This window comes from Nicotiana sylvestris, chromosome 6 (assembly GCF_000393655.2).
Source record: "Nicotiana sylvestris chromosome 6, ASM39365v2, whole genome shotgun sequence".
NCBI classification, from domain to species: Eukaryota; Viridiplantae; Streptophyta; class Magnoliopsida; order Solanales; family Solanaceae; genus Nicotiana; species Nicotiana sylvestris.
This window is the reverse complement of record NC_091062.1, coordinates 105,173,752-105,245,840: the sequence shown is the minus strand read 5'-3', so window position 1 is coordinate 105,245,840 and position 72,089 is coordinate 105,173,752. Positions and strand designations below refer to the sequence as shown.

At 39.0% G+C, this 72,089-nt stretch overlaps 1 protein-coding gene across 1 annotated transcript; it reads right to left on the bottom strand.

The window, feature by feature from the left end:
* Positions 1–56,520: 56,520 nt before the first annotated feature.
* Positions 56,521–66,494, bottom strand: LOC138871061 (uncharacterized). The gene is made up of 4 exons (XM_070148912.1): positions 66,406–66,494; positions 65,934–66,312; positions 65,033–65,708; positions 56,521–56,969 (listed from the first exon to the last, which is right to left on the bottom strand). The coding sequence occupies exons 1-4, from the start codon at positions 66,492–66,494 to the stop codon at positions 56,521–56,523; spliced, it is 1,593 nt and encodes a 530-aa protein (XP_070005013.1).
* Positions 66,495–72,089: the final 5,595 nt, after the last annotated feature.

Genomic DNA, 72,089 nt, shown 5'->3' with positions numbered 1-72,089 from the left:
AATGAGGGAAGGTGAAATGGTGGACTACTTACAAACTTTGGAGCCAACTTACTTTGGTCACCTCGTGATGTCAGTTGGTAAATCTTTCAATGAAGTAGTAAAAATGGGCAGTATGGTTGAAGAGGGACTTAGATCCAACAAGATAATGAGCTATTCGGCAATCAAGGCCACAACTCAGGCTATCCAAAGCGGCATAGGAGGTGCGCTCGGGAAAAAGAAGAGAGAGGAGGTCGCCACAGTCGAAGAACGTACTTGGGCCAGATGCAGATGCCCTTCCCCTCACTACCAGCCCAGACCTCATCACTAAAATTACCCACACATGCCATATGGCCTTCCACAACCCTACTACCCACCATCAGAGCCACTCTTTTCCACCCATCACGCCCAAACCTGTCCCCGAGCTCCACATAATCCACCTCAGTATTATCCTCCGAACAATGTCCAGTCATATGTCCAACCACTAGGTCACTTCCTATGGCAAGCGTCAGCACCACATAATGCATTTTTGCCTTCACAACGTTTTCGAGCACCCAACGACCCTAGAAAACAGGGACAGGGAGGGGAACAAAGGCAAAGAAATAGTTTCACGCCAATTGGGGAGTCCTACACAAGCTTGTTTGAAAAGTTAAAGCATTCTGGCCTGATTGAGCCGCTCCTCGGCTATACTCCAGACCCATATGCAAAAGGCTTTGATCCTACTGAACGATGCATGTACCACTCTAATGTCCAAGGGCATAGCATTGAAGATTGTCGTTCTTTGAAAAGGGAAATAGAAAGAATGATTCAAGAAGGGGTAATTGTGATCAATGATAGTGACAAGGAACATGCGAATCCTCTTGGGAATTTGCGGACTGAAGTTAATGATATTGAGGTTGTTAATGGTTTTGGCAATATTGATGGGGAACCCAGTGGTTAAGATGTCGTGCTTGGAAATTGGAAAGACGCTTCATCTCTTGGCTAGATGGAGAGGAGTCTTGGTGGTTCATTTTGTTATCACTTCTGTTGTCCGGGTTATTTGCAGGGTCGCAATCCAGACATTATCTTGTGTCAAACCCTCTTATCCTCCCATTTTTGTCATAGTAGTTTATTTAGTGTTTTCTAGGATTTGTTTTAGGGTTTGTTCCAAGGTTATACCCCAGTTGTTTTGCTTGTTTCGTTATACGAACCATTTCACCGCTTGTCTAATGCAAATTCCGGTCTTTTGTTACCTCCAGTCATCTTCTTTGTTTAGTTCTTTTTTTGTCTTGTCTTTGTTCAACGCCGATTCTAGTGACATGACATGCGCGCACAGTTTGGGCCTAATCTTAAGAGTTAATTATAAAGCCATTGGGTGATGATCGGGACACTTAAGGGAAATAGGAACAGCTTGAGATCCTTTGAAGCCCGAGCCACGTGACACTGGGGCAAGTAAAACATAAAGAAAAACCATAAAAGCAAGTTAGCCATATTGACAAGGGGGCCGTTCACGGTATCAAAGTGAGAGTATTGCCCAACGGTGCTTTAAAAATGACAAATGAAAAGACGAATGTGTAGATATGGTTATCAAGTCCGGCACAATCAGAAGATGTGGCGAATATTTAATTGTGTTGTTTGTGCTTGGCATGTTTTGAAGATTGGAATGATGAAGGCATTTTATTCTGCTATCTAAACACTTTATCCTTCGTTAACCCTTTTGAGCCGTATTGGTTTTCTTTCGTACCCCTCGTTCGGAATTAGTAGCAAAGGCTAGAAAACACAAGCATGGAAGATAAAGAAAAAGAAAAAAAAAGAAGGAAAAGAAAACAACAAAAACAACAGAAACGACAAAAGAGAAAGGAGAAAGGAGAAATGAGAAAGAGAAAGAAAAGAAAAGAAAATAATAAATAAATGAAAAAAGGGGGAAGTGGGAACTACGTTTGACCTGATTCCTCAAAGAAGGATACGTAGGCGCCTCACGGCTCGGTCATAGTGTGCATAGTGTGCATAGTGTAACATAGTGTAGCAAAAATAAAAAAAATCCCCAAGCAAGAAACTGGGGCAGAAATTGTGTTTGATATAAAGAAATCTGGTTCCGAAGGTTGTAAATTTTGAACCCAAATTGATTCGTTTTGAGCCGCTAATACCCTTTCTTTCTAGCCCTATCCAAAACCCCACGTTACGGTCCAAAGAAAGACCTTTTGACCAGTCTTCGAAAGATGCCAAGTCATGCAAATGGAAGTCGGGAATAACACTCTGATCCCCGACAGAAAAGTAATAAAATGAGAGAGTCTTATCGGTGAAAACCAAAATGAGAGAGGCTTGATATTGAAAAACCCTTCGGGCACTACAAGTCGAATAAAGATTGAGAATCATACAGGAAATCACCAGACGAAGATTGTGAAAGGCGATTAACGATGGAGGATAGGCCACGTGTGCATGTCATGGATAATAGAGTTGGTATCCACATCTGATAGGTTTTACTTTGTAGTTTTTCTCGTTAGGAGCCATCTCTTCCTTTTGTCTTTTACTCCGTTCCTTTTACCTTTGTCATTTCTTCTTCTTGAGTCTCTTTGGTTAGAACAAGTGAGAAATGATTTTAAAATTTGCCATCAGCTTTCCAATTATGCAAGACGAGATCTGACTAGTACATCAAAGTGGTATAAGTCAGGAAAGAACAAGCGCAATAAGCTGGTAATAGTCAACGTGCTTTGAGGTTCGCGCAAAATACCCAAGATTGGTCCATATCAATTTAGGGACAGTGCAACAAAAAGAGGGCCAGGGGGATTGAACCGAGGGTATATTCGATAATGAGATTGACAAAAGGATAGACCAATGTCAAGAAGGATATCCCCAGTAGAAATCGAGGGTTATAAGGCCAAGGCCAGCGGAAAATCAAGAAAGAACAACGCGGAAAGCAATGGACATAATTGGGAAATTCATAGGAGACGCAAAGGTTGGGGAAACGCCAATTCACGGACAGTACCGCAAAAAAAAAGATATTGGGTCTGCACCGGGAAAAGTTATTTCAGTAACACAGACGATGGCGGGAGTGGTTAATCAATGAACATGCAAGATCTTCAAGTGAAATCAGCTGTCATGAAAATACATGAGGTTTGTGAATAAGAAATCGTCAAGAAAGTCGGAAGGTATCAGCTAAGCTTCAAGATGGTCAGACAACGCACAGATGGGAAAATGGTTGATAACATCCCCAGCAGGAGTATCACAACCAACCACCACGTTTTAAACTGACCAAATTTTCTTTGATTTGAAGCAGGGACAGGGAATGTTACTGATGACGGAAAGATGCGCCACAAGAAAGATTGTCAAACTGGGGCAGAAAATTTTCGTTCATTTTGAAAATTTTCGGGAAGTCTAACACAAGTTTGGTGAAAAGCGGTATCCCTAACAGTTTTTCGGGAGAAGGCAAAACAAGTTTTAAAGCGAGCAATGTCTTTCAAGGTGAAATCAAAGTTATCATGGCAAGTGAAGGAGCACCCGCCGCAAAGTCAAGGCCACAAACCAACCACCATGTTAAACTCACAAGTTTTCTTTGTCTGAAACATGGACGAAAGCTTTGTTCATATCAAAGCTTGGAAGGTTGAAATTTTCAGGTGTAATGCCCCAATTCTTCTTACGCAAAGGCTATTGAGAAGATCACATATCACCACTAGGAAAAGCATTTCCTAGTCTGGGTTTTCAAGTTATATTTTGTTGTAGGAGATGCACTTCCTAAAATGAGATTTTACCCTTAGGAGACGCACTTCCTAGTTTGGATCTTATGAGTTTTAGTCACTGTAGTTCTCACTTCTAGGAGACCCACTTCCTAGTCTTAGTTATTTAAATTCATTCCTAGGATACGCACTTCCTAGTTTGAGTCATTGAAGTTACACTTGTAGGAGATGCACTTCCTAAATTGAGAGTTCATTCATAGGAGACGCACTTCCTAGTTTGAATCATTGAAGTTTCACCCCTAGGAGACGCACTTCCTAGTCTGGGTCTTTCGGGTTATATTTTTGCTCTAGGAGACGCACTTCCTAAATTAAGTTCATTCGTAGGAGACGCGCTTCCTAGTTTGAATCATTGAAGTTTCACCCCTAGGAGACGCACTTCCTAGTCTAGGTCTTTCGGGTTATATTTTTGCTTTAGGAGACGCACTTCCTAGCTCAAGTCATTGATGTTTCACCCCTAGGAGACGCACTTCCTAGTTTGGGTCTTTCAGGTTATATTTTTGCTTTAGGAGACGCACTTCCTAAATTGAGATTTTCTCATAGGAGACGCACTTCCTAGTCTGGTTTATTTAAAGTTCATTCGTAGGAGACGCACTTCCTAGTTTGAATCATTGAAGTTGTTGTTGAGGTCAGGAGCCCCCCCTGAAGAACGGAATGGCGATTTATTTTTCAAAGTTGTTGTTGAGGTCAGGAGCCCCCCCCCCCTGAAGAATAGAATGGAGATTTATTTTTCGAAGTTGTTGTTAAGGTCAGGAGCCCCCCCTGAAGAATAGAATGGCAATTTATTTTTCGAAGTTGAGGTCAGGAGCCCCGCCTAAAGAACGGAATGGCGTTTTATTTTTCGAAGTTATTGTTGAAGTCTCGCCCGCCTGAAGAAAGGAATGGCGATTTATTTTTCAAAGCACGTGATTTTTTCCCTATGTGAAAATTACTCCCAAAAATTCAAAATAAAATAATTTTCCTTTGTGTGAAATTTTGAGAATTTTCGTGGCATTTTTGGATAATTATTTGTATTTGTCCGTGCATGTTTATTTTTTAAAAATAATAAAAAATACAAAAATATGTCGCATTTGCATTTAGGATTTAATTCTACAATTAGGAGCAATTAAGTTTGTTTTACAAGAACAAAAAATCATTAAAATAATGTACGTTGCATTTTTAGCATTTAATGTCCAAATTGTGTGATTTTATCGTAATTGCTATTAAATTGTGTGTTAATTATTATTAAGAGTTAATTTGCATTTTTATAAATTAATTTAGTTCTATAGGATAATTTAGGATTTTTAGAATTTAGTTTTAGTTTAAGAAAAAATAAAAGAAGAAAAAAAAAGAAGCATTAGAAATAAGAAGAAAATTGGATTGGGCCACCTTTTAATTTAAATCAACCAGGCCCAAACCAAATAACCCCCACCGGGTCAACCCGACCCGGTCCGCCCCATAAACAAACGAGTTACCCCCCCCCTTCCCATTTTTTATTCTTCATTACCCAAATATCCTAAAAAAACACCCGCCCCCCCTCTTCTTCTCCTTCCCCAAACAAATCCTCCTGCTCAAAACCACCCTCCCATGGCTGCCCTCGCTGCTTCTGCTCCCCCTCACGCCATTCATGGCTTCCCCCTCACCACCATTTACTCCGTCGACCACCCTTTCTGCTTCACCTTCTTCGTCTTCAACTCCAGCCAAGCATCGAACTACAATGAATGACCCTTCTCCTCTTCTTCTCGAGCAACGGCCATCTCCATTCCCGTCGACGAACCACCAAACCAGCGACGCGACCAGTCGTCCCTACTCCTCCCCATTCCGCGATAGCTGCTGCTTCGTGCAGCTTCACCTTTTTTGTCTTCAAGTGCCTTCCCCCTCGTCGACCAGCAGCTCGCCTCAAACAACCCCACTGCCAAAACCAGTGTCATCATCGTCGTTCTTCGACGTCAACCTCCAGTCCAAAATGAGCTCCATCTTCAGCAACCATGGCCGCTGCTTCATCTCCTTCGTCATTTCCTCCAGTCGCCGGAAAAACCAGCAACGACCACTCCACATGAGTGACCACCATCGCTTCTGCTACGTCCAGCCATGAACTCGATCGTCACTACGTCAAAAACGAAAATGGGTTGAAAACAGTGATGTTTGTTCAGGCGCGTCGAGTTTCCGTTCGAACCCGGACTTCAAACTAGTAGGTTTCCGTTCTCTTTTCTTTTAGTTTTAGTTCAGTAAATTCATCTTCCGCTCCTTTTCTTCTTTCTATGATTATGTTCGTGTTCCTATAGGTTGGTTTGAATTCGAACCCAGGTGAATAAAGGAAATATTTTTGGACTATTACTCTGAATTTATGAAAGAAATACTACAGAAGAAAAGAAAAAATATTTTTGAATCTTGAATTTTCTTTTGAATTTTTAAACAAATATTTTTGGATTTTGAGAGAGATTAAAAGGAAATATTTTTGTATTATTTTTTTTAAAAAAAATTGAGGTCTAAAAGAAAGACTTTCTAAATAAGCGGGTAATGAAAAATATTTTTGGATTTTTTGAATATGGTGGGCCGGAACCGAAGAGGTTTGCCTACGTATCTCACATCCGGTGAGAATCAGACCCGCGTAGTTCGCCCAACATAAACTAAACTTGTAAACAAGACTCCTTTCTTTTGTTTTTCAAATAAATCAAACTAAAAAAGACAATTTTTTTTCATTTTTCAAAATTTCGGCAACGTTTTGACACTACTTGGACATTGGTTTTATTTTTCTAAAAACAAGTAGTTATCTCCCTACACTGCTATTTTTCTTTTTCTTTTTTTTTCACAATTTTTCAAAAATTCCCGATTTCAGAAACCGGTCAGCATGCAGATCTGAAGCAAATAAATGTGCAGAACAAACAGGATGCAGTAGGATGGTCTTTTTTCATTTCAGGTTGCTTGTCCTAGACGGACCCAACTCCTGTGTTGAGTCCCCTAAGTCAAATGCAACATGATGCAAATAAACGTTCCTACTAGGGATCCGGCATGAAGTCAAGTTATTCTAGGTTCAACCTGGGTATATGTTCTAGACAGTGTACTCGAGCGGACAACTCGAGTTGAGGAAGGAGCTCCTTTCCGGGAACCAAAAGGCCATCCGACTTAGAAACTTTCCGAGCCTCTTTTAATTCAGGGTATGACACTAACAGAATAGAGAGTCTCAACTTTGTTGAGATTTGGATTTGGGTCACATAAATGTGCACCCGGGTTTAAGGAGGTAAATTATTAAAGTACGCGCCTAAAGAGACTAACGCGCGGTTGTTTTTTGGGAAAAGGCCGCGAAGTTCGCTAAGCGGCCAATCCCGAGTTCTAAGTAATTAATACGTACATTTGTGAGGGCCCCGCAATCTATGCGTTTTGCTAGGCGAGGCTCATCTCGCTTATTTTAAAAGGATAATCCTAAAGTGACTACATTTTTTCTATTTAAGTTCGTCTCTAAAAAAGAGAAAAATTCTAATTAGTTACATGCTTGAAAAGGCCGCTACTTATTTATCGGATTAAGACAAATGTAAACTGAAAATTGCAATCGAGACAAAGAGAGATTGTTTCATGCCTTATTCTATAATTGAATATTACTAAAATTGAAATTATAAATAGAATACGGAATTTACAAATAATATTACCAAAATAAACTGATTATCCTCTAACTAATTTAGACCCACATTGTTAGATGAATTGAACCGTTGGAATTAATTGTTTACAACTATTTGAAACTGGAATTAACCTTAATCACTAATGCTTATTCGAAAGTTTGTTAAACTTAATCGTTAACTCGTCTTGTTTGAACTCAACTCATGCCTATTGGATTAATGATCTTAGCAATTACTACTACGATCCTAACTTAAAATATAGTGGGCCTACTGATTCTACGAAATTACTGGCCATTTTTTATTCTGCCTAATATTTACAGATCTCCATTACTAACCTGATTAAAAATTCACAAGCTTTGACTCATTTCTATTCCAGTTTGCATGAATTCAGAGTTATACTTCACTAATTAAACTAAATCAAAATAATCTCCAGTAATGACTATCTATCAATTCATGTACCCATAGGCATATAGAAAAACAGTTCAAACTACTTAGAATCGTTCTAAGTACAGTCCAATTTTCAATATAGTTGTACAATGTAAATACATGTCTAGGATGAACATAAACATATACAATATTTCCTAATGTACATTCTAATACATTAATTGAACACACTTTAATAGGCAATCTGTTAAGCCTTTTAATTCAGCATTTTTTGCAGTTTGAAGTCACCTCAGATCTAATCTCAGAAATGTGTACCTGGAAAGGGACCACAAGGGAAAGGAAGAAAAGGATCAGCAGGAGCAGTAGCAACAACACCACAACAGCAACAGTAACGGAAACATAACAGCCCAGTAACAGTGTTTAATAAAACCAGCAGAATTCTAGCAACACCCCAATGAAACAATAACAAATAACCAACCAAACTCAAGGAACAAACCAAATGAAAGCCCAGAAATACCAACAACAATCAACAGACAGAAACAAAGTGAACCAGGAATGACGATTTATTTTTCAAAGTTGTTGTTGAGGTCAGGAGCCCCCCTGATGAACAGAATGGCGATTTATTTTTCGAAGTTGTTGTTAAGGTCAGGAGCGCCCCCCCTGAAGAACAGAATGACGATTTATTTTTCGAAGTTGTTGTTGAGGTCAGGAGCCCCCCTGAAGAACAGAATGGCGATTTATTTTTCGAAGTTGTTGTTGAGGTCAGGAGCCCCCCTGAAGAACGGAATGGCGATTTATTTTTCAAAGTTGTTGTTGAGGTCAGGAGCCCCGCCTGAAGAACGGAATGACGATTTATTTTTCGAAGTTGTTGGTTGAGGTCGGGAGCCCGCCCATATAACAGAGGAATACATTTCAGTATTTACATTTTAAGTTGAAGAAGTTGGGAGCCCGCCCATATAATAGAGGAATACATTTCAGTCTTTACATTTTAAGTTAAAGAAGTTGGGAGCCCGCCAATATAACAGAGGAATACATTTCAGTCTTTACATTTAAGTTGAAGAAGTTAGGAGCCCACCCATATAACAGAGGAATACATTTCACTCTTTACATTTTAAGTTTTGAAGTTGGGAGCCCGCCCATATAACAGAGGAATACATGGAAGTTTGAAGTCAGTAAAGCGGAGGGTTACAACAAAAAACCCCAGCAGAAATCAGAAGGAAGACCACAAGTCGAGCCAGAAGTAATTGGTGTTGAAGAAGTGATTGGTGTTGAAGCCAGTAAAGCAGAGGAATACAACCGAAATCCCCAGCGGGAAACAACAAAAATTCCCAGCAGAGGAAGGAAGTTCAAGATTCGATGGAAAGATAATGCGAAGCTCACGAGAAGGAAATAAGCAGTTCGAGATCGGCAGTTAAGGGAGAATACAAGACAAATCAGAAGTAAAGAAATACCAGAGGAGTCACCAAGACATCAAAGCAACAAGAGACACAAGAGCATGGCTGAAGATCTAGATAAGATTTTGTAATTCATAGACTGTAGTTTAGTCTAGCTTCTTGTTTTCTTTCAGCATGGTGTAATAGGGAGGTTGGCAAGTAGTAATAACAACATGCAACAGCAGTAACATTGCAGTCCCATGGTAGTCCCAGCTACCAAAACTTCCCGAACTACATTAACCTGATTCCCTTCTAGCCAGGGATATGTAGGAAACCTTTGAAGCAAAGGTTCGGTTAAATCTTTTTCAAAAAATGCTTCACACGGAGTACTCGGATGGGCAAAAATCGCTCACTTTATCTTTGCATGAAAACTCTTCGTGTTTTCGGACAAAGATGGGCAGTTGTAAGCACGTGATTTTTGCCCTATGTGAAAATTACTCCCAAAAATTCAAAATAAAACAATTTTCCTTTGTGTGCAATTTTGAGAATTTTCGTGGCATTTTTGGATAATTATTTGTATTTGTCCGTGCATGTTTATTTGTTAAAATAAAAAAAATAAAAAAATATGTCCCATTTGCATTTAGGATTTAATTCTACAATTAGGAGCAATTAAGTTTGTTTTACAAGAACAAAAAATCATTAAAATAATGTACGTTTCATTTTTAGCATTTAATGTCCAAATTGTGTGATTTTATCGTAATTGCTATTTAATTTTGTGTTAATTGTTATTAAGAGTTAATTTGCATTTTTATAAATTAATTTAGTTCTATAGGATAATTTAGGATTTTTAGAATTTAGTTTTAGTTTAAGAAAAAATAAAAGAAGAAAAAAAAGAAGCATTGGAAATAAGAAGAAAATCGGATTGGGCCACCTTATAATTTAAATCAACCAGGCCCAAACCAAATAACCCCCACCGGGTCAACCCGACCCGGTCCGCCCCATAAACAAACGAGTTACCCCCCCCCTTCCCATTTTTTATTCTTCATTACCCAAAAACCCTAAAAAAACACCCGCCGCCCCCCCCCTCTTCTTCTCCTTCCCCAAACAAATCCTCCTGCTCAAAACCACCCTCCCATGGCTGCCCTCGCTGCTTCTGCTCCCCTTCACGCCATCCATGGCTGCCCCCTCACCACTATTTACTCCGTCAACCACCCTTTCTGCTTCACCTTCTTCGTCTTCAACTCCAGCCAAGCATCGAACCACCATGAACGACCCTTCTCCTCTTCTTCTCGAGCAACTGTCATCTCCATTCCCGTCGACGAACCACCAAACCAGCGACGCGGCCAGTCGTCCCTGCTCCTCCCCATTCCGCGACGTGAGCCGCTGCTTCGTGCAGCTTTGCCTTCTTCGTTTTCAACTGCCTTCCCCCTCGTCGACCAGCAGCTCGCCTCAAACAACCCCACTGCCAAAACCAGCCTCATCATCATCGTTCTTCGACGTCAACCTCCAGTCCAAAACGAGCTCCATCTCCAGCAACCATGGCCGCTGCTTCATCTCCTTCGTCATTTCCTCCAGTCGCCGGAAAAACCAGCAACGACCACTCCACATGAGCGACCACCATCGCTTCTGCTACGTCCAACCATGAACTCGATCGTCACTGCGTCAAAAATGAAAATGGGTTGAAAATAGTGATGTTTGTTCAGGCGCGTCGAGTTTCCGTTCGAACCCGGACTTCAAACTAGTAGGTTTCCGTTCTCTTTTCTTTTAGTTTTCGTTCAGTAAATTCATCTTCCGCTCCTTTTCTTCTTTCTATGATTATGTTCGTGTTCCGATAGGTTGGTTTGAATTCGAACCCAGGTCTTTGTTTGTGTTAGATTTAATTCGTGTTCATTTTTTGTTTGAAGTTCGTTAGTTTTTCATCAAGTGATTTAATGTGAGTGTTTAAGTGTTGGTCTTTAGTTTTTGATTTGTTATGAATCATTCATCTTGGTTACGATGTTGTTTGATTTAGTTTGAGGTCAATTGATGATCGAGTTTAGTGATTTGGATTTACTTGTTTGTTCTGATGAGTTTGTTCGGATATGAATCTGACTTTGTTGTTAATTCATGAACGTTGTCGATTAGGAGTTTGTTTGGCGAGTTTATTATGCAGAGTTTGATTATTAGTTGTCAATTGTCAGGCTTGATTTGGTTATAGCTGATGTAATTTGATTAATTGATTAGGTGAATTGGTTATAGCTGATATGATTTTGGTACAGATTGAAAGGGATTGGGGTAGAATGGTAAATTGCAGTATTTTCAGGATTTTAAGTTTTTAAAAAATTGATTAATGTGTGCTCTGCCCACTAAGTATTAAATAATATTAAAATAATACATTGTTTAATACATGGTGGGGACAAGACAAGTGGTAGTGGGAATTAATACATTGTTTAATATAGTGGGGGACAAAGCATGCGGTAGTGGGGAATAAGGGAATTAAATAAAGAAAAAATATGTGTTAGTGGGAACTAATATATTTGTTTAATATAGTGGGGGACAAAACATTAAGTAGTGAGATTCAAAAGGGGGATGGGGAGAAGATGGTGGGATTAATTTAAGTGCTGCAAGTTTGGCTATAAAGAGGAAGAGGTTGACAGAATTTAGGGGTCAGAATTGAGGTGTCAAAATTGAAGGGAAAAACATTAACTGGTCTTTCAATATAAAAAAAGTGAGTAATTTAAGAACTAAAAACTGAAAGAGTGAGGTCTTGCCTTGACTACTGAAAATCAGAATTAGTGTTGTTTTTTTGTTGAATTGAAGTTCTGAGTTTCTTTCCTTAAGAGTCTGAAAGATAGAGAGTCAGAGATCGATTGTCCTATTGCATTCCTGGTTCACTTTGTTTCTACCCGTTGATTGCTGTTGGTGTTTCTGGGCTTTCATTTGGTTTGTTCCTTGAGTTTGGTTGGTTATTTGTTATTGTTTCATTAGGGTGTTGCTGGAATTCTGCTGGTTTTATTAAACACTATTACTGGGCTGTTCTGTTTCCATTACTATTGTTGTTGCTGTGTTGTTGCTACTGCTCCTGCTGATCCTTTTCTTCCTTTTCCTTGTGGTCCCTTTCCAGGTATACATTTCTGAGATTAGTTATGAGGTGACTTCAAACTGCAAAAAATGCTGAATTAAAAGGCTTAACAGATTGCCTATTAAAGTGTGTTCAATTAATGTATTAGAATGTACATTAGGAAATATTGTATATGTTTATGCTCATCCTAGACATGTATTTACATTGTACAACTATACTGAAAATTGGACTGTACTTAGAACTATTCTACGTAGTTTGAACTGTTTTTCTATATGCCTATGGGTACATGAATTGATAGATAGTCATTACTGGAGATTATTTTGATTTAGTTTAATTAGTGAAGTATAACTCTGAATTCATGCAAACCGGAATAGAAATGAGTCAAAGCTTGTGCATTTTTAATCAGGTTAGTAATGGAGATCTGTAAATATTAGGCAGAATAAAAAATGTCCAGTAATTTCGTAGAATCAGTAGGCCCACTATATTTTAAGTTAGGATCGTAGTAGTAATTGCTAAGATGATTAATCCAATAGGCATGAGTTGAGTTCAAACAAGACGATGTAACGATTAAGTTTAACAAACTTTCGAATAAGCATTAGTGATTAAGGTTAATTCCAGTTTCAAATAGTTGTAAACAATTAATTCCAACGGTTCAATTTATCTAGCAATGTGGGTCTAAATTAGTTAGAGGATAATCAGTTTATTTTGGTAATATTATTTGTAAATTCCGTATTTTACTTATAATTTCAATTTTAGTAATATTCAATTATAGAATAAGGCATGAAACAATCTCCCTTTGTCTCGATTGCAATTTTCAGTTTACATTTGTCTTAATCCGATAAATAAGTAGCAGCCTTTTCAAGCATGTAATTAATTAGAATTTTTCTCTTTTTTAGAGACGAACTTAAATAGAAAAAATGTAGTCACTTTAGGATTATCCTTTTAAAATAAACGAGATGAGCCTCGCCTAGTAAAACGCACAGATTGCGGGGCCCTCACAAATGTACGTATTAATTACTTAAAACTCGGGATTGGCCGCTTAGTGAACTTCGCGGCCTTTTCCCAAAAAACAACCGCGCGTTAGTCTCTTTAGGCGCGTACTTTAATAATTTACTTCCTTAAACCCGGGTGCACATTTATGTGACCCAAATCCAAATCTCAACAAAGTCGAAATGTGTCTCTAACCCCAGGTGCATTGATGTGACGTGGTTCGAGATGTGTTTTCACGACGTTGCAATTCTTGTTGAAAAATAACAATAATAAAAGCGGTAAAAAGTTTAAATTTGCACATAGGTTCAATATGAATAAAAAATCAGATAAATAAGCCAAATATGACAGTTGAGCGACCGTGCTATAACCACGAAACTCGGGAATGCCTAACACCTTCTCCCGGGTTAACAGAATTCCTTATCCGGATTTCTGGTTTGCGGACTGTAATACAGAGTCATTCTTTTCCTCGATTCGGGATTAAAACCGGTGACTTGGGACACCATAAATCTCCCAAGTGGCGACTCTGATCCTTAAATAATAAATCCCGTTTCGATTGTCCCTTGATTGGAAAAAACTCCCATCTGCGCCCTTTGAGGCGCCGCGGGCGAAAAAGGAGGTGTGACAGTGGTTTGTTTTTCCTGAAATGAATTCTTTCAAATACTGCTTTAGTTTACTATTAGAAAGCATGCCTATAGGAAATCAAGAGTATGTTTTAAAATTTGCCCACTATTTTACTATGTCAAACGTAGTTCTTAGGACACCACTATTCAGCGTGTAGGCAAGCCTATAGGGCGTTTTCAAATTCTGCAACTCTGAAACTGGTCTTGTTACTTAATGTTGTTCTAATTTAACAGGCATAAAATCAGTAGGCAAACTAATAGGGCCATTACTTCTGAGTTTATAAAAATAAACCGCCTATCTTTTAGGTCTTGATATTCACTTAGACATTGTGTCTTAGGATACTAATTAACAATATTGCCCTTATTTGTGTTTGAGTCGTGTTGTTTACATGCATTATCTCTAGAGGTGAACCTGAGCCTCTTATCTGCTATTTCATGCTTTTTATTTGCTAAAGTCCTATGTGTTCTTGCTTGCCGCCTTAGTATTTTCTCCTTTAAACCTTAGGGGTCTTTCTAGAACTGCCTATAGGTAGAGGTCCTAAATTTCCTCCAGGACCATTAAGAAGGGACAGGTAACTACACGCAATAGAGATCACTGACCAACACTCGCTTTAATAACCGCTAAGGGGATGGGGAGGGTAGATATGGGATATGATGACTACGCTCTAATGTCGCGTGTAGCCCCTCATTGACGAATATTTACTGGACATTATGTGGGGTGATCCTGTAGGCAAACCAACCTAGGACCCCTCCTTTCCCAAATCCTTTCTGTTTAAAACTTTGTTTTATATGTATACAACTTTTTCAAAATCTTTGTCTTATTATATGCTTTACTTGCAATTATTTGCTTCAACTACTTATCTGTTAAAGGACTAATTCACAAACATAAGTTCGGCCGGTACCCACAGTTGTAGACCAAGAGGGGTGCCTAACACCTTCCCCTCGAGGTCTTTTCGAGCCCTTACCCTAATCTCTGGTAATGCAAACCAATCCAAGAGTTAATCGCTCTAGGTGCCCTAACTCACCATAATTTGTTAGGTGGTGACTCTTTAAATACCCAATTTCCAAAAGGAAGTGAGTTATTACCCCCATGAATGTCGAAACCCGGACTTCTCTCCGCGGAGTAAAAAAAGGGGGCGCAACATCATGACGACTCTGCTGGAGATACCTTTTAGGCTCGTACCATAACAAACTTGTTTTTTGAATTAGTCTTAAGCATGCTTTATCCTATTTACCCTCCCCCTTATTTGGATTTAATTGCCTATTTTCAAGCATTTATGATTTTCCTTATTTCCTGAAACTGACGTGTCTCTTTGTTTTCTTTTTCCTCTAACTATCTATCAATTATTTAAATGTTGTATTTATTTTTCCTTATGTGCAAATACTTGACTACATGTTATTAATTACTGCATAAATCATGCTCCACATCATATTCCACTCGTGCGTATCAAATCCTATAGCAATGCTTTAATGAGTGGTTGCGCTCTTCCTATTTACTACCCTTAAATTCGGAAAGGCTTATTTGCAGTAAAACCAGTCGATCAGCGGTGCAGTAGGCGGTTCCGTGCCTTCCCCCTCGAGTTGTCTGCTTGAGTGTACCAGTCTAAAATCCCATAGAAATCTTACTCTGGTTAAAATTGTGCATGCATCATGGTCAAACCTAGTCGAATTAGTTAAGTTGTCCACATAATGATCCATGAAGATAAGCCTTATCCAAAGTCCATCAGGTTTTCCACAATTCCAACAGACACAATCACGTTCTGTGCATTAATTTGGAGAACTAAATGTCGATATTGTAATCGTAAATGTATAAATAGTCGAGTCTGGTGAGGGTAAGTCCTAACCCTTTTGTTTTGCAGAAAATGAGGCACGAGGTCCCCAGAATCGGTATGGTTAGCAATATCCCACCATTGTTGCTAGATTGGTGGGAGGACCTTTCCTCCAGTGATAAGAAACATGTGAGAAAGTACCTGGGTAACCTGCCTTCCTTGCTAGATATTGAGCCAAACAACAAAATGATCGAGGCTGCCACTTTATTCTGGGATAGTGGAAGGGCTGTGTTTCGTTTCAGCGACATAGAAATGACACCACTTCTAGAGGAAATTGGAGGGCTTGCGGGATTGACTTGGGATAGTCCCAGGCTATTGGTACCAGAAAACCGTACGGGCAGGGTGATGTTCTACACGTCAATACCATACAAGAAGGGGGGTGATTTGTGTGGTACCTAATTTTTGCTCTAGAAGAACCTAGTTCTTCTAGGTGTTCTAACAACTACTGTTTGTGGAATAAAAAGTACATAAAATAAAGAACACAAAGATTTTTACGTGGAAAACACCTGGCTCAAAAGGTGAAAAAACCACGACCTACTACTCAGTAGGTTTTCCCAAACTTCCACTAAAATCACTAAGCCAAAACAGCATTTACAAAAACACTTTGTAAACCTAAGGATTAACTCTAGTCCCGTTGTGGCACACAGCCTGAACTGTTGCGACAACTTCAAGTTAGCTTATAACTTGAACACTCAAAGTACCTAATACAATTACTTCTATGAAAGCTGAAAGGTACAACTTTAAACCACCTACTACAATTGAACTAGAATAAGAAAAAACACAATGGAACTGGTTTTTCTATCTCGTTCAAGTAGCTTCAGGAGTGCATGCTCAAATCTCACATAAATTGCTTGCAAAATCGCCTTGCTCTTTTGCTTTCAATTTGGTTTAACTTCTACGTTCGTGCAATACCTGTAAAAGAGAACAATCACTGTCATTTAATAGGTTAGAAATCAGAGTTTGATTGGGACTCAATTTCTGATCTTTTATCGTAGTTGAGTCCTTGAAGATATCAAATTCTAACACTCTTTTTATTTGGATTGTGTTCTCTTCATATAAGGAGACTTTCTCCCCTTGTCCAATATGCAACCTTTTCGATCAGATCAGGAGTTATTGCTGCTTGAACAATAGGACTTATCTCCTTCACATGCATCTCACATGTGTAGGTTGATCATGACAGTGCTTCACAAGATGGACCTGATCCATGATTGAGTTCATTTGTCATTCTTCAAAACTTCACCTGTTCTTGGGCCAACAAATTCCCCCTTTTTGATGATGACAAACTCTGTGCTTTTACTGATCAAAAAACCTGTAAAAACTCAGCTTAACCATCAACACTAACCTTAGAAAATTTTCTTTTCATCAAGGACTAGGTTAATTAGGTTATAAATATCATTTATTTTAGAATAATGTGTAAAACACAATTTCTCTTCCCATTTTTGGCATCATCAAAAAGTTGCATACACAGTGTGAATTCCATATTTTAATAAGTACTTATGGCCACTAGGGCAACTGCAAGTGCAATCATGGTGTAATCATCAGTAATCAAACAAACATATTTAAACTATCAAGGTCAGAATAATCATTGAACAAGAGAAAACAACAGTTGTCATTGAGAGAGATATGTTGCCACTGACAATCCACAAAAAGAAAGAAAAACATCCAAACCATGACCAAAAAAAGAAAAATCCCTAATCTGGGTCACTTGGGGGTACTAGAACTAGTTCAAGAGACAAAAACTAGGAGTCCTAAGGCTTGGAGGAACAAGAGGGTTGAGTTTTGAGAAGATTCAACATGTTCTGAAGAATTCCATTCTTCTCCTTTTCTTTTGCAAGCTCAATTCTAAAACCATCCCACTCAGCTTCCACTTCAACCACACGAGCCTTGAGCCTAGCAATTTCAGCATCCTTAGCTGCACATTCTTGAACCAAAGTCCTAATCTTGCTGTTGATAGGTGTCCTCAAGGATGAACCAGGTTCAACTAGGATGGCAATGACTGGATAGTCACAAGCAAGAAGAGTTTTGATGCCAAAGTATTCTTTGCTCGTGGCCATTTCCCATTTCTTCAGAGGCACGTTGAGCCTGTCCAGAACTGTGGTTAGTGTGAAGCCATATGGGGTAGCATGAGCCTTGGAACCATTTATGACCCAGTCTAGCAGTTTGACTATGAGGGCAAGCCAGTTGATTTGCTTTCCTCTCTCCAGGCATTCCATAAGAACCAGATCCATGTAGTTGGCAAAGTGTCTTCTCTCCTATCTTAGCAATAAGCACTTGTTGACAAACTCAAACACCATCTTGTGCTGAGGCCTCATCTCACTTTTCTGCACAACTCTGGCTTCATTCACATTCTCTGAATCACATACCTTTTTGTGATTTCAAGGGCAGTGGGGAGGGAGTCCAGGCATGGCTACTTTTGCCTAGTATAGTCATCAAACCCTTCAAAGCGTATGTCCAGAATCTCTCCCAGTTTCACAGCATCAAACTGCACTTGAACTCCCTTCACCTGGCTACTGACAACTCCATTCTTAACAACAGCATTTGCCATAAATTCAATCAACTCATTTCTAGGTAGCCTACCTTCCATCTGAAGGACCATGTCCTTCCATACTTGAGCAACCAAAGAGTCTACCAATCTCATCATCCCTGGTTCCACCAGGTCCTTCATCAATCTACCTTTTAAGATTTTTCTTCTGCCAAAAATGGCAAGCTTATCCCGTTCCTTCTCAGATTCATCATCTTCTTCTTCTTATTATTATTATTATTATTATTATTATTATTATTATTATTATTATTCTTCTTCTTATTCTTCTTCTTCTTCTTCTTCTTCTTCTTCTTCTACTTCTCCATCATTAGAAACTTTGGTTTGTTTAGCTTTCACTGCAGATCTTGTCCTCTTGGCTAGTGTGGGTTCAACAGCTACATGCATAGAGGAGGACTTCTTGGAGTAAGTCTTGGGTTTCTTAGGCTTGGGTATAGGGACCTCCACTGTTGTACCCCGCTCTTGATGGAACAGTTCCATCTCTTCTTCCTCAATAGCCTCTGAGGATTCTGCAACCTTTCCATTTTCCTTATCCTTTTCTTTTTCTTGCTTTCTTCTAAAGCCTTTTGTAGGTCAGCTTCACTCTGTTTTATCATGCTTCTTGTGTCTCTACCCCAAGGCACTGAAGGGGCAGTAGGTGTTGGGGATGAGGCTTTTCTTTTCTTGGATGACTTGGGAACATTTGGGGTTTTTGGTGTAGTAGCTTTGCGTTTCTTTGGGTCATAACTTGCACCAACCTTTTTCAGTAGGTCAGCCAAGGTTTCTTCAGTAGATGAAACAGGTTCACCTCTTTGTTTGCTTAGATGAACCACCCCCTCAACTGCTTCCCCTGAACCACTTCCCCCTGACTTCATGCCACTCTCATCAAACCTATCTTGTGCAAGCCCACATATAGCAAGAACTGCTCCCTTCCCTTTTCCCCTCTCTTCACCACGTGCTCCCTCTCTCTCCTTTTCTTTTTCAGACTTCTTTTTACCTCCACTCCTACTCATCTCAGGAAACTCAACATCCCTAATGGGTCCAACCAGAACAAACCTAGTTTCTAAGTTTTCAACCACAGAAGAACTTACCTCAAAAGGAGATTCTTGAGTGTTTTCAGAGCCAGAAGACCCATGTCCATCTCCCTCAGTCACAGATTGAAAGGATTCAGACTCAGAGCTAGAATCAGACTTTGGATCTAGGCTTTCTTTCACTTGGATAGCTTTCAACCTTTCATTTAAAACCTTCCTCAAAGCCCCAGATGCTACAGTTTTTCAAGCAATCATTTTCTACCTTCGAAACCTAGGTTTTGGAGATGCACTGGGTGGAGTAGATGAGGATGAATTTGAAGGAGATGATGGTGGAGGAGTGCCAGGATGATATTGTGGGTTAGACATGATTCTTTGTTTCTTGAGAGAATTTGGGAATTTTGGAGAAGAGGGAAATTAGAATTGAAGAGGAATTTTTGACGGTTTTAGAATTATGAAGAAGACTAGAGATGTGGTGTGTATTTAAAGCGAATTAGACATTAAGTAAGTAACGACAGCTTTTTCAGGGGTCAAATAGAAGTCTAATCAAACTGAAATTTCAGAATTTTAATGATAAATTTGGCTTCCCTAGATATTAGGCAAAAATCACGGTTTAGTTTCTACATGGACGGAACTGGTTCAATGCTCAACGGATAGAATTTTCTAGGAATTTGACAAGTATAGGACTTCAGCTCATGATTGAATTATTAATCTCTCTAATTGTGCAAAGTATAGAAAACATACATGAGCTTTCATATGAACCCATACTTATGAACCAGGTTATTCATATAGAACTCTCTTGAACATGCTTCAAATGCCATAATAAAGAAAATGTTGTAAGAGATCAGTGAGTCATATATATACATGTCATAGGAGTATACTAATTAAAGTATGAAGCTGAGTAAGAATTAATCTAGAAATTTTACACAGGTTCAGAATTCCTAGCCAAAAAAATATTTTTTTTTCATTTTGCATTCTGAGCTGGACCTATTAGGTGATCTTAATCATCCCTAATTTCAACCTGTTCCTTTCAAAGTTTTCTCTACTCAGTGCCTTAGTGAAGATGTCAGCAATTTGCTTATCAGTAGCACAGAATTCTATGGAGAACAATCCTTTCTCATAGTTATCTCTTAAGAAGTAGTGTCTAACATCTATGTGCTTGTAAGCACGTGATTTTTGCCCTATATGAGAATTACTCCCAAAAAATCCAAAAATAAAATGATTTTTCTTTGGTGTGCAATTTTGTGATATTTTGAATAATTATTTGTATTTGTCTGTGCGTGTTTATTTGATAAATTAATAAAAAAATACAAAAATATGTCGCATTTTGCATGTAGGATTTAATTCTATAGTTGTTAGTAATTAAATTTGTTTTACAAAAATTAAAAAATTACAAAAATAAGCATCGTTTGCATTTTTAGCATTTAATGTCCAAATATACAATTTTATGCTTAATTAATACTTAATTGTGCGTTAATTGTTATTGGGAGTTAATTTGCACTTTTATAACTTAATTTAATTCTTAATAATAGTTTAAGTATTTTTATAATTTAGTTTTAGAGAAATAAAAGAAGAAAAGAAAGCGAAAATATAAAGAAAGTCGGAATTGAGCCTCTTCTTCAAATTTCAACCCCAAGCCCAAATAATTGTCCAATCTTCCCCATGACCCTGTCCATTTCGAACTGGGTCGACCCAGTCCATAACCCAAAAGACCCAAACCCCTTTGTCTTACATTTTACAACACAAAACAAAAAAAATAAAAAAAAAACAAAGCCAAAAACCCTAAAACTAAGAAAGCATCCGCCTAACACCCATTTTGCTCTTTCTTCTCCAAAAGCTCAAAGACCCCATCCATGGCTGACCCTTTTGTTGCTGCTTCGTCTCCAAACGACCACCATCCACGTCGACCTCCCCATCTACTTCGCCGCTGCGTCGCCGGAAAACCCTCGGCCAAAATGGAAGGAAAACCCAATCGCTGCTTGTTTCATCTCCTTCCTCGACGAGCAGCTGCGATCCTTCTGCTTCTTATTGCTTCTGCTTCATCTTCCCCATCCGAACGACCTCCATTACTGCTTCGTCTTCAACTGCGAACAGCTTGAACAACCACGACTTATTTCGCGAGCTGCTGCCCCACTGCGTCGTTTGCTCCGAGCTGCTGCTATTTCACTCCGTCTTCTTACTCAACGGACTGTTGTTGCTCACATTTTTTGGAGTTTCAGCTGCTGGCCATGGAAGCATCGTCGTCATTCAACGTCAAGCTCAAAGTCGAGCTCGACGTCCATGGATGACCCTCGACGTCCATGGCTCGACGAGTACTGCTTCTGCCGAACGCACCCTAGCTGCTGCCTCATCGACACAGGCAGCCATGGATGCCAGTGCGTCGACCTTCTCCATCTCCCAGTTCCTCCGAGCTGCTGCTGCCACTGGGTTCGTTTTTAAACGATGCCAAACGACCATCTTCTTTGGTCGTCTGCTCGTGTTCGTCATCGTTGGTTCGAGCTTTGGTCGAGGCTCGTCAAGTTCGTTGTTTGTTTGGTCGTTGTTCGTCGTTTCGATCCGGTTAGTATATTTTGAGTTTTATTTTTGTCCGTATTTTGTTTTGATATTTTCGAATCTAAAATCGGCAAATGTTTGTTTTGTTTATCGTTTGAATTAATTTTAGTTCATGTTCATGTGTTGTTTGTTAAAATTAATTTTCAGATTTCAAAATAGAAGTTTAATTAATTGTTTTCATATTCATTTCATGTTTGTATTATTGTTTAAGTGAATATTTGTTAGTTTGATGTTTGTTAGATACAAATTGAAAGTTAATTAAATATTTCTTCAATTTGTTTCATATGTTTATGTATTGTTAGAAATTGTTAATATTGTTAAGTTCAAGTTTAAGTTCATAATTGTTTCTTCGTCGATCTTGTTATTTGTTTAAAGAATTTAGTTGTGTTAAGGGAAGTATGTTGGTTTTAGTCATTTGAATCCGTCATTTTTATTTTTAGATTTAATTCATGTTCATATTATGTTTGTTTGATTTTGAATCCGAAATGTGTATAGTTTGATTTCTTGTTTACCATTTGTGATTATTTCTTGAATTGGTCTCATAATCTTGTTTAAAGTGTAATATAAGAATTGTTTGTTGTAATATTGTTAGAGTGGATTTTAAGTTCAATATGATTGAATTTAGAAATCTAAATATACTTGTTTGATTGTTATTGTTGTTTAAATCCGAAAAATGGATTTGTTGTTGCTAAAAATATTGTTCAATCAAATTTTAGTTGTTCTTGGTTGTTCAATTTGTGTTCATGTGATTTATTGTTGAAATGTTGTTAAAATCATGTTCATGTGATATTGTTGTTATGATGTTCATCCGTGTTCATATTGTTGTTTGAACATTGTTAGAAATTGATCATATTGTCTATATTTTGGTTAAGTTTGATTAATTGATGTGTTATAGCTGATGGGTAGTTTGGTAAATTTGTAATACGTTCAGGGGTAGTTTGGTAATTTCAGTAAGGTCGGAAGGGGTAGTTTAGGAATTGTACATTTTGTAATTGTTTATTTGAAGCATGGGGGACAAAATGAAATGGGGTGGGTTGTGATATGATTATTTAATATAAAGGGGGGACAAGATTTAAATTAAAGGGGAATCTTGTATTATTTTAAATAAAGCATGGGGGACAAAATATAATGGGGTGGTGTGATATATTTATTTAATGTAATGGGGATGAGTGGGAAGATAATGGGTTTGGTAGAGAAAGGGATTGATTTTAATTAATGGAAAGATTTTATGAGAGGGGTTATAAGAAGTCTTGAAATCAGAATAAAAAGGGAGGACAAGAGAAATACACAGACAGGAAAAAAACGGGAGAGAGAAACAAATCTGAAAATAAGAGAGAGAAAAGGGCTGAACATTTAAGAGATAGAAAATTCCGAAAAATATTTAAGCTTTCAAATATAAAAAAAAAACTAAAAAAAATATTCTGTTTTCTTTTGTTGTTTGAAATCAGAATTAATTGTTGTTTCATAAAAGCTGGAAGTTTTTTTTTTTTTTGGATTACTACTCCACCGGTCTGTTACTGGGTTGTTACTGTTGCTGGGCTATTGTTGCTGTGTTGTACTGATTTTACTGCTGTTGCTGATTCTCATATTCATTTTCTTTGCTTCCAATATCAGGTACACAACTGAAAAGCTGTTTATTGTAATCCGAAATATGAAGCGTGAATACATATGAAGAATGAAAATTTGAAGTTTTAATTTCGTTTTTATTTCTTTGTTCCTTTTGTTGATTGTATTTAAGCTATTTCATGAATTACTAAATAATAACTGGAATAAGAAAATAATATCATAAGTTAGTCTGTAATAAATCAGTTCGGCAAAATAGGTTAATTCACTAGTTATGAAGGCTTCAAGATTATAGGTTGATCATGAACAAGTAGCTAAATTTAGCTAAGACACGAATTTAAATTAAACATCGTAAATTAGGCATTAAGGCATGACTTGAGCTTAAGCAAGATTAAGAGAACGTTTAAGTCTAATAAACTTTCTAATAAGCTTTAGTAATTATGGTTAAATCTAGTTTCAAATGATTGTGAATAATTAATCTCAATAATTTTTTTTTAAAAAAATAACAATGCTGAGTTTTAATCTAGCTATATTTGTTTATTTTGAATATTAGTTGTTGAATTTTTATTTTATTTATAATTTCGAAATTAAGAGTGAAATTCCTTTTTCATCAATATTTGTATTAATCAAGCAATTAGCATGTCATGTCTTCTTAAAATAATAAAAGCTAGTAATAAATTAGGATTTTCTTTCTTTATTTTAGAGACTCATTTTTATAGAAAAATGTAGTCGTTTTAAGATTTGTCCAAATAAATGAGATGAGCCTCGCTTAATGAAATGTATAGATTGCGGGGCCCTCAATAAATGTACATTTAATCGCTTAGAATTAGGGAGGAGCCGTTTTAGCAAATTTCGCGGCCCTACCCAAAATAATGATACGCTAGACTCTTTAGGCGCGATTTAATTAATTTTACCTTCTTAAACTCGGATGCGCATTTCATGCGACCCAAATCTAAATCCTAAAACATTGAATAAAAATGTGTTCCGGATTGCGGGTGCATTTCATGTGACGTAATCCAAAGACATGTTTTAAACGATGTTCACAATTTTTTTTTTTAAAAAAAATAATAATAATAAAGTGGTAAAGAGTTAAAATTGGCACATCGGTTCATAATTGTATTAAAATCAGATAAATAAGCCAAATATGACAATTGAGCGACCGTGCTAGAACCACGGAACTCGGGAATGCCTAACACCTTCTCCCGGGTTAACAGAATTCCTTATCCGGATTTCTGGTTCGCGGACTGTAATATGGAGTCATTCTTTTCCTCGATTCGGGATTAAACTGGTGACTTGGGACACCCTAAATCTCCCAAGTGGCGACTCTGAAATAAATAAACAAATCCCGTTTCGACTGTCCTTTAATTGGAAAAAACTCCTTCGCCCTTCGCGGGGTCGGAAAAAGGAGGTGTGACAGCTCTGGCGACTCTGCTGGGGACTAGCCCAGAACCAGTGGTTCAGGGTTAGAAATTCGAGCTCATATAAATTGTTATATTTGGTTTTATCTGATTTTTACATGTTTGAGCCTAATGTGCTAAATGCTGCTTTTACCGCTTTGATATTACGTGAACTGTGTATAAACTGTGCCGAAACCCATCTCCTCTCTGAGTCTTCTAAATCATGAAGAAGGGTGTACTTCGTACGACTTCTTTTCTGTATAGTGTCAAATCCCAATTTAGAACGAGGTTCGGACAAGTTGCTAAGCCGGTGAAGCTTCTGTATTCCCGGTACGCTACCCCCCTCGGCTCGAGCTGTCCGCTCGGGTAAGCCAGGTCTAGAACAAACACCCAGGTTCTGAACCTAGTATAACAAAGCCACATGCCGGATCCCTAGTAGGAACGTTTGTTTGCATCACGTGCATCTGACTTTGGAGGCTCAACACAGGGGTTGGGTCTGTCTAGGACAGGTGCACCAAAAATGAAAATGACCATCCTGATGCATCTTACTTGTTACTACTTGCGCATTAATTTGATTCGGACTTGTGTGTTGACTGACTTGTGAATATCAGGAATAATATTTTGAAATTGAAAAAAAAGAAATAGCGGTTAGGGAATTGATTGTTTATTTTGAAAAGAAAACAAATGCCCAAATACTGTCAAAACTCTACCGAAATTTTGAGAAAATGAAAAAAAATGTCTTATTAGTTTGTTTTATTAAAAGCTAAGAAAAGAAAAAAAAAGAGTCGTTGTTCTGTTGTGTTTTTCAAAAAAAAAAAAAATAGAAAAAATATATAGTTTGTCTTGCCATGAAAATGAAAATGAAAAGAGTCTTATTTTCAAAATGATTTTTTTTATTATTTATTTGCTTATGAAAATGCAAAAAATAAAATAAAAAAAAAAGTCTTTCATTATTTGTCGCAAATATATATATAAATCTGAAAAGTTTTTTTTATTTTCAAAAAATATATATATCTTTATTTGTTGCAAAGAGTATTTGTCTTGCCAAGAAAATTCAAAGTAAAATTCCAAAAAAGATATGTCTTGCAAAAAATAATATAAATATCTTTATTTTCCATTGTTGATAAAACAAAAATAATAAAAATGTTTTTAAAAAAAAAATCCGAAAATATTTTGATACTTCTTTCAAAATTGAAAAGAAAATTCAAAATTCAAAAAATATTTTTTAGAAGCATTTCTTTTATCAAAAGTAAAATTCCAAAAATATTTTTTTTTCTTTAGAATAAGAAAAAAAAACAAATGGAAATTCAAAAAAAAAAAAAAACTTCCTTTTACTTTTGAAATTCTCAAAGTTCAAATCAAAAGAAAAGGAATTTTTACAAGTCTTTCTTTCAAAAAGAAATCAATCAAAAAAAATATATATATATACTTCCTTTCTTCTTTTGAAGCAGTTCTTTCACAGTTCCAATTAAAAAAAAATAATATATTAGTTCATTTACTTATTCGCGAGGCCCGAACTACGCGGGTTTGATTCTCACCGGATGTGAGATACGTAGGCAACCCTCATCGGGTCCAACCCCTTTTTTTTTGCTAAAATAGTCAAAAACCAAAAAAATAAATAAAAAAACGTGTCAAAATTTTTTATTTTGTCATAAATAAGTCTAGTGGTGTCCAACCTTCCCTTTTGCTAAAATAGCCAAAAAAAAAAAAAAAACATGTCAAAATTTTAATTTTGTCATAGAGAAGTCGGGTGACGCTGTTTTATGAAGACATAGCCGAATGTTCCCGAAAGGGACGCCGGGAGGCTGACTTTGCATAAACAACCACCTTTGGGTCATTTTTAAGATTTTGACCAGTTGACCCACACAGCCTTAAAAATCTTCGTCCCCGAGGCGTTGAAAGGCCGTGTTTGCAATATTGACTTTTCTAATTCGAAAAATGATAAAAAGAGTCATAAATAAGTCGGGTGATGCTGTTTTGTCAAAAATAGCCGAATGTTCCCGAGAGGGACGCCGGAAGGCTGACTTTGCATAAACAGCCACTTTTTTTGGGTCCTGTTTAGGATTTTGGTCTAGTTGACCCACACAGCCCTATAAATCTTCGTCCCCGAGGCGCTGAAGGGCCGTGTTTGCAACATCAGGTTTTTAGTATAATTTGAAAAGAAAAAAAAAAGAGTCAGCGGTCAGGTGAATACCGTTTGGATTTTTTTTTAGTCAAAATAACCCGAGCCAACTTCGGCCGCGTCTTGAACCGTTCTTGCCGAAATAACCTTAGAGTATCTGTCAGTTGTCGAAAGGTTATTTTCGTAAAAGAATGGACAAGTGTGTAAAGTGTCATAAAATAATCCTCCCCGGCCTCAAATTCATGTGAAAGTTGGAAGGGGCCACATTTGCAAAAATAACCGTTTGGTTGCATTTGTCAAACGGGGAAAGAAATTGGCCATTTGTAAATCTTTTAATTAGAATATGTGGGTTGTTTGATTTTCCACTTGTAGGTCATCTTCAAACCTTTGAAACTCAGTTTGTTTTAACATGAAAATTGAAAAAAAAATGTTTAGCATTGTTTATCTTTTATTGGGTCCGAACTACGCTCGGTCTGATTCATGCGGGGTCATGATACGTAGGCAATCTCCATAAGATTCGACCACCACCAAAATAAAAAAAAATATAAAAAAATATAATAATAAATAAATAAAAGAGAGTGTGGAAGATTTTCAGGGGGGCACAATTGTCTAACTGCTTAGGTACATTGTATCTCTGATACATGATTGTCTGTCCAATGCCCTAACACTAACGTGATGGCTTCCCTTTGATGTGTCCATATATAGAAAGTGGTTGGTTGTGGTAACTCCTCCCTGCAAAGCAAAATCAAAGGACAATGGCTCAGAACCGCAGAACCGAGTGGATCGGTACTGATGACCGACAACAATTGGTCGAACAGAACAACAGGTTGGTAGAAGAAGTGAAAATGCTGAGACAGCATGTGGCAGACATGTATCAGGCATGGATAACGGGAAAAGCACCACCCCCTCCACCGCCAAGCCTCTTGAACTCGGTCATTTCCCAAGCACCCAACACCATAATGGAAGATTCTCCATACTCTCCATCCCAACCCATTTATGGCAGCTTTCCCAGCTATCCGAGTAGCTCCATCACTCTTCAATGTTTCTCCGCTCCCCAACACCACTTCTTTCCCCGTGACCTCAAAAGCCATACCTCACTTCCCAGGTACCCGACTCCACGAAATGCTTACCCACCCATACAAGCCTACCAAAAGCCATCTGGATCAGGTTTCCGGCCCTGTCAACATGCAAGAATGAAGAGGTTGCTGAAACGAGAAAAGGCTCTCACCCCTATCGGGGTATCTTATGCCAGTCTGTTTGAAAGGCTAAGGCATGCTGGCTCGATTGAACCACTCCCCGCATGTACTCCAAATCCACTTGCAAGGAGCTTTGATCCGGCAGCGCGATGCGCCTACCACTCCAATGTCATAGGGCACAACATTGAGAGCTGTCATAGTTGGAGAAGGGAAGTAGAGAAAATGATCCGAGAAGGGCGGGTTGTGATTAATAACAGTGACATGGAGCACTCGAACCCCCTCGAGAACTTGCCGACGGAGGTTGATGAGATTGAAGCTGGTAATGGTCTCGGCAGTATTGATGCAAAGCTCAGTGGCTAAAATGCCAATTTTGATAAAGTGGGAGGACGTTTTGTTCCTTGGTCAGCAAGAGAGAAGCTTGTGGTGGCTCATTTTGTTGTCATTTCTGTTGTTCGGATTATTAGGGTTATAAGTCGGATGTTGTCTTGTCCAGTTTGTTTTAGGATTTTGTTCTGGATTGTTTTGTTTGTTTTGTTATTTAAACCATTTCACCGGTAGTCTAATACAAAATCCGGTCTTTTATTATTTCCAGTCATCTTTTTGTTTAGTCCTTTTATCATTTTTGTTCAATGCCGATTCTAGGGACATGACATGCGCACCCAGTTTGGGCCTAGTCTTAAAAGTTAATCATAAAACCCTGAGAAGGTGATCAAAGCATTTAAAGGAAATAAGAACGGTTTGAGATTATTTGGAGCCCGAGTCATGTGGAACTGGGGAAAACACAAAGAAAACCGTTAAATAAAGATTCGCCTAAATTGGCATGAGGGTCGTTCATAATAAAAGAGAATGAGAGTGTCGCCCAACGGTGCTTTAGAAGTGACAAATGAACAAACATATGTTTAACATAATTGTCAAGCCCAGCACCGTCGGAAGAGACTATAAATCTATTGTTTGTTGTGTTGTTTGCATTTGGCATGTTTTGAAGACTGGAATGACGAAGGCATTTTGTTCTGCTACCTAAACACTTTATCCTTCGTTACCCCTTTTTGAGCCTTACTTATTTTTCTTTCATACCCCTCGTTCGGAATCAGTAAAAACGACTAGAAAACGCGAGCATGGCATGAAAACATGAAAAAAAAAACAACAAAACGAAAAAGAAAAGAAAAGAAAAATGGTAAAAAAAAAACAAAAGAAAGTCAAATGAAAAAAGAGGAATTGGGAACTACGTTTGACCTGATTCCTCAAAGAGGATACGTAGGCGCTTCACGGCTCGGTCATAGTTTTGAAAAAATATAAATCAATCAAGTAAAATATCCCCAAGCAAGAAACTGGGGCAAAAGTTGCGTTTGTGGTAAATAAATCTAGTTCCGAAAGTTGTAACTAATAACCCAGAATTAATGCATTTTTGAGCCTTTAATACCCTTTTTTTTTCTAGCCCTATCCAAAACCCACATTACGGTCCAAAGAAAGACCTTCTGACCAGTCTTCAAAAGATGCCAAGTCAGACAAATGAGAGTCTTACCGGCGAACATAACATTCTGTTCCACAGCAGAAAGGACTCTAATCTCCAGCAGAGAGAGTCATACCGGCAACACTCCAAATCCCCAGCTGGAAAGTGATACAAATGAGAGAGTCATATCGGTGAAAACCTTCACAGGCACCATAAGGCGATGAAAGCTGAGAGAAGAACAAAAAATGAGAGAGACTTGATAGTGAAAACCCTTTGGGCACTACAAGTCGAATAAGATTAAGAATCCAATGGGGAATCGCCAATTGAAGATCTTGAAAGATGATTGACGGTAGAGGATAGGCCACATACGCATGTCATGGCCATTAGAGTCGGTATCTGCGTTTGATAGGTTTTTATTTATAGTTTCTTTTGTAAAAGAGTCATCATTTCCTTTGTCTTTTGTTTTGTATCTTTTATCTTTCTCCTTTCATAAAAAATTTTCCCCAATAGAGTCTGTCCGGTCAGAACAAGTATGAAATGACTTCAAAATATGTCATCAGCTTCCCAATTATACAAAATGAGATCTGACTAGTGCATCCAAATGGTGTAGTCAGCGAGGAACAAGCGCGAGGCCAGTGTCAAGAAAATATCCCCAGCAAAAGGGAATTGACAAAAGGATTGACGAGTGTCAAAAGGGATATCCTTGCCAAAACCAAAGTTATAAACCTCAAGGCCAAAGCCAGTGGGCAAATCAAGGAGAGCAATGAGCATGATTTGGGAAATTCATACTAGGACTAAAAGGTCGGGGAAATGCCAGCTTCCGAGTTATGTCACAAAAGAAGACGGATATCCCCAGCAGGAAGGGATTATCCCCAGCACATAATATCATCCCCAACAAGCTGTGGAACGCAGAGCAAGGAAGGAGAAAGGGAAAAGCCATCCCAGTAGGGGTATCACAACCAACCACCATGTTTTAAACTAACAAATTTTGTTTGATTTGAAACAGGTAAAGGAAATGGCATTGATGCCAGAAATGCATGCCGCAAGGGATATTATCAAACTGGGGCAGAAAATTTTCCTTCCGCTTAGAAAATTTTCTGGAAGTCAGGTACCCATGCGGGAAAGAATAAAGATAACGCCAGTCTCAAGGGAAGTGGTCTTAGAACCAGTGTTGCCCCCAACATAATAAGTTCTATGGAGGAAGTTGTTCCCCAGCAAAGGGATGAAACTTGAGCTCAGTGAAGCACTAGTTCTGAAAGAATCAGAATCCCCCAACAGTGTTAGCCTCGACAGCGTTATCCCCAGCTGATAACATTTTACCCCCCAACAGGTAAGTAAATAATTCCCCAACAGTGTTATCCCCAGCAAGTATTCGAGGTAAGACATTTTCAAGTCTTAAGGATATTTTGGGTTCATCCGCCCTCAAATAGGATATTTTGGGTTCATCCGCCCTCGAATAGGATATTTTGGGTTCATCCGCCCTCGAATAGGATATTTTGGGTTCATCCGCCCTCGAATAGGATATTTTGGGTTCATCCGCCCTCAAATAGGATATTTTGGGTTCATCCGCCCTCGAACAGGATATTTTGGGTTCATCCGCCCTCGAACAGGATATTTTGGGTTCATCCGCCCTCGAATAGGATATTTTGGGTTCATCCGCCCTCGAACAGGATATTTTGGGTTCATCCGCCCTCGAACAGGATATTTTGGGTCGAACAGGATATTTTGGGTTCATCCGCCCTCGAATAGGATATTTTGGGTTCATCCGCCCTCGAATAGGATATTTTGGGTTCATCCGCCCTCGAATAGGATATTTTGGGTTCATCCGCCCTCGAATAGGATATTTTGGGTTCATCCGCCCTCGAATAGGATATTTTGGGTTCATCCGCCCTCGAATAGGATATTTTGGGTTCATCCGCCCTCGAATAGGATATTGTGGGTTCATCCGCCCTCGAATAGGATATTGTGGGTTCATCCGCCCTCGAATAGGATATTTTGGGTTCATCCGCCCTCGAATAGGATATTTTGGGTTCATCCGCCCTCGAACAGGATATTTTGGGTTCATCCGCCCTCGAATAGGATATTTTGGGTTCATCCGCCTTCGAATAGGATATTTTGGGTTCATCCGCCCTCGAACAGGATATTTTGGGTTCATCCGCCCTCGAATAGGATATTTTGGGTTCATCCGCCCTCGAATAGGATTTTATTTTCAAAGTTGTTGTTGAAGCCAGGCGCCCACCTGAATAACGAAAGGAATACTTTTCTTGTCTGTCCATTGCATATTTTAGGTGCCCACCTGTATAACAAGGGAATACATTCCACACCTTTGCCAATAGGAGACGCACTTCCTAAGTCTAGTTCTGCCAATAGGAGACGCACTTCCTAAGTTAGTTTCACCCATAGGAGACGCATTTCCTCCTAAGTTTAGTTTTACCCATAGGAGACGCATTTCCTCCTAAGTTTAGTTTTACCCACAGGAGACGCATTTCCTCCTAAGTTTAGTTTTACCCATAGGAGACGCATTTCCTCCTAAATTTAGTTTACCCATAGGAGACGCATTTCCTCCTAAGTTTAGTTTACCCATAGGAGACGTATTTCCTCCTAAATTTACTTTTACCCATAGGAGACGCATTTCCTCCTAAGTTTAGTTTACCCATAGGAGACGCATTTCCTCCTAAGTTAGCATTGAAGTTGGGAGCCCGCCCATATAATAGAGGCATACATTTCTGTCCTTTTACTTTCAGTTCTAGGTCGCCCACCAGTAAAATGCGGGAATACATTTCAGTTCTAGGTCGCCCACCAGTAGAATGCGGGAATACATTTCAGTTCTAGGTCGCCCACCAGTAAAATGCGGGAATACATTTCAGTTCTAGGTCGCCCACCAGTAAAATGCGGGAATACATTTCAGTTCTAGGTCGCCCACCAGTAGAATGCGGGAATACATTTCAGTTCTAGGTCGCCCACCAGTAAAATGCGGGAATACATTTCAGTTCTAGGTCGCCCACCAGTAAAATGCGGGAATACTTTCTGTTCTAGGTCGCCCACCAGTAAAATGCGGGAATACATTTCAGTTCTAGGTCGCCCACCAGTAGAATGCGGGAATACTTTTAAGTTCTAGGTCGCCCACCAGTATAATGCGGGAATACATTTCAGTTCTAGGTCGCCCACCAGTATAATGCGGGAATACATTTCAGTTCTAGGTCGCCCACCAGTAAAATGCGGGAATACTTTCTGTTCTAGGTCGCCCACCAGTAAAATGCGGGAATACATTTCAGTTCTAGGTCGCCCACCAGTAAAATGTGGGAATACATTTCAGTTCTAGGTCATCCACCAGTAAAATGCGGGAATACATTCATGTTCTAGGTCGCCCACCAGTAAAATGCGGGAATACTTTCAGCTCTAGGTCGCCCACCAGTATAATGCGGGCATACATTTCATAATTTTGCATTGAAGCAACTTTTTAGTCTTGTATTACAGATTTTGGAATCAGTAACCCCACCAGAAGGCGGAAGGTTACAACAGGAATCCCCAGCAGTAAACAATAAAATCCCCAGCACCGGGAAGCAGAAGGTTACAACAAGAGGTCCCATCATAAACTCAAGTGCATGTGTCAAAAAGAAGAAAAGCATCGGAAGAAAAGCACCGGAGGAAACACAAGCCGACAAGAAAGCAAGGCAACAAGAACAAATTTTAGTCTAGCCTAGCTTCTTGTTTTCTTTTAAGCACGGTGTAACAAGGAGATCGGTAAGCAGTGATAACAGCATGCAACAGCAGTAACATCGCAGTCCCACGGTAGTCCCAGCTACCAAAAACTTCCCGAACTACATTGACCTGATTCCTGTTTAGCCCAGGATATGTAGGAAACCTTTGAAGCAAAGGTTCTGTCAAATCTTTTTCAAAAAATGCTTCAACGGAGTACTCGGATGGGCAAAAATCGCTCGCTTTATCTTTGCACGAAAACCCTTCGTGTCTCCGGGCAAAGAGGGGCAGCTGTAAGCACGTGATTTTTGCCCTATATGAGAATTACTCCCAAAAAATCCAAAAATAAAATGATTTTTCTTTGGTGTGCAATTTTGTGATATTTTGAATAATTATTTGTATTTGTCTGTGCGTGTTTATTTGATAAATTAATAAAAAAATACAAAAATATGTCGCATTTTGCATGTAGGATTTAATTCTATAGTTGTTAGTAATTAAATTTGTTTTACAAAAATTTAAAAATTACAAAAATAAGCATCGTTTGCATTTTTAGCATTTAATGTCCAAATATACAATTTTATGCTTAATTAATACTTAATTGTGCGTTAATTGTTATTGGGAGTTAATTTGCACTTTTATAACTTAATTTAATTCTTAATAATAGTTTAAGTATTTTTATAATTTAGTTTTAGAGAAATAAAAGAAGAAAAGAAAGCGAAAATATAAAGAAAGTCGGAATTGAGCCTCTTCTTCAAATTTCAACCCCAAGCCCAAATAATTGTCCAATCTTCCCCATGACCCTGTCCATTTCGAACTGGGTCGACCCAGTCCATAACCCAAAAGACCCAAACCCCTTTGTCTTACATTTTACAACACAAAACAAAAAAAATAAAAAAAAAACAAAGCCAAAAACCCTAAAACTAAGAAAGCATCCGCCTAACACCCATTTTGCTCTTTCTTCTCCAAAAGCTCAAAGACCCCATCCATGGCTGACCCTTTTATTGCTGCTTCGTCTCCAAACGACCACCATCCACGTCGACCTCCCCATCTACTTCGCCGCTGCGTCGCCGGAAAACCCTCGGCCAAAATGGAAGGAAAACCCAATCGCTGCTTGTTTCATCTCCTTCCTCGACGAGCAGCTGCGATCCTTCTGCTTCTTATTGCTTCTGCTTCATCTTCCCCATCCGAACGACCTCCATTACTGCTTCGTCTTCAACTGCGAACAGCTTGAACAACCACGACTTATTTCGCGAGCTGCTGCCCCACTGCGTCGTTTGCTCCGAGCTGCTGCTATTTCACTCCGTCTTCTTACTCAACGGACTGTTGTTGCTCACATTTTTTGGAGTTTCAGCTGCTGGCCATGGAAGCATCGTCGTCATTCAACGTCAAGCTCAAAGTCGAGCTCGACGTCCATGGATGACCCTCGACGTCCATGGCTCGACGAGTACTGCTTCTGCCGAACGCACCCTAGCTGCTGCCTCATCGACACAGGCAGCCATGGATGCCAGTGCGTCGACCTTCTCCATCTCCCAGTTCCTCCGAGCTGCTGCTGCCACTGGGTTCGTTTTTAAACGATGCCAAACGACCATCTTCTTTGGTCGTCTGCTCGTGTTCGTCATCGTTGGTTCGAGCTTTGGTCGAGGCTCGTCAAGTTCGTTGTTTGTTTGGTCGTTGTTCGTCGTTTCGATCCGGTTAGTATATTTTGAGTTTTATTTTTGTCCGTATTTTGTTTTGATATTTTCGAATCTAAAATCGGCAAATGTTTGTTTTGTTTATCGTTTGAATTAATTTTAGTTCATGTTCATGTGTTGTTTGTTAAAATTAATTTTCAGATTTCAAAATAGAAGTTTAATTAATTGTTTTCATATTCATTTCATGTTTGTATTATTGTTTAAGTGAATATTTGTTAGTTTGATGTTTGTTAGATACAAATTGAAAGTTAATTAAATATTTCTTCAATTTGTTTCATATGTTTATGTATTGTTAGAAATTGTTAATATTGTTAAGTTCAAGTTTAAGTTCATAATTGTTTCTTCGTCGATCTTGTTATTTGTTTAAAGAATTTAGTTGCAATAAGGGAAGTATGTTGGTTTTAGTCATTTGAATCCGTCATTTTTATTTTTAGATTTAATTCATGTTCATATTATGTTTGTTTGATTTTGAATCCGAAATGTGTATAGTTTGATTTCTTGTTTACCATTTGTGATTATTTCTTGAATTGGTCTCATAATCTTGTTTAAAGTTTAATATAAGAATTGTTTGTTGTAATGTTGTTAGAGTTGATTTTAAGTTCAATATTATTGAATTTAAGAATCTAAATATACTTGTTTGATTGTTGTTGTTTAAATCCGAAAAATAGGTTTGTTGTTGCTAAAAATATTGTTCAATCAAATTTTAGTTGTTCTTGGTTGTTCAATTTGTGTTCATGTGATTTGTTGTTGAAATGTTGTTAAAATCATGTTCATGTGATATTGTTGTTATGATGTTCATCCGTGTTCATATTGTTGTTTGAACATTGTTAGAAATTGATCATATTGTCTATATTTTGGTTAAGTTTGATTAATTGATGTGTTATAGCTGATGGGTAGTTTGGTAAATTTGTAATACGTTCAGGGGTAGTTTGGTAATTTCAGTAAGGTCGGAAGGGGTAGTTTAGGAATTGTACATTTTGTAATTGTTTATTTGAAGCATGAGGGACAAAATGAAATGGGGTGGGTTGTGATATGATTATTTAATATAAAGGGGGGACAAGATTTAAATTAAAGGGGAATCTTGTATTATTTTAAATAAAGCATGGGGGACAAAATGAAATGGGGTGGTGTGATATGTTTATTTAATATAATGGGGATGAGTGGGAAGATAATGGGTTTGGTAGAGAAAATGGGTTGATTTTAATTAATGGAAAGATTTTATGAGAGGGGTTATAAGAAGTCTTGAAATCAGAAACACAGGAGAACAAGAGAAATACACAGACAGGAAAAAAACGGGAGAGAGAAACAAATCTGAAAATAAGAGAGAGAAAAGGGCTGAACATTTAAGAGATAGAAAATTCTGAAAAATATTTAAGCTTTCAAATATAAAAAAAACTAAAAAAAATATTCTGTTTTCTTTTGTTGTTTGAAATCAGAATTAATTGTTGTTTCATAAAAGCTGGAAGTTTTTTTTTTTTTGGATTACTACTCCACCGGTCTGTTACTGGGTTGTTACTGTTGCTGGGCTATTGTTGCTGTGTTGTACTGATTTTACTGCTGTTGCTGATTCTCATATTCATTTTCTTTGCTTCCAATATCAGGTACACAACTGAAAAGCTGTTTATTGTAATCCGAAATATGAAGCGTGAATACATATGAAGAATGAAAATTTGAAGTTTTAATTTCGTTTTTATTTCTTTGTTCCTTTTGTTGATTGTATTTAAGCTATTTCATGAATTACTAAATAATAACTGGAATAAGAAAATAATATCATAAGTTAGTCTGTAATAAATCAGTTCGGCAAAATAGGTTAATTCACTAGTTATGAAGGCTTCAAGATTATAGGTTGATCATGAACAAGTAGCTAAATTTAGCTAAGACACGAATTTAAATTAAACATCGTAAATTAGGCATTAAGGCATGACTTGAGCTTAAGCAAGATTAAGAGAACGTTTAAGTCTAATAAACTTTCTAATAAGCTTTAGTAATTATGGTTAAATCTAGTTTCAAATGATTGTGAATAATTAATCTCAATATTTTTTTTTAAAAAAATAACAATGCTGAGTTTTAATCTAGCTATATTTGTTTATTTTGAATATTAGTTGTTGAATTTTTATTTTATTTATAATTTCGAAATTAAGAGTGAAATTCCTTTTTCATCAATATTTGTATTAATCAAGCAATTAGCATGTCATGTCTTCTTAAAATAATAAAAGCTAGTAATAAATTAGGATTTTCTTTCTTTATTTTAGAGACTCATTTTTATAGAAAAATGTAGTCGTTTTAAGATTTGTCCAAATAAATGAGATGAGCCTCGCTTAATGAAATGTATAGATTGCGGGGCCCTCAATAAATGTACATTTAATCGCTTAGAATTAGGGAGGAGCCGTTTTAGCAAATTTCGCGGCCCTACCCAAAATAATGATACGCTAGACTCTTTAGGCGCGATTTAATTAATTTTACCTTCTTAAACTCGGATGCGCATTTCATGCGACCCAAATCTAAATCCTAAAACATTGAATAAAAATGTGTTCCGGATTGCGGGTGCATTTCATGTGACGTAATCCAAAGACATGTTTTAAACGATGTTCACAATTTTTTTTTTTAAAAAAAATAATAATAATAAAGTGGTAAAGAGTTAAAATTGGCACATCGGTTCATAATTGTATTAAAATCAGATAAATAAGCCAAATATGACAATTGAGCGACCGTGCTAGAACCACGGAACTCGGGAATGCCTAACACCTTCTCCCGGGTTAACAGAATTCCTTATCCGGATTTCTGGTTCGCGGACTGTAATATGGAGTCATTCTTTTCCTCGATTCGGGATTAAACTGGTGACTTGGGACACCCTAAATCTCCCAAGTGGCGACTCTGAAATAAATAAACAAATCCCGTTTCGACTGTCCTTTAATTGGAAAAAACTCCTTCGCCCTTCGCGGGGTCGGAAAAAAGAGGTGTGACAGTGCTTAGTCTTCTTATGATGAACAAGGTTCTTTGTCATACTTATAGCACTAGTGTTCTCACAAAATATAGGAATGCAACCGACTTCAATGCCAAAATCTACCAGCTACTGTTTGATCCATAACAATTGAGCACAACAAGATGCAATAGCAACATATTCAGCCTCAGCAGTGGATAAGGCCACTGAATTTTGCTTTTTAGTGGCCCAGAATACAAGACATGAACAAAGAAAGTGAGCCATACCTGAGGTGCTCTTCCTATCCACTAGGAAACCTGCATAATCAGCATTAGCATATCCTACTAGATTGAAATTACTACCTTTGGGGTACCAAAGAAACAAATCAGTGGTGCCTTTCAGATATCTTAGTGTCCTCTTGACAACTGTCAAGTGAGATTCTTTTATATTTGCCTATAAACGAGCACAAAGCCCTACACTGAAAATAATGTCAGGTCTGCTGGCAGTAAGATACAAGAGTGAACCAATCATACCCCTATACATCTTTTGATCAACTAGTGAACCACGTTCATCAATGTCTAATTTAGTGGCAGTTGCAATGGGTGTGTCTATTTCTTTTGATTCTTCCATTTTAAACTTTTTGATAAGCTCTTTTTCATACTTCTGCTGATGGATCATGGTTCCATTAGGACTTTGTTTGATCTGCAAGCCGAAGAAGAAGTTAAGCTCACCCATCATACTCATTTCAAACTCACTCCCCATTAATTTTGCAAAGTCCTTAGCTTATCAGTGGAGGCCCCAAAGATTATGTCATCAACATATATTTGTACCACAAGGAGATCCTTACATTTTCCCTTAAGAATAAGGTACTGTCAATTTTACCTCTTTTGTAACCATGCTCTAGTAGGAATTTGGACAGTCATTCATGCCATGTTCTTGGAGCCTGCTTGAGTCCATAGAGAGCCTTGTCTAACTTGTACACATGCTCATGACATTCTTTGCTCTCAAACCCTGGAGGTTGTTTTACAAACACTTCTTCTTTCAGGTAGCCATTCAGGAAGGCACTTTTGACATCCATCTGATGAAGAGTGAATTCCATGTGTGTTGCAAAGGCTTTGAGGAGTCTAATTGCCTCTACTCTTGCAACTGGAGCAAAAGTCTCACCATAATCTATGCCCTTCTCTTGGCTGTAACCTTGGACCACCAGTCTTGCCTTGTTTCTTGTAACTGTTCCATCTTCATCAAGTTTGTTTCTGAAGACCCATTTTGTACCAATAATTGATCTGTCCTTGGGTCTTGGAACTAGATGCCAAACTTGACTTCTCTCGCGGATTGATTTCATCTTGCATTGCATTCACCCAATCTGCATCCTGCAAAGCCTCAACAACATTTTTAGGTTCAATAAGATATAAAAAGGCATCAAAATCACATAGATTCTTTAATTGTGATCTAGTTTTGACTCCAGATATTGGATTAGTGATAATGTTCTCAATAGGATGAGAACTTTGATACTTATGAGGTTTCACAACCAACTGGTTTCTGCTAGATATTTCTCACATGTTCTATTGCTGAGGAACAGGGTCATGAACAAGTTCTTTTAGAGGATTTATTTCAATTCCTCTTTGATCAGTTCCCCCTATCAGGTTGCCCTGGATGGAAGAACCTGTTCCATCACTTGTTCCTTCTTTTGGTGCCACTTTGACTTGTGCGGAGGCTTCAGTCAAATCCTTTACTAATCCAATGGCTTCATCTTCATGTTCCTGTCTCTCAGAAAGAATGGTAGATTCATCAAATACTACATGTACACTTTCTTCTACACACAAAGTTATTTTATTGAACACTTTATATGCTTTTCTATGTGAAGAATATCCCAAGAATACTCCCTCATCACTTCTGGGATCAAACTTACCTAGGGAGTCTTTTCCATTATTGTGCACAAAGCACTTGCATCCAAATGTCCTAAGATGAGATATATTTGGTTTTCTCCCTTTAAGTAACTCATAGGGAGTCTTCTCTACAAGAAGTCTAGTCATGCATCTATTGATAATGTAACATGCAGTGTTTACAGCCTCTACCCAGAAGCTATGGGGCAGTTTACTCAAAAGAAGCATAGTCCTAGCCATATCTTCAAGAGTCATGTTCTTTCTTTCAACTACTCCATTTTGTTGAGGGGTCCTAGGGGCAGAGAAGTTATGAACTATACCATTTTCATCACAAAATTCAGCAAACTTAGCATTTTCAAATTCAGTTCCATGATCAGACCTGATTGATGCAAGTTGATTTCTTAATTGTTTCTGCGTTTTTCTAACAAAGGTAGTGAACATGTCAAATGTTTCATCTTTAGATGTTAGAAATAGTACCCAGGTAAATCTAGAATAATCATCAATAAGTACCATTACATATTTATTTCCTCCTCTACTCATGGTTCTCATTGGACCACAGAGATCCATATGGACCAGTTCCAACGACTTGGTTATGCTTACCATTTTCTTGCTTTTGAAAGATGATCTTACCTGTTTCACCCTTGCACAAGCCTCACAAACTTTGTCTTATTTGAACTTGATGTTTGGTAACCCTAGCACCAAGTCCTTAGAAACCAATTTGTTTAGTTGATTCACACTGGCAGGACCAAGTCTTTTGTGCCACAGGAGGGGATCATTATCCGGCACACTTAGGCAGGTTAGTTCATTTTCTGAGAGAGTAGATAAATCTATAATGTAAATATTGTTAAATCTTTTTCCATACAAAACAATCTTGTCAGTGGTAAGGTTAATCAAAGCATTTAGTAGAGGTGAATGCTACAAGTTTACCTTTGTCACATAGTTGTGACATACTAATCAGGTTGTATTTCAAGCCATCTATCAAGTAGACATTCTCAATGGAGTGAGAGTCTGTCTTACCTACCTTTCCAACCCCAATGATCTCACCTTTCTTCCCATTTCCAAAGGAGACATTGCCTCCCCTTAAGTCCTCAAGTGAAAGGAATTGGTTCTTGCTTCTTGTCATATGTTTTGAACAACCACTATCCATGTACCATATTTGGCTGCTTCCCTTCACTTGGACCTGCAAAAAGAAATCAGGGGTTAGTCTTAGGAACCCAAACTAGTTTGGGTCCCTTTCTATAGGCAAATGGATAAATCAGATTCCTTCTAGCCTACCCAGGCAACCTATTGTTTTCTTGAACAAAAGTTTTGTTCTTTTGACTGGTCTTTTCTTTTGCATTACATTCATTTTTGTAATGGCCAGTCTTGCCCCATGTGTGCAAATTTTGTTCTCAGGAAGAGTTAGGTACTTGCTTTTAGGATCCCACTTAGGTGCTTGAGTCCCATAACCAAGTCCTCTTTTGTTGCTACTATGATGTTCTTGTAGCCTGGAGAGTGCATCAGAAGCCTTGTTCCATTTGCAAGTTCTGTCTAGTTCATGTTTTAACTTCCCTAGATATTCTTTTAATACTCTTATCTGCTCATTGTTCCTGTATAGCTCATCCTTCATTTTTCCTATGTTTTCTTCTAGGGTGAGATGTGTGTGGTCAGCTTTCTTCTTTCCTTTTCCTAGTTTTAGTTTTAAGTTCTCAGACCTAAGTTCTAGGACACTAGTGTCAAGTTCAAGAACCTGGTTCTTCAACTCAGTATTTTCACTTTCACTCTCATTTGCCCTAGACTCTAGATATTTGCATTTGGCTTTTAGGATCATACATTCCCTAGAAAGCTCATCCTTCTCATTGTTAATTATCTCAGACTCATCAATGAAGTCTAGCAGTAGCTCAGACGGCCTTTCTTTAGACATGAATTTAATCTTGTCTTTGAGATAAAGAATACTTACCTCTTGTCCATCATCTGATTCTCTGATGGACATAAGTTCTTGTTCATCTCCAGCTTCATCTTCTGAGTCCTCAACTGATGTTTCTCCCCAGGCAGCAACCATAGCCTTTGTTGATCCTTTGTTCCTTTTTGGTTGAACATGTTCCTTCTTCCTGTTCCTTCGTTCAGCCTTTTCCTTCTTCCACTCAATTTCCCCTTGAGGGCAATTCTTGATCATGTGATCAGTCTTACCACACTTGTAGCAACCCTCATTGGCCTGTTTCTCAGGAGCCCTTGGTTTGTTGAAGGTTGTACCTCTTGAAGAACCCTTTTCTCTCATCAGTTACTATTAGAAATCTCTTGTGATCATAGCCATTTCATCATCCTCCAGATCTGAATCTTCAGCAATTCTGATAGCCATACTTCTTTCCTTCTTTGGTGCATCCATTTTCATTGTGTGCCTTCTCAGTTCATAGGCAGTAAGGTTTCCAATTAGTTCATCCAGCTTGAGGGTAGAAATGTTCTTTGATTACTGAATAGCAGTGATTTTGCTTTCCCAAGAGACTGGCATAACCCTTGTCAAGATCTTCTCAACTTTGTCTTCTTCAAGAATAATAATCCTTCCAAGAGACGTAAGTTCATTTGTCAGTGTGGTGAACCTTGTATACATCTCTTGGATGGTTTCTCCTTCGTTCATGGTGAAATTCACATACTGAGAATACAGCAGTGTTCCTCTGGACCTCTTCAATTGAGGTGTTCCTTCATGAGCCACTTGCAAAGTGTCCCAAATTTCCTTAGCAGTGGTACAACTTTGAATTCTACTGTACTCATCTGGACCTAGTCCACATACAAGCCATTTCTTGGCCTTGGCATTCTTCTCCCACTTCTTCAGGTCTTCAGCAGTGCAGTCAGCTCTTGTCTTTGGCACATCCACTCCTTCAGCATTCTTCTTAGTAGTTGCTAGAGGACCATTAGTGACTATGTCCCAGAGTTCATAGTCTTCTCCTATGATGTGATCCCTCATCCTGTTCTTCTACCATGAATAGTACTGACCATTGAAAAGTGGAGGCCTAGCAGTGGATTGTCCTTCCCCATTCTCATGTGGTGCACTTATGCTGATCTTTTCCTAAGGTGTTAGCCTCTTCAAGGATAACCCGTTCTGATACCATTGATGTTCTACACGTCAATACTACACAGGAGGGGGGGTGATTTGTGTGGTACCTAATTTTCGCTCTAGAAGAACCTGGTTCTTCAAGGTGTTCTAATTACTACTGTTTGCGGAATAAAAAGTACATAAAATAAAGAACACAGAGATTTTAACGTGGAAAACACCTGGCTCAAAAAGTGAAAAAACCACGACCTACTACTCAGTAGGATTTTCCTAAACTTCCACTAAAATCACTAAGCTAAAACAATATTTACAAAAACACTTTGTAAACCTAAGGATTAACTCTAATCCCATTGTGGCACACAGCCTCAACTGTTGCGACAACTTCAAGTTAGCTTATAACTTGAACACTCAAAGTACCTAATACAATTGCTTCCATGAAAGCTGAAAGGTACAACTTTAAACCAACTACTACAATTGAACTAGAATAAGAAAAAACACAATGGAACTGGTTCTTCTATCTCGTTCAAGTAGCTTCAGGAGTGCACGTTCAAATCTCACATAAATTCTTGCAAAATCGCCTTGCTCTTTTGCTTTCAATTTGGTTTAACTTCTGCGTTCATGCAATACTTGTAAAAGAGAACAATCACTATCATTTAATAGGTTAGAAATCAGAGTTTGATTGGGACTCAATTTTTGATCTTTTATCATAGTTGAGTCCTGGGAGATATCAAACTCTAACACTCTCTTTATCTTGATTGTGTTCTCTTCGTATAAGGAGACTTTATCCCCTTATCCAATATGCAACCTTTTCGATCAGATTAGGAGATATTGATGCTTGATCAGTAGGACTTATCTCCTTCACGTGCATCTCATATGTGTAGGTTCATCATGACAGTGCTTCACAGGATGGACCTGGTCCATGACTGAGATCATTTGTAATTCTTCAAAACTTCACCTGTTCTTGGGCCAACACAGGGGATTTTTGAAGATGATGGGGATGAATAAGAATGTCGACCTAGTGTGCTTGAAGGAATCTTACATACCTTTCGAATACATGTATGAGAGGTATGGCCATAGCAAGTCTTTCCATGCCTACCATGATAAGATCTCTCTCACTTCTCTGGGTCACATCCACCGCAGAGTGTTTGTATTCATTGTTTACTTCCTAGGCCTGATGGTGTTCCCAATGAAAAAGAAAAGAATCCACACTAGGTTGGCCATGGTCACCAAGACTTTGATAGAAGGGATTAATGGACAGACATACACCATAGTCCCCATGATCATAGCCGACATCTACAGGGCTCTTGAGCGCTGTCAAAGAGGGGTCAAGCATTTTGAGGGTTGTAACTTGTTGCTGCAGTTATGGTTGTTGGAACATTTCCAAAAGGGTTGCTATCGCCAAGAATTTCCGCGAAGGGCTTAGAATGACCATATTGCCTTCCATCACCCCAAGAAAATGATTTACATTCCAAACATATTTGCTCAGCCAGAAAGCGCCAAAGAATGGGTAGATTTCTTCGACAATCTGGCTAAGGAACAGGTGCAATGGATGTTTGAATGGTTCCCAACAGATGAATTTATTATCAGATCCAGGGATGCTCCACACTTGGTGCTGATCGGGTTGAACGGGATATACCCATATGTTCCTATGCGAGTTATAAGGAAAGCAGGCAAAAAACAAGTTGTACCAAGGGTTGTCAAGATGAGTCATTTCAGGACAGACTTTCAAGATAACAACATCCCTTACAAAGTATCCACACCTAGAAAAAATAGCTCTTGCATTGATAAGCGCATCTTGAAAATTAAAGCCTTATTTTCAATGCCATCGTATTTGTGTTTTAATGACATATCCTCTTCGAAGCATATTGCATAAGCCCGAATTATCGGGCGAACTGGCCAAATGGTCCATTGAACTCGGGGGGTTTGATATCGAGTATCAACCCCGAACGGCTATCAAGTCCCAAATTCTAGCAGATTTTGTGGCCGACTTTACACTCACCCTCATGCCAGAGGTAGAGAAATAACTTCTACTAAAAACAGGCACATCTTCGGGGGTATCGACCTTGTTCACCGACGGTGCCTCGAACGTGAAAGGGTCGACGCTCGGCATAGTTCTGAAGCCACCTACGGGCGGCATGATTAGGCAATCTATAAAATTTGCAAGGTTGACTAACAATAAAGCTGAGTATGAGGCTATGATTGCACATCTTGAATTGGCCAAAGTCCTAGGAGCGGAAGTAATCGAAGCAAAATGTGATTCCATTCTGGTGGTAAATCAGGTAAATGGGAATTTCGAAGTTCGAGAAGACAGGATGCAAAGATACTTATAGCTTGTTTGGCCAAGCTGCAAAATCAGCTTATTTTGAGAAGTACTTTTTTTCAAAAGTGCTTTTCTCAAAAGTATTTTTGGTGAGAAGCAGTTTGTGTTTGGCTAACTAATTTGAAAAGCACTTATGAGCAGCAATTAGTGTTTGGCCAAGCTTTAAAAAACTGCTTCTAAGTATATTTTTCTCAAAAGTGCTTTTCAAAAAGGTACTTTTGGAGAGAAGCTACTCTTTTCTGTTTCTCCAAAACTACATCTGCTTCTCCTCAATAGCACTTTGTTTCCATCCAAAAAAGCACTTTTGGCCAAAAAAGCTTGGCCAAACAGAATATTAGACAAATTTCAAGTCACATTGCACCGCTTCAAAGAATGGACGCTAGTCCACATACCTCGAGAGCAGAATAGCGAGGCCGATGCCCTCGCAAACCTAGGATCATCTGTCGAGGATGGAATACTCCCCGGGGCCATTGTTCAGCTATCCAAATCAGTGATCGAAGAAGGCCATGCCCAGATCAACTCCACTAGCCTGACATGGGATTGGAGAAATAAATATATCAATTATTTGGAAAGTGGGAAGCTACCCACAGACCCAAAAGAGTCGAGGGCCCTGCGAACCAAGGCAGCCAGTTCTCGCTCGACGAAAATGGAACACTATACAAAAGAACCTTTGATGGGCCCCTAGCGGTATGCTTGTAACCGGGGGACACATATTATGTACTTAGAGAAATCCACGAGGGCACCTGTGGAAATCACTCCGATGTCGATTCCTTAGTTCGAAAGGTGATCAGAGCAGGATACTATTAGGACAACATGGAAAAAGACACCAAAGAATACGTTAGAAAATGCGACAAATGTCAAATATTTGCACCAATGATTCACCAACCAGGTAAATAGCTACATTCCATCTTGTCACCATGGACGTTCATGAAGTGGGGGATGGACATCGTTGGACCCCTACCAAGAGCACCAGGTAAATCTAGATTTATTTTATTTATAACTGACTACTTCTCAAAATGGGTGGAAGCGCAGGCCTTCGAAAAGATAAAGGAAAAAGAAGTCATTAACTTCATCTGGGACCATATCATGTGTCAATTTGGGATTCCCTCCGAGATAACATGTGATAATAGGAAGCAGTTCATCATAAGCAAAGTAACAAAGTTCGTCGAGGACCATAAAATCAAAAGGATCCTGTCAACATCCTACCGCCCATGTACAAGCGGCCAGGCAGAGTCGACAAACAAGACCATCATTCAAAACTTGAAAAAGAAGTTAGAAAATGCGAAAGGAAAATGGAGAGAAATGTTGCCCAAGGTGCTATGGGCATATCGAACGAAGCCAAAATCGAGCACGGGAGAGACGCCTTTCTCTCTGGTGTATGGATCCAAGGCTTTAATACCGGTCGAGGCCGGAGAGCCAAGCGCTAGATTTTTATGTGCCACCAAGAGCTCAAACACCGAGGCTACAACTACAGCCCTCAAACTATTAGATGAAAAGCGAGAAGCTTTACTAGCCCGAATGGCTGCCCAAAAATAAAGAATCGAAAGGTATTATAATAGGAGAGCAAATCTCCGACATTTCAGAGTCGTAGACTTAGTCCTTAGGAAAGTCACCCTAAATACTCAAAAATCTAATGAAGGGAAGCTAGGCCCGAGCTGCGAAGGACTATACTGCGTCCTCAGAGTGATCGACAAAGGGTCCTACAAGCTTGGTAACATGGAAGGCGAACAACTTCCAAGCAATTGGAACATATCGATGCTCAAATGCTATTATTACTAATGTGTATGATGGAAGACACCGAAACATCCTCTGACCCAAAGAGCTTGGGTTTTAAAGCATGTATTGCACTTTTTTCCTTCGATCGGAATTTATCCCAAAAGGGTTTTACCAGCAAGGTTTTTAACGAGGATGCATTAATATGCTACCTAAGGAGGACTCAACAAGTACTCAAGGCTTCTCTCCAATTACCCTCAAATACTGGGGGCATCCCCCGGGAGATCGCCTCATCGGGCAGATCAAAATTAGCCAAATAGGGTCACGATAGGAAGATGATGTATCGGGCCAAACGGTCGTAAGAACCATGTCCGCGTAGATTAATCGAACCCTCGACGGCGAAAACTATGTTTGCTTGTGCCAAGTAATCAAGGAATATTTTTTTTACCATCAAAATACTTTGCACTTCAAAGAAGTTTGCTATATTCAGAAGAAACCGCTCCAGGGCCAGAAATTTCCTAAACACTCGGGGACTTACATCAAAAACTCGAAACTATAAGACCTCCGGGCCGAAAACTTCGAGCTCATAAGCCCTCAATGAGGCAACATCATGTTTACAAGGAACGACTCCAAAGCTAAAAAATTTCGATGTCTCAGGGACTGTCGCCGACTGTCACCCCATCGAGCTATCTGAAACTCAAGGCCATAAGACCCCAAGCGGGCAACCTTGAGCCCAAAAGCCCTCCATGCGGCAATGCTAGAAAATGTAAGGCCTCCATGAGGAATTATCAACAGTTTAAAACCTACATAAGGCAACCTCGAGCTCATAAGACCTCCATAAGGCAATACTAAATCTGTAAGATCTCAAGTAAGGCATGAATTATACTTGTGCCATGTAACCTATCTGTAAGACCTCAAATAAGGCATGTTCAAATTTATAAGACCATACAAAAGGCATAATCGCGTTCTTAAAGTTAAGGCTATATATTCGAACTTGTAAGACCCCTAAAAAGGCATACCCTTAATATATATGCCGAGGCTACTTGGGAACTAAAAGGCTACAGACAAACATAATGACTACGCTCACAAGGCTCCGGCCAAACTAACATGACTCGTGGATGCCCGACCATTGCCATAAAATCACAGGCCTTCAATTACTTCAAAAATACATCGAAAAGAATTGGTTAATCAGGCTACCCTTGGCATAAGCAAAAGAGATTCGATCATGTCAGCTCCGAACAATGAAAAGGCTTCAAAACAATTTATCCATCGAGCTAAACCTCCCGAGGTTCTCATCTATCATTACATAACGACTCATAATTGAGGTTCTTATCAAATCATCGAAGAGTTAAACGAACGCAAAAACTTTAAAAGTTTTTAGCGAGGGAAAAATAAAGCCATATTAGAGGTCGTACTGACCCAACACGTAAGATCCTAAGAGCCAGACTATATTAGAGGTTGTATCGACCCAACGCGTAAGAGCCTAATCGCCAGCCTATATTAGAAGTCGTACCGACCCAACGTGTAAGAGCCTAAGCGCCAGCCTATATTAGATGTCGCACCGACCCAACGCATAGGAGCCTAAGGGCCTGCTCAAAAAGCCTCATGCCAATTTTTAGACCAAAAGGTCGTTGATCTCAAATCGAAACTTGACTCGGGGACTAAGCCCCAAACGGTCAACTTTCGACTGTTACAAATCGCTCAGCAGTAGCAAGAACCTAAGGGTCTAATTTGAGGTCCAAAATTTTGGACCAATTGTCCACAAACGTCATATTTTATTCCTAAAAAGCAAAGGAAAAACAAGAAATGATGAAAATGAAAGGTTTTTTACATATATATTGGAAGTTCACAAGGGTGCATTTACAAGGCCTATGCCTAAAGCCCTTATAAGGGTAAAGGCAAATAAAACCCTAATCTACCACCGGGGTTGTTCCTTTGATGGCTCCCTCAGAGTTTTTGCTTTCAACAGCACCGACCACGGCCTCCGGGTCTTCAACGGACTCTTCCCCTTCAAAGATCTCGCCTTCATCTTCATTGTCTTCCCAGCCACTGCTCGTATCACGTTTAAAAGCAAGCAGGGCTGCAGCCTCCTCTTCTAGGGTCTTCACCCTCTCGATCTCAACAGACAAATCGATGCCCCATGCGTGTATATCCTTAAGAACCTACCTCCGAGATTCTAACCAGGCATGCTCCACGGCTCAGGTTAGTTGCAGCTCAGCCTCCTCGGACACCTTCTTGGCCTGAGCATTTGCAGTAACAGCATCCTCTTTGTACGAGGATATGAGCGCTTCGACTTCAGCCTTGGCCCCGTGTAGCATAACAACCAACTCAATATGAATATCTTTGTATTTATTACTCTCCGCACTGCATCATGAAGTTGATGTCCGACTGCGACCACCTTCCCTAGAGGGTATCTCTCTTAGAGGCTATCTCACTCACGTGCCGTTTGAGTTCGAGAATTTTAGTGTCTCTGGCTCGGAGCTCCTCCCTCATTAGGACATCTTTCTTCTCAAGATGCAAAGATCGGCCCAAAGGTGTTAAAACACTAAATTCGGGTAAGCATGTGGACAAAAATAAATGGAAACTATATAACCTGCTCATTGAGACGAGTCCTCTCTCGGGATGCCGCCTCCAAACAATCTCGAAGGCCACAGAATTCCTCGTCCTTCTTGGTAAAAAGAGCTCTAATCTTGTCGACTTCTAGGGTGAGCTTCTTGTGCTCACCCTTATAGTGAGTCAACTCGGCTTGAAACCTGGCAAAGGTCTGATTATAAAGCACCATGGCCTAGAATGGTGAAAGAAACAAAGTTAGGAAAACGAAGATCAGAGCACCGAGCAAAATTTACAAAAAATTACCTGCTCACAGAGCCTATCGATCTCACTGAAAATAAGTGAGGCATCGAGCTCGGGATTTTTCTCGGGCGCATCAAAAAGCCACTCAAATGCAGTTTTATCTCCTACGGGCGGCCCAACATAGGAAGATTCTTTATTTTGGGCATCCTGAATCTCCCTCAAAGGTAAAGTTGGTCCCGAAGGGGAATTGCTTATTTCAATAACCCCGACTGGATCAAACGGGGCCATCTCTTGTTTTTGGATAGCTTCAGAACTAGGCTCCTTTAGACCGCCTACCGAATGCACCTTAGCTCGAGGAATATTTTGGCCGTCAACTAGCTTGGGGGAATTACCCCATACACCGTCGAAGGCATCTTCAGCCCGAGGTAGGACAACAACAGCATCAAGTTCCGATTTAGAAGCCACCGGCTCAGCAATATGTGGGACAATCAGGTTTTCTCCTCCCTCGGGTGCTACTGAGGAATCATCTTTCTCCTTGCCTTCAGTTCGGGGACTCCCCAAAAATTCTAGAGTTAAGGCTGACGAATCAGCCTTAGGTTTTTCCGTTTTGGCCTTTTTCGATTTCGAAGGCTCAGTCGACTATTTCCTTTGTTTCTTCTTCTCTTTGTTAGATTTCAGGGTTTCCGTTTCCCAAGACGGTTCTTCTCTCCTCAGGGAGGCCTCTCCCAGACCTGCGCAAATACAAAATGTAAACACAAGGAATGAAGGCGCAATCGGTGATAGTTCTTCTAAAGGATTCAATTACAGCAGAAGTGAAGGTTCACCATGGTTTTTGGCCTCCCATCAAGCCCTAGACAGGTCGTGCCACACGCGTTTAACATATGGGCAAGTCGAATCTAGATGGCTAACCCAGCCCGAGAGATCCTTAACTGCGTTAGTTTATGGGAAAATTGAACCAAAGGAAAAAGAAATTATCTAATTAGTGTATCCACTTACGTTTCATGTTTCATCTTTCAGGGAATGACATCTTCTCCACTGGGATCAGGTCCGAGGTCCTAACTCAGACAAAATGGCCCATCCACCCTCTGTCCCTAACATCGCTAGTGCAAGCAAAAAAGGCTTTTGAGGCCCGACATTGGAGCTTAATCAGGCCCCCATGGAACAATCGGGGATTGTACATTCTAATCAAGTTGTTGAGGGTGAAGGGCATCTCCTTAATCATGTTTGCAAAGTATCTTATCATGCAAACAATACGCCAAAATAACAGATGAATTTGACCGAGAGTCACTCGATATCGTTTGCAGAAGTCGAGGATCACAGGGTCTATTGAAGGCGAGGATGGCTCTACCGGGCCAAGAGTAAATGGATAGGTATATACACTAAGGAAACTGTCCTTGTATGTCATTATGTCCTCTCCCCAAGAAGGAATCTCCACCAGCACCGAGTCTCCCCAGCGGCAGTCAGTCTTCACCTTCTCGGCGTCTGCTACTAAACTAATATATTGGGACATGGCTTCATATCGTCCCAGCTTCAATAAAGGATTGTCGACCTTGAAATCGAAGGTTGTTTTGAAGGATCCTGGGATGCATTCCTCAAGATGAGGGGATAATGTTACTTTGCCCTTGGATGAGCGTGAAGAAGAGGAAGGCGCATCTTCCTAAGGGACAGAAGTGGAAGTCTTTTCCATTATTGTTAAAAGATTTCAGAGGAGGGAAGAAATTGTAATCAGAGAAAGAACATTAAAGAGGAGTAAAAAGAACTCTTTTGAGGGCTTGATGATACATTGGAAAATAAGGGGCGAAGGAAGAGGTATTTATAGAGGCAAAAAGATAGCCAACTGCTGTAATCAATTCAAAGGCTTTTCAAGATTGTGTGGACATGACCTTTAGACACCTTTTCGGTCACATCAATCGATTGAGATAGCGTAACCAACATCATGATAAAAGTATCAAATAGGGAAGAATTTAAGACCGTTTCTTATCACTTTCACTCTAAGAAATGCGGGGACTATCTATATACGGCTAAAATTGGAGAGTTTCGATTTTATTATCATTATGACATTCCGTAGCCCATCTCTAGGAGGCTCGAGGCACCGCTCGAGGTTCGACCCCAGTGGTTCCCTATGCTCAACTCGGGGCATTGCAATTCGGTGCCTATCATGGACAATCGGAAAATTCCCAAGGCACGTGGTCAAAGCTGACAACGCCTGCAAGAATAGTACAGGTTCGTACCAGACCATTAAATAGTTGTACCAGCTACGTTTCTTTGTAATAATTATACATGTAACATGTTGGCCTTCCCCTTCCTATATAAAGGGGACCCTTATTATTTCTTACACATATGATATTCAATACAAGAACAAGAACATTCTCTTCTCTCTAACTTAAACATTCTCCGTTGTCTTTCCTTTGATTTGTTGCTTACATTTATTATGTTTTATTGATCGTTCCTCATTTATTATTCATCATTGAGCATAAAGATAAATTATTGAGGATCTTGGAACTGTTAGTCCTTTATCGATCATCCCCAATCAAGCTCACTAGCTCAACCTCGAGGCCCATCTTAGGCCAGTGTGAGACCCCGATTCGCAGCCTTTCGGTTTGGATAACAACACTTCCTCTTACTCTTACTTTTCTTTCCTAGCTCACACTTAGCATATGTCTCTTAACAACTAGAATTAAAATAAACCCGTATTTTTAGAACCACAAAATCAAATCTAATTGTAATTACCATTTTCAAGGTAAACAAAAAGTCAGAGAGCATAAAGTGTGAATAGTACATGGAAGCCCTATTTATAGGTTAACCCAGTCAGGTCCAGAACTTCTTGAGTGCGGCCGCACAATTTTGAGTTTGAAGAAGCTCTGTGATCCGCACAAAAGTGAGTGTGGCCGCAGAATTTGTGCGGACCGCACAATTTTGTGTGCGACCGCAAATTATAAATGAAACTTGACAGGCCAATCTTCAAAGAGCATGAACTTTTGGTTTTCCAGTTGTGCGACTGCACACTGAATTGTGCGGCCGTAGAGTGATTGTGCGGTCTGCATAATTTTGGTGCGGTTCGCACTTTTGTGACACTTAGCCAATTTTTCTTGCACAGTCTCAGCAATGCACACCCATTCTTGCATACACTTCAAAACAAGTTAGCACAAAACAAAGCCTATCTAATCTAAAGAAGAAAACCAAGAAAAAGAAAAAGAAACATGGGTTGCCTCCCAAGAAGCGCCTGATTTAACATCACGTCATGATGTAGATTACCAATCATTTGAAATGAAGAACCGCCACAATGTGGCCATCATTAACCTTGCCAAGATAATGTTTAACCCGATGCCCATTGACCTAAACACCTCATCGTTCTTATTTTTCAAATCTAGAGCACCAAAGGTGTTTAGATTCACCTCTTCAAAGGGGCCACTCCATTTTGACTTCAACTTGCTCGGAAACATCTGTAACCGAGAATTGAACAATATCACAAGATCACCTTCTTTAAACCCCTTGTTGTGGATGTACTTGTCATGGAGGTACTTCATCTTCTCCTTGTAACGGGACAAACATGTGTTGGCATGATACCGGAATTCATCAAGCTCATTCAATTGTGCCACCCTTAAGTTTGCGGCGACATCCCACTCAAGGTTCAACTTCTTCAAAGTCCACATGGCCTTGTTCTCAAGTTCCATCAGAAGATGACACACTTTCCCGAAGACCAATTGATATGGAGACATCCCAATCAATGTTTTGTAGGCCGTCCTATAAGCCCAAAGAGCATCATCAAGTTCTTTTGGCTAATCCGTCCGGTTGGCATTCACAGTCTTTGATAAAATACTCTTGATCTCCCAGTTAAAGACTTCAACTTGTCCGCTTTCTTGAAGATGGTAGGGGGTCGAGACTTTTGAGTAACACCATACTTGGTGAGTAAGGTATCAAAAGACTTGTTGAAAAAAAGCGAACCCCCATCACTAATAATAGCCCTATGAGTACCGAATCTTGTAAAGATGTTCTTCTTCAGAAATGCCACCACACTTCGAGTTTTGTTGTTGGGTAAAGCCACAACTTCAACCCATTTTGACACATAGTCCCCAGCTACCAAAATGTAAGTGTTCTCACAAGAACTCACGAACGGTCCCATGAAATCAATACCCCAAACATAAAAGATATCAATTTCCAAGATAGTGGTGAGGGGCATATCATTATTCTTAGAAATCCCACCGGCCCTTTGAAACTCATCACAATGCTTGACTAGATCACTAGCGTCCTTGTAGGGAGTAGGCCAATAGAATCCACAACTCAGCATGTTAGTAGTCGTTCTCGCTCCACCATGGTGACCACCATACTGTGAAGAGTGGCAAGCCTCAAGAATTCCCATTTGTTCTTCCTTCGGCACACATCGGCGGATCACACCATCGATATATATCTGGAAAAGATACGACTTATCCCAATAATAGTCAATGCAATCCTGTTTGAGCTTCTTCCTTTAGTTTGAAGAGAACTCATTCAGTACAATGTCGCTCACAAGATAATTGACTAAATCGGCAAACCCTGGCATCCTAGACATTGAAATGGCTAGAAATTGCTCGCCGGGGAAGGAATCATTGATCTCAAGGCCGTCATGTGGCCTTCCCTCCTCCTCCAAACGAGACAAGTGGTTCTCCTTGTCTTGACTTAGTTTTCACTAACCTTGCGGTCTTGAATTTCTAGATCAAACTCTTGTAATAGAAGTACCCACCGTATCAACCTTGCCTTAGAATCTTTCTTGCTCATCAAGTACCAAAGCGCCGCATGGTCGGTGTGAACAATCACCTTTGTACCCATCAAATACGGGCGGAACATAAAGTACCAAAGCGCCGCATGGTCGGTGTGAACAATCACCTTTGTACCCATCAAATACGGGCGGAACTTCTCCATAGCAAAAACAATAGCAAGTAGCTATTTTTTGGTCACTGTGTAATTGACTTGGGCATCATTCATAGTCTTGCTAACATAGTAGACCAGATGGAAGATTTTGTTGATGAGTTTCCCTAAAACTACTCCAACTGCCACATCACTAGCGTCACACATGAGCTCAAAAGGTAAGCTCCAATCCGGCGCGGTGATAATAGGAGTAGTAGTCATTTTGAACTTGAGCAATTCGAATGCCTTCATACAATATTCATTGAAATGGAACTTGGCATCCTTCTCCAAAAGTTTACATAAAGGGTTTACCACCTTGGAAAAGTCTTTGATGAATCGGCGATAGAAACCTGCATGACCCAAGAAGCTTCTCACTCCCTTCACACATGTAGAGGGAGGGAGTTTGGATATTACCTCAATTTTGGCCTTGTCGACCTCAATACCATGCTTTGAAATTTTGTGGCCAAGGACTATGCCTTCCTTCACGTGAAGTGACATTTCTCCCAATTCAACACCAAATTTGTATCCTCACATCTAGCCAAGACCCTTTCCAAATTGTTCAAGCAATCTTCAAAAGAATTCCCAACCACGGAGAAATCATACATGAGACCTCAAGAATATCCTCCACCATATCGGTGAAAATAGCTATCATACACCGTTGAAAAGTCGTTGGCGCATTAGACAAACCAAATGGCATCTGCGAGAATGCGAAAGTACCATAGGGACAAGTGAAAGTGGTATTCTCTTGATCCTCAGGTGCAGTAAGGATTTGATTTTAGCCAGAGTATCCATCAAGGAAGCAATAAAAAGCACGTTCGGTCAACCTATCAAGCATTTGATCAAGAAATAGAAGAGGGAAATGATCTTTCCGAGTGACTTTGTTAAGCTTTCTATAGTCCATGCACACTTTCCACCCGGTGACAGTTCTTGTGTGGATCAATTCATTCTTGTCATTTGTTATCACAGTCATACCCCCTTTCTTTGGGACACACTGCACTGGAGAGGTCCACGAGCTATTGGAAATAGAGTAAACAACCCCGATATCCTACCACTTGATTATCTCCTTCTTCACCACCTCTTGTATCGCTTCATTTATCCTCCTTTCGTGTTAAACAGAGGGTTTGGCACCCTCCTCCAAACTAATCTTGTGCATGTAAAAGGCGGGACTTATGCCTAAGATAACCACCAATGTCCATCTGATTGCTCTTTTCCTCCTTTGTAGCACCTCCAATGTGGACTCTACTTGCATGTTAGTTAAACAAGAAGAAAGGATAAACGGTAAAGTAGAACAAGGGCCAAGGAATTCACACCTGAGATGCGGAGGCAATGGCTTTAACTCCAAAGTGGGAGGCTCCTCAATTAAGGGCTTTGTTGTTGGAGTCTTCCGATTTTCAAGATCCAAAGATAGCTTGCGGGGCTCATAAGTGTATGACCCCATCCATTGCAATGCATTCACACACTCCACATAGCCTTCTTTCTCCTTATCAGCTTCAATATTGAGCAAAACGACTTCCAAATTATACTCAACATTTATTGTAGCACTAGAATCATCAATAATCACATTGGTGACCAAATCCACGAACAAACAAACTTCATTACTATTCAGTTGCCTCACAGATTTGCATACATGGAAGACCACCTTTTTGTCACCCACCCGAAAAGTGAGCTCACCGACTTTCACATCAATAAGAGCCTTCCCCGTAGCGAGGAAAGGTCTACCGAAAATGATAGGAACCTTATAGTCCACTTCACAATCAAGAATCACAAATTCTGCCGGGATGATGAACTTATCATCATGAACTAACACATCACTATTAATACCCAATGGCCTCTTCATAGTACGATCCGCCATTTTCAACCTCATGGATGTGGGTCTTGGTTTAACAATCCCCAAAGTTTTGAAAACCGAGTAGGGCATTAAGTTGATACTCGCCCCAAGGTCACATAAAATTTTGGCATAGTCGGCACTACCAATAGTGCAAGGGATTGTGAAGCACCGAGATCTTCCAATTTTGGAGCCATTGAGTGCACAATAGCACTCACTTGATGTCTCATCTTGATAGTCTCACAATTCATTGATCTTTTCTTTGTCACTAGATCCTTCATGAACTTTGCGTGTCCCGGCATTTGTTCCAATGCCTCAACCAACGACACATTAATAGACAAACTTTTCATCATATCAATAAACGTTTTGAATTGGTTCTCACTATTTTACTTTGCAAACCTTTAAGGGTATGGAGGAGGAGGCCTTGGCATTGGTGCCTTAGCCTTTGGCACTACCGGTTCCAGTATGTCTATCATATGTTCCCTAAATGAGTTCACTTCTTCTTGCGTCTCCTCCACATTTTCATCAATATCAATTCTCACTTCCTCATTAGCTTGAACCACATTGCTTGGAATTTCATCTTCTTGAATCACAACATTTTCATCCACAATTCTTCTTTGATTTGAGGTGGTTGCATCTCCACCTTTTTCACTTCTTGTAGTCACGGCCATAACATGTCTCGTATTATTCCCACCCTCTGGGTTCACTACCATATCATTAGGTAGTACCCCCTTAGGATGAGCTTTCAAAGCTTGTGAGATTTGGCCTAATTGAACTTCCAAATTGTGAATAGAAGTGTTTTGAGAGGCTAGTTGAGCATCAGAGTCGGCAGTTGTCACACCTCCTTTTTCTACCACCGGAAGGGGTATAGGGGAGTTTTTCCAATTAAAGTGACAATAATCGAAACGGATTTATTTATTTAAGTTCAGAGTTGCCACTTGGGATAATTTATGTTGTCCTAAGTCACTGGTTTAAAATCCCGAATCGAGTCCGTGAAACACAGAAATCCGGGTAAGGAATTTTGTTAACCCAAGAGAAGGTGTTAGGCATTCCCGGGTTCTGTGATTTTAGCACGGTCACTCAAATATTATTATTGACCTATTTATCTGATTTTAAAAATATTTTTGAAACCTATGTACATTTTATCCTTTTTAAAACCACTTTTAATAATCCGATTGTCATACAACTAATTATTTGATTACACATTGTGAATCATGTCATGGGAATCGTACCCACGATCCACAATATGTTTATTTTATTAACAAGATTAAATTGTGGTCGGGTCACATAAATGTACCCCCCATATTTTAGAAATTAAGCATCACAACTGCGTCACAGGAACCGTACCCGTAGCTATGACAATTTATTTAATTAACGCACCTAAAGCAAGACTACGAGAGTTCAAAGCATTTTTCTACATTAATAAAGATATTGATGTGAGGGCCATAGACTATGTGATTTGATGACACACCTCAACTTATTTACAAAAAGTATTCAACTAAAAATGAATTATGGATGTTCAAGCTTCATCTAGTTAAAGCCAATCTATAGCTACTAAATATAAGTAAGCATTTGGATAAATAAAGATGCTTAATTATTCGGAAGAGTTTGGGCCAGCATTAAGCCCAATATTATTTAAAGATCTTTCAAAGGGATAACAAGGAAATTGGGCTCGAGATTGAGCCCAGGGATGAAGACAAAAGCAAGAGGCCCCAATAGTTTTGAATAGCCAAGTACCAAGCCTAATCCTTCCATGGTCTAACTTCCAATTATTAGAGAAACCCAATTCTATTATATCAAACGTGAAAAACTTAATAGATTAAGGCTACTGAATAAAATAGGGCTCAGAATTGAGCCCAAAAAGCGAAAAGAAATAAGAGAACACATGTTGAGACCAATTCCAGGCGGAATGCCTTATATGGGCCAAGGTTGGGCCCAACAGCCTCCACGAAGGAAGGCCTTTACATTAAGGCCCTCTGAGACTTAGTCCCATGTAGCAGACACCACACAAAAATCCAAAGGTTTGAACAAAAACATATCATGGATCTTAATTCATCACCACCATTAAGACTAACAATGAAAGATTGAATCCTAAACTTATTCATGATTTAACTTGTAACTTAAACATACAAATGTTTCAACATTAAAGGCCCCAATGAGGCCCGTCTCCCTCTAATTTACCCATGGCAAAACAAAGCAGCAATTCTGAACACCAAGGTGCATAAATTCCTAGATTATAAACTTAACTTTAATGACTTGCTATTAATAGTGACAGTATGGACAATTTACATATACAAACTAATCTTAGCCAAACATAAGATGATTTAACACATACTGAATATTAATATTAACTCATTGTGTATTAACCTAGCCCTAAATAACATTAAAACTCAGGATGACTTAGCTGAGGGTATTCATCCATTCAAGCACATACGGACAGCATACAGTCAAAGGTTCTAACATAGTCCCAAATATTACAACTCTTAGGCATAGCAAAATTGTTCAGCCACACATGAAATAACTAAACCAATTCTAACTTTCAGATCTAAACATTGTGACTGAATTATATAATAAAGCACCTGTTCTAAACAAGCTTAAATAGATGGAAAGAAACTACAAACAAAAGAAAGAAACAAAGAGGACATTAAACAAAAAAAGATCTGGAGTTTTCAACTTCAAGCCAATATATTACATCTTCATTTTTGCATTTCAAAGCTCATGAGGAATACCTAATACAACAAATAGAAGAAAAGAACCCTGAAGCCAGCAAAAATGAACAAAAAATAGAAGTCCAGTAGCAGTAGCGCAACTCCAAAATTAAACCATGTTTTGAGCTTTTAAAATCCAGAAATTTCAAGAGAACTTGTTCTAGTTTTTCTTGTGAAAATCAGAGAAAATTCAGCTATTCAATGAAACAGTGTAGAACTTTTTTGGGGGGGGGGAGTGTTTAGGGTCTGAAAATCTATCTAAAGAGTGAGGGAAAGGTTCTATATATAAGCCATGAAAATGCCATGTGATGTAGAACAAAATTAGGGAATTATTTCCTCACACAGCCCCTAAAGCATCTTTCTAACTGAATTGGGACAGCTGTCAGTCTCTAGTTGATTTCAGCATTTTGTGCTGGCCAAATAGGACCAGCTGCTCCTTTTCAAAAACATTCCTAAAGCAGCTTTACCTTATTTCCCTTAATTTTAACTCTTGAAAGACCCTTAAAGTTCTTTTATTGTTCAATTGAACCTACCAGTTTCTAATGACATACAAATTAGGGCAAACACTAACAAGGCCAGCAAATATCCGAAATTAAATCAAAAACAAACAAACAGATCATGAAACAATGCAATTAAACTTAGAGTACTAAGCATCCAAAAACCTAAAATAAACTTAACCCTAACAAGAATTAAATCATGATGGAATCAGCGGGAAGTTTCATGCAAGGAAACATGCTACAATATGCTATTTCATATTAAAACAGTCAAGATGAACAAACACATGAAATTGGACACTGAAAATCCTAAAGCATGCAATTAAACACCAGAAATAAAAAAAAAACAGAAAAACAAGAAGAAACAGAATAAGAAAAGAAAATCATGCTAAATTTAGCCTAAATAGTTAAGAGTCAAAATTAATCTAAGCTAGTAGATAATAAAATTAACTTGAACATAAGCAAAAGAAGATCAAAAAACAAAACAAAACAAAGAAATAAAGAGGAGGGAACTGATTCTTAACTAGAATGAGCATGACGCCTGAAGAAAATCGAAGAGTGACGAGGGTGATGAACTTTACTGGGCATCCGTGACCTTGGTCGGAGGTCGGCAACCCTCGAATCAAGCCAAGACTAGCATTAGTCAATTGTTCTTAGCCAGAACGATTGCTTAACGCAAGTATCGAGTCAAGTCGAGCCCTATGAGGCAAGGAATCATATTTAGGGTTTTCTTCAAAGGCTCAGATCTGGATTTAAAGAAAATAGGTGGGGATTTTGGGAAGCTAATGGTGGATTTAGGAAGAGGAGAGGATGGGGTTTGCATGGTACTAATTTGGGGAAGTTTGGAGCGTCGGAGCCGTCGTGAGGCGATTTTTGGCGGGTGGTCAACGGCGGAGGTGGCGTGGGGATTTAGGGCGACTAGGGTTTGGCTCATGGTTTGGGTGAGAGATAGTATGAGAGGGGTAATGTGGGGGTCAGACCTGGTTCGGACACTCTTATACTGATTGTATGTCCAGTTCTGAGCTGTTGGATGCCAATGATCCAACGGTTGTGATGAAGGAAAGCAAAACGGGGTCGTTTAGTTTAAAAATAGGGGTGGATCGGGTAGGTTAATTGTTTGGGCCTGGGTGGTTTGGGAACGGACTTGGGCATAAAATTATCCCAAATTCAAATTTAAACCCTTTTGTTTAATTATCCTTTTTATTTCCTTTTTTCTTTGTTTTTCTTTTTCTTTAATTAAAAATCCTAAATTAAATCCCTAAATTAATTTAAATTGTAAAATTAAGCTAATTACCTAACTATAATATTTATAACAATTAGTTGATCCAAGATTAAAAGAGAAAAATTACTAATCTAAAATATAAAGCTAAAAATGTAGAAGTGAACCAATTTTTGTGATTTTCATCTTAATCAAACAATTAATTAACTAAACAATCCTAAAAATATTAAAACAAAATCTCAATGCAATGCATGGTATTTTCGGTATTTTTTATGATTTTAATAAAATTAAACGTGCACAAAAATACAAATAATTAATAAAAAATATGCAAAAATTCTGTAAAATTGCAAACAATTTGGAAAAAATCTATTTTCCTTATTTTATAGGATTATTTCATATAGGGCAAAAATCACGCGCTCACAGCTGCCCCTCTTTGCTCGAAAACATAAAGAGTTTTCGGGCAAAGATAAAGTGAGCAAATACGAGCGATTTTTGCCCGTTTGGATACTCCATGGGAAGCAATTTTGAAAATCTTGACTGAACCCTGCTTCCAAGGTTGCCTACATATCCTTGGCTATAAAGGAATCAGGTCAGTGTAGTTCTGGAAGTTTTGGTAGCTGGGACTACTGAGAAGTTGTGATTTTACTGCTACTGCTGCTGCTGCTATTGCTTGTTGAACTCCTTATTACACCAAAACCAAAATGAAAAGAAGCTAGGCTAAACTATGATCTACAAGTTACAAGAATCCTATCAATATATCTTCAAACTTGATCTTGAAACTTCTGCAGTTCTATCGTGCATCTTGAACTATTGACTCGCACTCTCGAGATGAGCTTCTGTTGTTGCTAACTCGAATTGAATTATGAAATGTATTCCCTTGTTATCCAGGTGGGTGCCTGATGCTAAAACATGAAATGTATTCCCTTGTTATCCGGGTGGGCGCCTGATACGAAACTTTAAATGTATTCCCTTGTTATCCAGGTGGGTGCCTGATGCAAAACTTGAAAATGAATTCCCTTGTTATCCAGGTGGGCGCCTGATGCCAAACTTGAAAATGAATTTCCTTGTTACCTAGGTGGGCGCCTGATGTAAAACTTGAAATGTATTCCATTGTTATCCAGATGGGCGCCTGATACGAAACTTGAAATGTATTCCTTTGTTATCCAGGTGGGTGCCTGATGCAAAACTTGAAATGTATTCCCTTGTTATCTAGGTGGGCGCCTGTTACAAAACTTGAAAATGAATTCCCTTGTTATCCAGGTGCCGCCTAATACAAAACTTGAAATGTATTCCCTTATTATCCAGATGGGCGCTTGATGCGAAACTTGAAACGTATTCCCTTGTTATCCAGGTGGGCGCCTAATGAAAAACTTGAAATGTATTCCCTTGTTATCTAGGTGGGCGCCTGATGCGAACTTGAAATGTATTTCCTTGTTATCCAGGTGGACGCCTGATGCAAAACTTGACAATGAATTCCCTTGTTATCCAGGTGGGCGCCTGATGCAAAACTTGAAAATGAATTCCCTTGTAATCCAGGTGGGCGCCTGATGTAAAACATGAAATGTATTCCCGTGTTATCTAGGTGGGTTCCTAATGCAAAATTGATATGTATTCCCTGTTATTCAGGTGGGCGCATATGCAAAACTTGAAAATGAATTCTCTTGTTATCCAGGTGGGCGCCTGATGCAAAACTTCAAATGTATTCCCTTGTTATCCAGGTGGGTGCCTGATGCAAACTTGAAATATATTCCCTTGTTATCCAGGTGGGCACTTGAAATTTATTCCCTTGTTATCCAGGTGGGCGCCTGATGCAAACTTGAAATGTATTACCTTATTATCCAGGTGGGCGCCTGATGCAAAAAAACGAAAATGTATTCCCTTGTTATCCAGGTGGGCGTGTGATGCGAAACTTGAAATGTATTCCCTTGTTATCCAGGTGGGCGCCTGATGCAAAATTTGAAATGTATTCCCTTGTTATCCAGGTGGGCGCCTGATGTAAAAACTTGAAATATATTCCTTTGTTATCGAGCTGGGCGCCTGATGTTGAAACTTAAAATATTCCCTTGTTATCTAGATGGGCGCCTGATGCGAAACTTTGAAATGAATTCCCTTTTTTTTCAGGTGGGCGCCTGCGGTTGTGACAAAATAAACAAAACAAAAGAAACTTTTCTGCCCAGTTTCATACCGGGGACATCTATGAGTGTTAATCGAATCATGTTATCTAAAAGAACCTTAAGAATTTAAAAGCTAAATCCCATTATCCAGGAGGGCCGTGAAAATTAAATCTCATCTTAAGAATGAAAACCTGAAAGCTGGATTCTATTTCCTAAAGGTAAAACTTAAACTAAATCCCATTATCCAGGAGGGTCCTAAAAACTTGAACTTAAATCCCATTATTCAGGAGGGCCCTAAGAACTTGAAATTAAATCCCATTATTCAGGTGCATCCTGACAACTTTAAACTACATCCCATTATTCAGTAGGGTCCTAAAAACTCGAAATTAAGTCCCATTCTCCGGGAGGGTCCTGAGAACTTTAAATTAAATCCCATTATCCAGGAGGGTCCTGAGAACTTTAAATTAAATCTCATTCTCCAGGAGGATCCTGAAAACTTGAAACTAAATCCCATTATCCAGGAGGGTTCTAAAAACATTAAATTAAATCCCATTATTTAGGAGAGTCCTGGGAATTTTAAATTAAATCTCATTCTCCAGGAGAGTCCTGAGAACTTTAAATTAAAAATCCCATTATCTAAGAGGTCTTGAGAACTTTTCGGCCAAATCTGTCTGCCACTTGCTTTCCTCACGGAGGGTTCCTTTGGAACAAACAAAATTCCTGCCCCTGTTTCAATCAAAGAAAGTTTTATCAGTTTGAAAATGTGGTGGTTAGTTTGTGGCATTCTTGCTGAAGGTGGCCTTTCCACTGCCATGCTTTGTTCTGATCGGCTGCCTTGGGCTAGCAAAGAATTGTTGAACTTCTGATCGAATTTCAACCATAGAAGATTCGGGTGCCTCACACTCATCTTGTTGTTTTACATTTCTGTCCTCAAAATTCAAACCTGTATATTTCCTTAAAATTTACGAAACTAATCGACCACTTGAAACTCCCACTGGCGCCTTATTTTCATTTGAACCATGCTATTTTGGTATGCTTTGGCGCACTTTGCTTTGTGCAATTGAAAGTTGGTAATAAGTTTTGAAATCCTTCCTTGTTTGCTTAACAAGGCTAACATTGAAAAAGACTTAGAGAAGTAGACCCAAAATAAAATGAAATACAGTGACTTCGAGTGTTAGGAATAAAGAGAAAAATTTGAAACAGGATGACTGTTTGAGGAAGAAAAGGAAAAAAGACTTATCTGAACAAAGCAGCTGGTACCAATGATCATGACATGCATTTTGGACTAATCAGCGCAGACCGTTCACCTAATCATATTTCATTTTTTACCCCATCTTCATACTTCGAAACTGGGATTTTCTATAATCCAATCTCTCTGCAAAGTCACGAGCCTCATTCGGCTTGAAGTGCCCTGACGGGTTTTCACCAACAAACCTCTCTTATTTGTTCATCTCTCAACTCACTGTCTCCTTACGGTGCTTGCGAAGGTTTTCATCAATAAGACTCTCATTTTAGTTTTCTCTCAGCTTTCCATCGCCTTACAGTGCCCGTGAGGGTTTTCACCAATAAGACTCTCTTATTTATTCATTTTCCTTGTGTAGACCATAGTGTTGCCCAAGATGTGAATCATACCTCTATCTCGCTTGACTTTGCACTCATCAAAGATTGATCGGAAGTTCTTTCTTTGGACCGTAATATGGGATTTTGGATAGGGTTAGAAAGAAGTATCATAAAGGCTCAAAAACAACTTGAAATGAAAGGGTTCAGAATTACAACTTTTGGAATCAGATCTTTACAAAATCACAACTTCTGCCCCAGTTTCTTTGCTCGGGGAATTTTGAATTTTTATTTTGATGGGACCGAACCGTGAGGCTGGCTACGTATCCTTAAAAGGAATCAGGTCGAACGTAGTTCAAGGAATAGGAATTGCTTTGTTTTTGTTACTTTTTTTTCTTCTTTTTTTCTCTTTTTTTCTTTTCTCTTTTTTCTTTTCTTTCCTTTTTCTTTTCTTTCTTTTGATTTTTTTCATTTTTCTATTTCTCTTTTCTTTTTCTTTTTCTTTTTCTTTTTGTTTATATCTTTTGTATCCGTATTTCTAAACTCTGATTCTGATTTCAAAAGAGGGGTACGAAAGAAAATATATAAGGCTCAAAAGGGGCAATCAAGGGATAAAGTGTTTAGGTAGCAGAATAAATTGACTTCGTCATTCCAATCGTCAAAACATGCCAAGTACAAACAACACAAATAGACAAACCAAAGATATCATACATAATATCTTTTGACTACGTCAGAATTGATAGTCATATCTACACATTTGCCTTCTATATTTGTTAAATACAAAGCACCATTGGACAACACTCTTGTTACAACGAACGGACCTTGCCAATTTGGGGTAAACTTGCCTTTATCTTCCGCCTGATGCGGAAGGATGCGTTTCAATACTTGCTGACCCACTTCAAATTTCTGGGGACACACCTTCTTGTTGTATGCTCTTGTCATTCTCTTCTTATACAATTGACCATGCCACACTGCCGTCATTCTTTTCTCTTCAAAAAGACTTAACTGCTCCAACCGGGTTTTGACCCATTCATCATCATCAATTTTAGCTTCAGCAACAATTCGAAGGGATGGAATTTCGACCTCCGCGAGTATAACTGCTCCAGTACCATTTACCAGCAAGTAAGGAGTTGCACCTACTGAAGTGCGAACAGTAGTACGGTAACCCAGCAGAGCAAATGACAGCTTTTCATTCCATTGCCTAGAACCTTGCACCATCTTCCGAAGTATCTTCTTTATGTTCTTGTTAGCCACCTCAACAACTCCATTTTCCTTGGGGCGATACGGGGTGGAATTTCGATGTGTAATATTGAACTGTTGGCACACTTCTTTCATCAAATGGCTGTTAAGATTAGAACCATTGTCCGTGATGATGAAGTTTATTCCAAACCGACAAATGAAGTTTGAATGAACAAAATCGACCACAGCCTTCTGGGTCACAGATTTGAACATCATAGTCGATGGCCACCAGAATAAACCTGTGCCCATTTGACGCCGCTGGCTCAATCAGTCCAATGACATCCATTCCCCAAGCAACAAAAGGCCAAGGTGCGGACATTGTATGCAACTCCGACGGCGAAGAATGAATCAAATCACCATGTACCTGCATTGATGACACTTGCGCACAAAGCTAATGCAATCTCGTTCCATGGTGAGCCAATAATATCCTGCTCGCAGAATTTTCTTTGCCAAAACATACCCACTCATATGTGGTCTGCAAACTCCAGAATGCACTTCGGTCATGATAGTCGTGGCTTGTTTAGCATCTATGCACCTCAGTAGTCCAAGATCTAGAGTTCTCTTGTACAAAATTCCTCCGCTCAAGAAAAATCCACTAGCCAAATGTTGAAATGTTCTCTTTTGATCACTTGTGGCCTGTACCGGATACACCCTCATCTTGATGTATTGCCGGATATCATGGAACCACGGTTCACCATCAAGTTCCTCCTCAACCACATTACAGTAAGCATGTTGATCACGAACTTCAATATGCAGAGGGTCAACATAAGCCTTATTCGAATGGTGTAACATTGAAACCAAGGTAGCCAAAGCATCAGCAACCTCATTACGGATCCTAGGAATATGCCTGAACTCTACTGATCTGAATCGTTGACAAAGATCATGCAAACATTGTCGATATGGTATGAGTTTTAAATCCCGAGTTTCCTATTCTCCCTGAATCTGGTGCACTAACAAGTTCGAATCTCCCAAGACCAAGACTTCTTGGACTCCCATATCTACAGCTAACCTTAAACCTAGAATGCACGCCTCATACTCAGTCATGCTGTTAGTATAATAGAAATAAAGCTAGGCCGTAACAGGGTAGTGATGCCCTGTTTCAGAAATGAGCACAGCCCCTATTCCGACACCCTTCATGTTAGTAGCTCCATCAAAGAAAAGTTTCCAACCTGGATTTTTATCCTGCTCCACCTCGTCAATATGCATAACCTCTTCATTAGGAAAATAAGTCCTCAATGGCTCATACTCTTCATCCACCGGGTTCTCGACCAAATGGCCGTCCAATGCTTGGGCTTTCATCGCGGTTCGAGTCACATAGATGATGTCAAACTCTGTGAGCAAAATCTGCCACTTTGCAAGTTTTCTTGTGGGCATAGGCTTCTAAAAATATACTTTAGAAGATCCAGGCAAGAAATGAGGCAAGTGACGACAGATAATGCTTCAACTTTTGTGCCACCCAAGACAGGGCACAACATGTCCTTTCATGAGGAGTATACTTAACCTCATAGGATGTAAACTTCTTGATGAGATAATAGATGGCTTGCTCCTTCCTGCCAGTGATGCCATGTTGACCCAACACACAACCGAATGAATTATCTAGGACTGTCAAATAGAGAATTAAAGGTCTCCCAAGTTTCGGCGGGACTAGCATAGGTGGGTTTGACAAGTACCCCTTGATCTTATCAAATGCCTCCTAGCACTCATTAGTCTGTTTGACCGCAACATCCTCTTTTAGCAACTTAAAGATGGGCTCACAAGTTGTCGTTAGTTGAGCAATAAACCTGCTGATGTAGTTTAAACACCCGAGTAGACTTATCACCTCAGTCATATTCCTTGGGGTGGCAATTCTTGGATAGCTTTGATCTTTGACGGATCCAACTCAATGCCTCACCGACTGACTATGAACCCCAACAGTTTCCCAGGTGGAACACCAAATGCACACTTTGTAGGGTTGAGCTTAAGATTATACCTGCGGAGCCTCTGGAAAAACTTGCTCAAGTCTCCGACGTGGTCGGACTGCTTTCTTGACATGATGATTACATCATCCACATAGACCTTAATTTCCTTGTGTATCATATCATCAAACATGGTAGTCATTGCCCTTATGTAAGTTGCCCTAGCATTTTTCAAACTGGATGGCATTACCCTGTAGCAATACGTTCCCCATGGTGTGATGAACGCTGTCTTTTCTGCATCTTCCTCATCCATTAAAATCTGGTGATATCCCACATAACAAACCACAAAAGATCCGATCTCATGCTTGGCATAGTTATCAATCAAAATGTGGATATTTGGCAATGGGATGTTTTCTATTGGTCTCACTTTGTTGAGATCGTGGTAATCAACGCACACCCTGGTCTTACCATCCTTCTTTGGTACTGGCAGAACATTAGCTAACGAAATGGGGTATCGCGTGACTCGAATGACCTTTGCATCCAACTATTTTGTGATTTCTTTCTTAATCTTCACACTCATGTTAGTCTTAAACTTCCGCAACTTCTACTTGACGGGAGGGAATGCCAAATCAGTTGGCAATTTATGAACTACCAAGTTAGTACTCAAACCCGTCATGTCATCATATGACCATGCAAATATGTCTTTATATTCAAATAGTGCTTTGATTATTTCTTCCTTGATTTGTGGTTCCAAGTGTACACTTATCTTGGTTTCCCTTATATTATCTGGATCCCCTAAATTGATTGCTTCAGTTTCATTCAGATTAGGCTTGGGTTTCTCCTCAAAATGAGTTAGTTCTTTACTAATTTCCTCAAAATATAGTTAAAGTAATTTTTATATATTTTTACAAATTTATTTGGTATTTTTAAAGCTAAATTGCATATAATTGCAATTCTAGCCTACTTTAAGATTTAATAGCATTTTTATAATCATAAAATTGGTTCAAGTATTTTTAAATTAATATCTATGTGTTATTAACTAATCTAGTGCTTTTAATATGTTTTCAAAATCATTTTTACTATTTTTTGTAAAATAAAAGGGAAAAACTGGCTATTTAATATATAACCCCAATTTGTTTCAATTATAGCCAAAATTGACCCTCCAATTGACCCAATCTTGACCCCCAATTGGAGCGGTCCAATTTCAATTTCAACCCAACCCCTTAACCCATTTATCCAACCCGCCCAGTCTTCCTTTTAATCCAGGTCGTTGATCGTTTTGATCAACGACCACGATCACCCCTTACCATTTTTAATCCACTGACCCTACCCTAATACCCTCATTTCCATCTCTCAGCCGCCTTTGAATACTCTCCTCTCTCATACTCTCTCGAAGGTTCCTTGGAACCCTAGCCTCTCTCATCCTCTCCGACCATAACCTCACTAGAATCCATGGCTTCTCGGGCATGGATGGCCTATACTCACCTCCCTCCACTCTCAAACGTCTGGGGTTCAAAGCTTTGAGGTCTGATCTCAGTGGTGTCCGTTCATATTCTCTCATATCCATGGTTTTGAAGCCTCTCCAGCCTTGCTTCGGCACATCTAAAGCATTTCGAGCCTGGTTCTAACTCATCCGACTCAAGATCGGACTTTTCTTCCAAGCCTTTCTCATTTCTAGGGTTTCTCTGAAACCCGAGACATTCGATGTTTTTATTTGGTTGTTTTCTTAAATCTATGCTATATATGTGCTCTGCTAGAGTTTTAAAACGTTTTCCCCAATTTTTTTCTTTCAAAATTTGTTTCTCTTCGATTTAGAGTTTCTGAAATAATTTCGAAATGTTTCTCTGACTCTTCCTTTTCTTTTCTTTATGTGTACCTGTCTATGCTATGTTTGTATGTTTTCTTTTCCTACCTAGCATGTTCTTCTCCTATATCTTTATGTTTGCCTTATTTTGCATGTTCTTCTATTGTGCTCCGTTCTTTCTTCTACTGGTTTCTATATCATGCTTTCACATGTTTATCTTATATGTTCGTTTACCCCTATATTCCTTTACTGTAATTTCTACTAAGCTTTTAGGTCTTTAGTTGCCTTCTTGTGGACTTTGTTTGAGTTCTTTGTTAAACATGTTTCCTCTACTGTTCTCTTAAGTGCTATTCTATCTCGTTTCTCTTCTGAAACTTGTTTAAATTCCAAGCTTTCTTAAAACGTGTTCTTTATGCTTCAAATTAGCTTTCTCACTTTGTTGTTTTAAACTTGCTATTACATATATTTTTTCATAAATCTCTAAAAAGACCTCTGAGCCTGTTTCCGTTATTTATCTTCTTTTCTCTGTATCTGACTCGAGTTGAAAACCCTATGGTTTGGCATTTTTGGCGAGTTTCGATCTTGTGTTTGAGACTACGGTTCTATTTTGGAACTCTAGGTTTCTCAGACTCATTTTGAATATTTGTACTAAACTCGAACTTCTTTGACTCTAAACTTTTCTATGCTAGGCTTTTCTAATTAGCATGACAACTCTTTCTTGATTCAAATGTCTGTGCACTTTATATATGATGAATTCTTCCTTCAAAAAAGGTTTTGCCAATTTGTGATTGATTCAGAATTACTTTTAATAAGGATCGATTGATTGTTACTATATATTTTGGTGCCTTTCTTCACCTTTTCTAGTTGTATTCATTCATGTCAAAACTCAAATTTTGATTTATTTTACTGGCTGTTAATTGATTGTCTTTCCTTATTTGCACAAACCGTGTTGCTATCAAACTCTTTCCTTAAATAACTTCTGTGTATTTACCCTTCTTGTGCTACTTTAGAAAAGATCTTAATCAAACTCTTTCCTTAATTATCTTGCCCATTTGAAATCAGAATCCCTTAATTGAAGGGAAACCTTATGTGATTGATTTCGAAACTATTTTCTTACATTTTCTTACTTGCTCTCTGCACTATAAAGGGCACGACCCTTCTGCACTTTTAGGGACTTCCAATTCAATACTCTTTAACATATTGAGTTCAACACTTACACAACACTTATTGAACACTTTCAATTTCGATACTCCTACACTCTTAATTCAACACTCTACTCTCTTCTAAAATCTTCTGGCTGTGTGTTTGCAATTTGGCTTTACTACTACTCTTCTCTTCTTATTTCCCTGAAACTGGTATGTTCTAATTTAACTTTCGGCTTCATCCCTATGTGTTTGCTTTACAGTTTCAACAATCTTGTCTACTTTGTTGTTTATGTTCTGTATTGAATATGTTGTTCTCTTTGCATCTGTTGCAGTGTGAATTCCCCATACCCTTATTTCCTTCTATGTGTTTGAGTTAAGATTCAGGCATGGCAGTATCCAAATTGTTGCTCATGTCTGGACCTGATCCTTTAATGGATCCTAACTCCCAAACAATGTGGCTAACAGGCTGGTTAGGGGTGTGCCAGCACTCCTAATTGCTGGGTATGACCACCAGCCTGTCATGTACTTCCCTAAAATCCCCTCTATGCACTTGCACTCTCTCTTAGATTCTAAGTTCTGCCCCCTTCCTATGAGCCTTGCTTTGGGACCTTGAGCTCCCTCTAAACTTGGACATTTGAGGGCTGGCCCTTCCACACTGCACTATAATCCAATTCTGCAATATATTTGGGTGTAAGCACTGCCCGGAGTCCACTTGAGACTCTTAGGGAACTCTGACACATCCCAAATAGGAGAAAGGCTTTGGAATTTGATCTTTGGAGTTGGTTTACTTCATATTTTAGACAGAAGTCTGAATCAGGCTCTCCTTGGTTGGGATTTTAGCTTTCTGATGTAATTTTTACTTTCTTTTCTTCATTATGGGTTGTAATAATTTGTAATAACTCATGAGGGCTTATAGTCAAAAGGGGAGGGGTACTCATGTATGCATAAGGGTAGATATCACGCTCATTAGGTCTTTATTTCTACAAATCATGGCAAGTTCTTCATTTCAGCATCTTTGAAATCCTGTTTTAGGTTCTGCACTTCTACATTTTCATATAGAAATCTTGTCTATAAACTTCTGCACTTTTGCATCTTAGAAATCCTGCCTATAAGTTCTGCATATATATCATATCAATAGCTTTTGCATTTCTGCATCTCATATAGAGAACATGACTATAGGATTCTGCATTTTGCCTATCATATAGAAAGCATGTCTATAGGGTTTCTAAATACTGCATATGTATCCATCACAAGGCAAACGATATATAGGCTTAAATAATAAAAATCAGCGTTTTAGACGCCATGCCTATAGGATTTCTACATTTCGTAATGGTTAAAATCAGTCACACTTAGAAAGCATACCTCTAGGAATAAGCAACTAATCTAAATCCCTCAACTTGCTTATAAGTTTAAAATCAGTAATAGCATTGATTAAACGCTTGCAGAACTTATGTTCCTGCTGTTAATAAATCTGCTTCTGAAATCAGTACACTTCTGCATTATTAGATGTCATGCCTATAGGTTTCACCTAGGCAGGCTATAAGGTAAATTAGCTAATTAAATCAGACTTTGTTAATTCCAACTAGCAGGCAGGTCTGATTCCGGTTTCTTATCTGAAATGTGTAATATACCAGTATGCCTCTTTAACATATAAGTTTAATTCAGACCATAACCAGTATCTGCAAGACATGCTAAACAATATGTCTTTAAGTGAGGAGGCCTGTCTGAGCCTTTTAAATTGTTATATGTTTCCCATATCTGCCTTATGTGTTTTTGTTTGTCGCTTTAGAATTTT

Bases quoted from the DNA above. Each gene is read 5' to 3' on its own strand.
- LOC138871061 (XM_070148912.1), bottom strand. From the start codon at position 66,494: ATGACTGAGTATGAGGCGTGCATTCTAGGTTTAAGGTTAGCTGTAGAT. The intron at 66,313-66,405 runs GTTAGTGCACCA...TCAACGATTCAG, and splicing joins GTCTTGGGAGATTCGAACTT to ATCAGTAGAGTTCAGGCATA. The intron at 65,709-65,933 runs GTTTGCAGACCA...TGATTGAGCCAG, and splicing joins TGACCGAAGTGCATTCTGGA to CGGCGTCAAATGGGCACAGG.